This window comes from Maylandia zebra, linkage group LG5 (genome assembly GCF_041146795.1).
Source record: "Maylandia zebra isolate NMK-2024a linkage group LG5, Mzebra_GT3a, whole genome shotgun sequence".
In the NCBI taxonomy this organism is placed as follows: Eukaryota; Metazoa; Chordata; class Actinopteri; order Cichliformes; family Cichlidae; genus Maylandia; species Maylandia zebra.
The window spans coordinates 27018516-27090604 of NC_135171.1; the positions used below are offsets into that span (position 1 = coordinate 27018516).

Here is a 72089-nt window from a genome sequence, read left to right on the forward strand (position 1 = left end):
TCTACAGTCAATTATAGCATTAGGGACTAACTTGTGAAGCAGATAAACGAACTGGAATGCTGAGGTAGTAGCTTCTGGTCTGCTGCTTTATCCCCATATCCCTCTGGAAAATGTATATGCTGAAAATTATGGCTAATTTATAAATGCAAATGTCTTTAAAAGTGAGAGAAAATACTGGTACCTATAAAATTAAACGGGCAGTGCATAAAATGTCGATTCCTTCATTTTTTCTGTCAGTAATGAAAGTATTGTATTGACGTGCAACAACAGTGCAATACTACTGCATTTTGTAACGCTTGTGCTGACCTTCAAAAAACTTGAATTGTGGTGATACTCTGCCGTAACCTCACTCTAATAATTGTCTTAACAAAACATAACTGAAGCCATAATTAAGGATGCAAAGCTTCTAATTCTAAAGTCCTCTACTGAAGACTCTGACTATAGCCCAGCATGTAATGTAGGTTAAGGCTTCAATGCACTAATTAAAAGATTACGTACATCTTATAATATATCTTTTATTCATATACAATTATTGTACATACTTGGACATTTTTTTTTGTTTTAACTATATAACAATGATCTCATCACAATGAGGTTTCTAGGCAACCCGCACTATAGAGACATACTGCACAACAAAGTCTAATATATAACTCTGTAAAACATGAAAATGTCATTTCCTTAACAGTATAATTATTGAGCTTTAGAAGGTTGTTTTTTCTTTATAGTATTGCCTTTGTGCCAAACGTTATTCTACTCAGGGTAACAACATCAACAATATGATGACTTACTCTGAAAAAAAAATCTGCGTATAAAGTTATTTTGTTTTTGTTTTTTTTAGTTTTGTCTAAGTTTAAGTTCAGAATTTTAAAAAAATCACCCAAAGAACATGGAAAAAATCTGTTAGGGACCTGTGTGTCATTGTAATTAACTGTCTTCTCACTGCTATAACAGCTTTAGATCACTTCCCACTCTCCAGTCTTCTTGACTAATTCCAATCCATAAAAACAAAAGTGGATGGCATATAAAGGGCTTTAGTTGTTTGAAAAGATCAAAAATCAAAGAGGAAATACAGTATACATCCATATACTGCAGAAAGTGGACACGCAGAGTACAAAGATACAGAAATATATGTAAATATAGTGGGCATCCAGCATTTATCAACTCGCCCTCCAAGTTGGAAAATGCTGTCGTGCACAGGGGTCTCAAGAGGAAGAAGTATTTGCATCGCTGTACATTTTTCTGTATTCGTTTTACTGTATTTCATGCCTCCCATTAAAATTACACACAATAACACAAACATTTTTGCCACTTTGTATGAAGAAAAATGTTTTTTAGCCTTTCAATGAATGTTGATAATTCCACAACCCTTCAGATGCATCATCCTCAAATTATACTAGTTTCCTCATTACTATTATAGGAGCATTATTAGCACTTTAGTCTCTGACCGTAGTGCAGCTTCTGTTAGAAAAGTTTATTTTGAATACAAGACATTCCTTTGCAAGCATTTCTACTTTTATTGCTAATTTTAAGGTAGATGAAACAGAGTGAATACAGCAGCTGACTGATGATTGGTTAAATTATGAGGTAAATTATATGGTTGCCTGGTTTGTCTGTAGTCAGCCATTAATTAAATTTAGTTTAAACTATAGACTAAGGAAATTTTATTGGTGTGGAAGTTGGAAAGTGTGGACCTGTCATGAGAGACTGGTACAGTTAATGTAACAATTCATGCAATTAAAAGAAAAAAGTTAAGAGCTGTCTGTTTTATTTAGTATGTGCTGCTGTTCTCTGTTCTCTTTACTCTAGTCAGATGTGTGACATTGCAGGACAAATGGAAAACAAAGTATTTTCTGGCGATTTAGTTTCGAAGCTACCTTCATTATTTCCTTCAGTTTCCACCCACGTGTATGAATAAAAAACATTTCCCTGTCACTTAGAGCTTGTTAGAAATGCACTGATCAAACAGAGATGTGGATTTTATCATATGACACTGGTATTTGCACTGCTCTCCCATGGAAGAGAACAGAAAAGTAACATTACTACACATTTTCAGGGGTGTGTGTCTGTTTGTATGTGTGTCCGTGCGTGTGTGTGTATGCGTGTGCGTGTGTTTCCATTTTCAAAGTTTCCTTCTTACATTTAGAGGTGCGTAGAGAAGAATAAAGCTTTACTGTGCCCCAGGGGAAGTTTACTTTGCAGAGAGTGGTCCTACAAAATATATATATTATACAATGTGATGTACAAAAGCAAATGTGCTACACTATCACCATGAACCATGAGGGAAAGGATTCAAAACGTGTTTAAAGAAAGGAACTGGAACTTAATATGTAAAGGATGCTGAAGGTCCAAAATGATTTGAGTCCTTTAAAGGACCATCATGTCATATACTTGCTAAAGCTGATAAAGTGTGGCCCAAGACATCTTAAAGCATACCTTTACAGTTTTAGCCAGTGTGTTCCAGTTTTTTAAGGTTAAGAAAGCCATAGAAGATGAAAGCACTGACTCAATAAGGGAAAGATAAAAGATTTTCTTTAGTGTCCTGATACATTAATAACTTTGCAACATTTACTGCCTTTCTGCACAGTAAAGGTTTTTTTACTTTTATCTCAGATGTTTCCAGGGATGGAAAGTGTAGGAAATATTTAACTAGGTTACAATCTGCTTCATGCTGAAGCACCTTTCAGTTAAAGTTTGCTATATGCATTCGATTGTAAATTTAATATAGCTGTTTTCAGTGTTGTTACCTTGGCATACTCACTGAATAAGAAAATACCTCCACATTGTAAAGTTTTTATTAATTTTATTTTCTTACCAATAAAAAGGGATTCATGATGAAATTAAGATATGATCAGCAAACACTTTATTTTCACTATTTATGTCATATTTAACCAATTACTTACACACAGTCCATATTTTTCTCTTGGTAGCCCACACAACTTCTACCGTAGGAACTACTATAAAAACAATCGACTTCTAACACTCTTGCTTTATATAGTCAATCAGTTATTGTTTTATTTCTTGAAAACAAAGACTTTAAGCAAGATATGTGCACCTTACAAGTCTGGTGCCTTACAGCTGCTTATTGACTTTGGATAGAAATATGTTTTAACTCCAAGTTGGATCGCCATAATGAATGAAGTGTCAGATTAACTTAAGTAAACAGCAACTGAGATTCCTTCTGGGGTCAAAGAAACATTACCTCACGAAAATGGAAGGAAATAATTCTCACTTATCAAAAACTACTCAAAATACCAGTGTTCACAAGTTACATGGATAACTATTTCCAGAAATCATGCTTTCTTTGCACAAAAGACTTACTTTATCTCATTAAGGACAGCAGAGGTGTCATGCAAGGGGTCTCAAGACAGCTTTAAGTGGCTGTGAGGTAATTAGTGGTGTAGTAAGCTGAAAATCTGCTACAGACGACTCCTTATTTTTTTACTTTTGCTTCCAATTGTTCATTATTAAACTCCTGCATAGTTTTAATTGACCATACTTGAAAATCTTAGTAGAATTGAGCAGTCTAATGAAGTGAAATCAAATTTGAAAATAAATCACTTACCTCAGAAATGCACTGTGTAACATTATGCTTCCTTTCCTTGTAAGTGCAAGGAATGAAAGGCTGAGCATCTTTTAGAGAATAATCTTATGCAGGCAGAATATACCTATACAAAACATTACTTAACTGTCATGATTAGGCTGTGTGCAGGCAGGATGAGGACGCAAACGCAAGCTCACGGAGGCAGGAATGAACTCAAAACACAGTTTTATTGCTGACGGAAGTTAAGGCGATACAAAATAATATGAAACTAAACTGGGAAGTCATAAAGGAACTGACTCACAAGGAAACACACAGAGGGGCACACAGTCATGAGGGAGAACGCTAGGGGTGGGGGAAAAAATCGATACTGTGTAGTATCGTGATATTTTGTTTGCTAATAATGTATCGATACAGGGACAGCAGAAGTCGATATTTTGTTACAAAAAAAGGTTTTGTGCTCTGACTTCAGAGCATGTTGATCCTTTTTCTGAGCAAGAATCCTGACATTCCTTCACTGTCCAAATGTGTTTAACTTTTTTTTGGCAGCAATAAACATGACAGTTTACTTATTTTAATTTAAGACATGTTTTATTTTAATTAAGTTTAAAACTTTTTTATTTAATGTAAAATTATATTTTGTTTTAATTTACTTTAAAATTCTTCGGTTGCTGAAGGGGCTGCATAGTTTTCATAAATTGCATAGTTCAGAATAGCTATAATTGTACCAGATGGTTGCATTCAGTTAAGTTGGACTAGACTGTAATACAAACCGTTCAGTTTGTCAACAATAAAACTGACTGAAATGAGAGAAAAACTGAGTGCGAGACTTTGATATTAGATAAAATGAATATTGATAAAGTTTACCTTTATGTACAGAATCTGAATATCGCAAAATATTTAAAAAAAATTGCAATAATATCATATCGTGCGTTAAGTATTGTGATAATATCGTATCGTGGGATGTATGGTGATTCCCACCTCTAGAGAACGCGACACTGAACTGAGGGAGACGCGGCCATAAATACACAGAGGGTTAACGAGGGAAGTGGGACACACGGGGAACACAGCTGACACAGATAATCGTAATGAGACAGGGCAGGATCGAACACAACATGACACATACTGACGAGAGACTGTCAAAGTAAAACAGGAAGTAAACAGAGGTTCAGACAGGAGGAGAGAGAGCACGGGGAGAGCACAGACATAACGGGCTGGGGAAAACATGGAATAAAACACAAGGAGGGGAAACGAGGGCTCACAGATACACAGAGGGGCACACAGGGGGTAATCAAATAAGGAACATCTTAACAGAACAACCTAGGAACCAAGGCATAAATAAAGAACAAAATACAAAACACACGAAAACTAAGAATACTGGGCCAACATGGCAACAAAAGGTTACTGTAACTGAGAGCAAAAACAGAAACGTTTATTTAATATTGAAAATTAAAAACACCTTCGAACTAAAAATGTGTTCTAACATTGGAAATTAAATTTTCATGTTTTAGGCAGAGTATCATCAAGTCTAAATGATCAAAATATGGACTGTAAAATAGCACGTGATGCTCCAATAAACGTACGTCTCCCTTCTTCACTCAAGTTTCATACGTACTGTTACACTTGTAAGTGGGGGACCTGAATACTGTATTGCCAGGAAATACTTTACTGTGTGCTTGGTTCGACTCTGGTGGCCTTGCTAATCATATAACAACATCAATGAAAAGGCCTTTTGAAATAAGAACCCATAGCCGGAAAGCTGGGTGTTAGTCTACAGGTTGTTCATTCGCTCTTGGCAGGCATTCAGGCCTCAGTTAAGGCCACAATCTGATTATATTCCCACTTTTAATCTCAATAAACACACCTAAGTGAATTAAACTTGACACTGAGTGCTGGTTATGGAAGAAGCAAAACAGACTCATCTTGATCAGGATATGGGGGGAAAAGAGAGTTTTTGCTTTTGAAAAGGTGGAAAGCTAGTATGCTTACTTCTTTTTTGTTTTTTCACTTTTTTTTATGGTTTTCATCCCTTTGCATTATTTACAAATTTGTCTCGCAACTCTTTGGATGAAAATAAGTTGTGTGTTTCCCGCAGTGAAGATGACTTCCATGTACTGGGCTGGCCTCTGAGTACACGTGCATATCAATAAAAGGAGACTCTTTGAACCTTTTCAATTCGGCAGAGCATTTCAGTCTCCTTTCAAGGACCCAAGAAGCACAATGTCTCCATCCACAGGACAAATGTGGTCATTGAATGGCTTCTTAAACATTAACCGTGAACCATTACTAATATGTTATAGTTATGAGACATTAATCCAGTGAGAAGATTGTCGCTAGTGCAAAAAGGAACATTCATTATAAAAAATTGAAAAAAAAAACATACTGAGATATCATTGCAGGGATCTGACCATGTGGATCTGACCATCAAATGACTAAAGATAAAATAAAAAGAAAGAAAATACATTTGACACTAATTGACTGTCAGCGCATGTTGCATTATATCTTTCATGTATGTTTGCAGTTTCAAATGTTTTCTTTCAGTGATTATTTAGCCTTTCAGGATGGCACTATAATCCATGCCAGCCAGTAGATGGCCCTGCAACACAACTATAGTTACAGCATTTCCACTGTACATGCATTTAAGTCAAAGTGATTATACATTATGTTGATTTTCATTTCTTACAAAGAAATAAAGTCACTGCATTACTTACATTTTGTGAGGTGCATTTGCAACACAGCTACTGTTCAATATCGATCATCTACATTGTTTTGTTTTTAACTCAAAATCACCACAGAGACATTGAAGACATTTCTGGGAGGTTTCATTGATTTATTGTTTTACCAATTTCTGTGCAAGGGTAAGAATTACAAAAATCTACACACTAGAGATGATAATATATCCTGTTTCTATCATACAATGTTACTTTTACAAGCGTCCTTTAACAATATGTATATATTCATTCCGATGTACCTATTACACATTAAAGATATACTGATCATCCTCATAAGACGGACCACAAATATCACCAACAGTAAACAAGTTTGGCTAAACGTACGCACAGCCTGCAGTGACCATGTGTACTCTAGACGAGGCTTGACAAGCTTCAATGATGATGTGCTATATCATGTTCCTAGTACAAGTTCATCAAAATGAAAACACAAAACTTACAAATGCAGCACAGTTCCCTGTAGTGTTTTTTGTATAAGTGCATTAGTCATTTGAAGTGTACGAGAGTCTGTTGAGGTAACACAGCTAATCCTTTAATATAGAGAGTTGACAATAATATAAGCTCTTTTTTTTATGTTTGTCTTTATTTCATTGTTTTAATTATAGGCACAGCATATCTATAATGGTCACAACAACTTTCGGTATTATTTGTATTACTGTACTTCAGGTTATTTTGCTACTCTCTGGCCCATTCTGACATTAACAGATGAAGAAAAAAGAGAAAGTAGTTTTGGCTAAGGAAATCACTTACTTTTCTTTTGATATATAAGAATTAAGAAGTAACTTTAGAAACAGATTCCCAGTCCTGACACGGAGTGGACACTATCAAATATTAGAATCACAGTGGGTATATAACAGTCCTGGTCCACTGCTGAGGAAATGTAACAAATGGAGGGAGAAGAGGAGCTGCACTGCTGCCGCCTGACACAACTTTGCCTGACACAGGCTATTGGACAATGAGACTACCATCGCAGTGGCCGTAAACTTGCCAGACTGAAGCAGCAGCACAAGCTGGCAAACTGGTGCCAATTAGGCCCATTTGTGCTTTAGTTGCCAATCAGTCTGCTGCCAGGAGTTTCACCAACACTTTTTTCTTAGCTTTACCCAGCTCCTTACATTTCAAGGTAACATTTGGAGGATTTCATTTAAAGCCACCGTGCATAGAGGTTTTGTATAGAATCTTTTAACGGCTTGGGGCCGAAGCCCATGATAACATTACACAGCTGCAATTTCCTTGGAGCCAGCATCTAGTGGTCATTAGAAAAACTGCAGTTTGAGACAGGTCCACTGTGTTTTCCCCATCCAGCCATGTTGTCTGTCTGTCTGCTTATGCTGTGACGCTGTGGGACAGGCTTGCTGAGACAACTTCTTTCAATATAAATGGTATATAAAAGGAATATTATGAACCACCACCACAGACTAGATGTCTACATGATTAGTGGTGAAATATTCCCTTAAGTATTCTCTTTATAATGGAGCAGGAAACCACTCACAAAGAACACGCTCATGGCATCTTTGTAACCTAATAACATTTCATTGAGATACTTCTCTGTTGTGTTTCAGTAAACAGAAGCATTTTCCAGTGCATCCCTTTACCCAGCATGGCTATTCAGCATGACAGCATTACTATAAAATAATTCTCATAGATTTAAATCCTATTTTTGCGTAACATATCACTGCAGTACAGTACATTGACTTGTTCCCAACACACGTGGAAACAGAGTGGATGTTGTGGGCAGAAACAAGCACCTATCCTACACTACACAAGATTAGTGGTAAATATTCATCGGGTGTCAATGTTTTTTTTGCCGTCCAAAAAAAGGGGAAGGGACATGATGATAATCTGAATCACTCTGTATCCACAGCATTCTTCAACCACTTGTCTGACTGGAGCTACATGTTACCTTGTTTGTCCGAGGAAGAAGAGGAGGTGGATGGTGATGGAGACGGTGCTTTGGGGAAGACCCTGTCAGTGGGAGTAATGCTCGGGCTGCCCAAACCAGACGAACTGGAGCTGCTGGAGCGGTGAGGTCCTTGGCCCTGTCCAATCACAGGAGCCGGTCGAACAGGTCTGACAGGCGGGGGCCTTAAAGGAGCACTTGGTCTACGGACTGACAGAGCGGGCTTAAAAGTGGTCATAGTCTCAGATGAGGAGCTACTACTGCTGCGTCGCTGGGCTGCATCTGGATCCCTGATCACCATGGTATGGAGAGGGCTGGCAGACACCTCCTGCACTCCACCAGGGTGCTTAAGCGGCTCCAATGTGTCGAGCACAACGTCAGGCGCGTGCTTGGCTACATTCTGCCTCTCCAACTCACGCAACTCATGCAGGGCTGTATTCATTGTTTTCTCTATATCCTGAGAAGCATAAGTAGAGGAAAAAACAAAAGACACTGATGTCAAGCAACCAAGCAGAGAGTAGCTAAATCTATTTTAAGTTTTATTCCTCAGAGCTCGAGCCTTTTTATGTGATGGTGGAAAAACTAAACCCAAAATTTTATTTGCCAACTGTGTAATGTTTTGGTACCCATCAAAGAGCTAATGATGCACATAATATTTAGGAATGGTAGCGAGAATTGAGATTTTTTTCCTCCTTAATTTTGCCTCGATACAGTTATGATTTTTCAGATGAAGCAATAAAAGGAAGCTCCCTTTTTAGAGAAGCCATACATATAGGATAGTTGTATACGTACATGTTTGTTATACAATAAAATAAGAAAAGTCTATATTAAAAACTGCATGTGCTTTTAAGGATTTTAATCACCTCAGCGAGTGCCTCGGTCTCAAGAGCCTTGTGGTCTCCTAAACTTGCATGCCGGGTGGTGCTTGGTGATGATCTTTGAGAGTGGCTGTCGACAAACGCCTTTCTATCAGGGTGGCTGATGCAGCCAGCACTGCCAAATGTGGTGAGACGGCGTTTCTCGGGACTGTCAGTTAGACCCCTGCTGACAGCTATTTTGTGTGGACTCTGGGGGCGAGGCATAACCCTGGGGGGTAGATCAGCAGCTCTGGTGGGGCTCAGGCTGTCGGCGCCATTCCTATGGCGTGGAGCTGCAGCGCCATCTGATCGCACTCGCACCCTAAAAAGAGGCGATGAAATTGATATTTAATTCGTGAATAGTTTCAGTTTCTTTGCTCTGGATAAATATTCAATGTCCTTCCTCTCTCAAGTCCATCCCAAATATCTAACTGTTACTACCTTCCTAATGCTGGTCCAAAGCGGTTCTCAGGTGTGTGTTCACAAGGAGACTGACGCTCATTCCTTGATGAGGTTCTGTCATCGTGGTGCGGCCCACTGCTGGTCTCACTCTCAGTCCGATGAATGCTCTCTGAGAACGCGTCGTCCCTGATACAGATGCATATCGATGACGCTTTTTTATTCATGTTTAACATAGAAAATAATTGACAGTAGTCTGCTAGATAAACTAAATAAGGAGTTCTGCAGTGTTTGAACTGTTAATTCATTTCTGTGTTCAATTTTTTTAAAGATTTTTTTCTTGATGAATGAATCATTGATAACTACATTCCCATTTCATTTAAAGCAACTGTTCATTGAGTTTTTGTACAAAGTATACAATCTGTTAAAGCCAGAACTGTAAGTGCTTGATTCTGAAGCCAAAGCCGACGTAACAGAGTTGTAATTTCCTTGGAGTCAGTGTCTAGAAGTCAATAGGGAACTGCAGTTTCAGGCAGTTTCACTGTCTTCAACTTCTTTCATTATAGTTGTTGAAAATCAAATGAGAATCCTTAATAATCACATCCCTGCACAAAAACACCACAGCATTGTACCTACCAAGCCCATTCTTTTAAAGGGAAACATTAACCACTAATTACTCTGTCCTTTTGGTCCTTTTCTGCATAAATCACTACTCTTCCTAATTTAGCTTTAATTTTGTTACCTGCCTACTATTTATCAGAAAAGAAGCTATTAAGAAATTAAAGGCCTCCATTCAATACGTGACCTGAGTGAGTGTCCATTCGAAGAAAATCTCTTTTTAGCAAATTGTGGATCAGAGGGTAATTGCTTCGACCACAAAGGTTATGTTTTTGTTACCCTTTGTCTGTTAGCAGAATTACAGAATAACTACCACTTGAATCTGAATCATGAAAAGATGGATTGTAGCCAAATAAAGATCTCAAATAAATCTAACTTACATGTCTTGTACCACAATGTATTGATGTGGGATCAGCCCATCCACACCATTATGTCGCCCTTCCCACCAGTCCTGAGAAGCTCGCAGGTAGAGCAGCAGAGAGGCTCCCTTCTTAAAGGACAGCTCTCTTGGACTTCGGCCCACGTAGTCAAATTTGGCTATGGCTTCGATTTGCTCCAATTCTGCCATATGAAAAAAGATCAGAGGAAATCTCATTATTTTCTCTGTCAGCTTCTCAACATCCAGCTGCTGTCTTCACAATGGATTGATGTGTTTGCTGACTCACCATCATCACTTGTGTTAGGCCCGGTACCATTGTCAATCTCATCCAGAGCTCCTGGTTCACTGTGGGGGCTTTCACTGGAGAGAGGAGATGCAGAAAAGGAAATGAAAAAAATAAGAGCCATTTACGCACTCTTATTCTTCAATCATTACCTTTTATAACAAAGGAATCCTTAATTACCAGACCAATATTATATTTATCATGTGGCAGCAACCTCAATAGACCGAGGCATGCAGACAGTCAAGACAACCTGCTGACATTCAAACCAACCATCGGAACATGAAAGAAAGATGATTTACGTGATTTATCAGCTGGTCTTATCATTTCGGAAACTGCTGATCTACTGGGATTTTCCCACCACAGCTAGGGTTTACAGAGAATGATCCGCAAAAAAGAAAATATTCAGTAAGAGGTGATGGAAAAATGGTCAGACTGCTTCCAGCTGGTAGGAAGGCAACAGCATCCTAAATAAGTACTTGTTACAATCAAGGTATCCAAAAAAATATCAGTGATTGCACACCTAGTGCCATTCCTGTCAGTAAGTCTACAAGTCATGTGGACTTACCAAAGTTGGACAACAAAAGACTGGAAAAATATTTCCTGGTCTTTCTTCCTTTATATTCAGATAGTAGTGTCATAATTTGGCACCAGGAACATGAAAGCATTGGTCCATTGTGCCTTGTATCAACAGGTGGTGTAATAGCATAAGAGATGGGTCTTGTGATACTCTGGGCCTGTCAGTACCAAATCAGCATCTTTTAATCAGCACAGGTTCAATGTTTTTTGTGACATTCAGATGGTAGGGTCAGAATCAGAGCATTGTGTCAGCGGTTAAGGCTGCTGGTGGTGTAATGGTGTAGGGGACATTTTCTTGGGACACTCAGGACTAACTAAGCATTATTTAGATGCCACAGCCTACCTAAGTACTGTTGTTGACCATATTCAGCCTTCACAGCGTACTTCTGATGGTTGCTTTCGGGACAATAACATGCCATGTCACAAAGCTCAAATCATCTCAAACTGTTATGTTGCAAATGACAATGAATTCACTGTAGTCAAACGGCCTCCACGGTCACCTGATCCTAATCTGATAGTCTTTGAGAGCGGAATGGGAGATTCGCATCGTGGATGTGCAACAAACAGATCTGCAGCAACTGCATGATGCTATCATGTCAGCTTGGACCAAAATCTTCCAGGACCTTAATGAAGATATGCCATGAATAATAAAACAGCTCGGAAGGCAAAAGGGACTCCAACCCAGTATTAGCAAACTGTGCCTAATAAAGTGTCAGTTTTTATTGCAAATGTTGTTCATGCAAATGAAAAGCTAAAAAAGATCCTGGCCTTTTTAATTTTTCTATATGCATATTTTTTCATGTATTTTTTGGAAACCTCTAAAACATACACTTTATACACCAAATTAAAGCAAAATCCAAACTACCTACTACATTAAATGTGAGATTCATATTATCCAATTAAATGACTGATCAGGATAAATCCTTTTAACAAGGAACTGAACAGCTACTCTTCATTCTTTAACCCTTGTGTGGTGTTCGTATTTTTGTTACTCAGCCAGTGTTCATGGGTCTGGTGGACCCGCTAGAGTTTTGGCTTTCCAAATTAACACTATCAAACAATTTTATGTTAAATTACTCAACAGATGTTTACTTCATCCCAATTACAAGACATATGAACAGCAAACATGGTTAATTTTTTCCCTTTACCTTTGTTAGATCACATTTATGAATTAATGTGCTTCTCGTTTTTCTTTTATATAAAATGTTATAAATAAATCAGTTATAATCAAGTGGAGTGAGTGGAAAGACACAACACATTTACACGTGAAAAAATAATTAATTGTTTAATTTTTCTTTTGAAAAAAACTGAACACGGGTCTCACAGACCCGAACACCATACAAGGGTTAATTCTAGCAGTTGGATCATTTAAGAAAGGCATTATTGATGTTATTCAATAATCATATTGCTGGTGCATACAGTCTTTAAATAAACAACACTTGCTAGCGTCGCTATAGAAAATAAGTCTTGTGTTTATGAGAAAAAAGCCAATACCCTTTATTAGGTGTCTGTCTAAGAAGATAATTCAGTATTGAGTGTAAAATCTACAGCCTTGTACAAAATGGCTTAGAGCCAGGGTAGGAAGTGGAAAATGTTACATGGTGCTATTTTTCCAAGGCCAAGTTGTTAATGGCTCAGAAAACACAGCACATTTTGGACACCTAGCTTTGAACCTACCAGTATTCGTCCCCTCCAGCCATGCACTTCTCATACACAGGTCCCTCCAGTTCTCGCTGGGTTGGAAAGATGACCTCATGGTGGATGATGATTGTCTTAATGATCTCATTAACATGTGCTTGGCAGGCCACAGGATCTTGGTCATCTGGTATGGGCATCAGTGTGGGGCCAAAGCAAATAGCGAGATTGTAGGGGTCCATCATGTTCTCATCGCTGTACTGGGAAAGACTGTGGAAAACAGAACCAGTAAGTATCATTATTTTAATTTTGCACACCGGAAAATTTGTAGTGACGAGACTTACTGGTTTAGAAATGCAAACAGGTATCTCATGACGATGATCACAGGCCGCGGAAGAGTCACGATTATCTGCTGAAGGTGATGAGCTCTTTCTGCACCAGAGTCAAGCTCTAAAAGTAATAAACAACAACAATCACAGAGTGCTACACTAAATAAAACATATTCCACATGTTTTCCTGGAATGTTACTCACTGGTAGTGGATATGAGGTCGGCGAAACGCTCTTTAGGGAACAGGGGGTTTTCCAACCCCCGGAAGTAAAGCTTAAGAACTCCCGCCACAGAGTTAATATCATGATCTGTCTGATCATCCATCAGTGGATCTTCTCCTGTAGATGTAGCATATTTTCAGTCTACTCAGTATTCATCCATTGCACTCACTTTCATGTAAGATAGCAGTGATTCTTAATATACATTTCAAATTCGGAAGTTAATGTATGCATTAAGAGTGCAGTTATGTTTGCTCATTTAGGATGCTGATCTCATGTATTATGCATTAAATGGTTTACATGTCCATTACAGGGTTACATATGGCACACAGGCTCTTTATTTGCACTTTAGAGTCCTGTGAGAGTAACTGCGGTTTCTGAGGTGGGCAAAACGAAATTTAAAATCAATCAAGAGTAGATGGCTAAGTGACCTGGGACTAACCTCTTTCAAATGCATTTTTAATATCATTGACTTCGACCTGGGATCCTGGAACTCGAAATATACCTTGCTGCTGAAGACCTGTGGACATATAAAGCTGTTAGTCTAAAATGGAAAAAAAGGTATTAATATAAATGGCACACCCCCTTAAAAATAAACCAGATTTATTTCTGTTGAATGTCTCAGTAAAGGAGTTTCTTCTGTTTTTTGTATCTAAGTATAAAAACAAGCTTAAAGATAGGAGACTTCAAACATATTAAAAAAAACAAAGGAAAGGGAAGGGTGTCTGAGGGCGAGCGTCTGGTGGCCGGGCCTTAGTCCATGGAGCCCGGCCGGGCACAGCCTGAAAAAGGGCCATGGGCCCATCTTCCTGCAGGCCCACCACCCGCAGGAGGCACCGTAGGGGTCGGGTGCAATGTGAGTCAGGCGGCGGCCAGGAGCGGAGGCCCTGGCAGACCGATCCCCGGCTAACAAGACTGGCAATTGGGACATGGAATGTCACCTCTCTGGTGGGGAGGGAGCCTGAGCTAGTGCGTGAGGTTGAGAGGTACCGGCTAGATATAGTCGGGCTCACCCCTTCGCCTTTCAGGCCAGGTCCTGACTGTCGTCTGTGCTTATGCGCTGAGCAGCAGTTCAGAGTACCCAGCCTTCTTGGAGTCCCTGAGTGGGGCACTGGCGGGTGCTCCTCCTGGGGACTCTGTTGTCCTACTGGGAGACTTCAATGCTCACATGGGCAATGACAGTGAGACCTGGAAGGGCGTGATTGGGAGGAATGGCCTCCCGGATCTGAACCCGAGCGGTGTTTTGTTATTGGACTTCCGTGCAAACCACAGTTTGGCCATAATGAACACCATGTTCGAACATAAGAGTATCCATAAGTGCACGTGGCACCAGGACACTCTAGGCCATAGGTGTCAAACTCTGGCCCGCGGGCCAAATTTGGCCCGCAGCCTAATTACATTTGGCCCGCAAAGCCATACCAAATTACTATTAGAGCAGGCCTACTGGTATTATACAGCTAATATATATATTGTTTAGTATTAAGCTTTGCTTGTTCCATATTCAGTTTTCCAGCAAAACTTATTTGAGTCCATAAGAAAAGATTCATTCTTATATCTGGAGGAAGATTTTTTTTTTCAATAAATATTCATGTTAGCCCGCGACTTTGTTCCAGTTTTGAATTTTGGCCCACTGCGTATTTGAGTTTGACACCCCTGCTCTAGGCCACAGGTCGATGTGGTATGTAATCGTATCACCAGACCTGAGGCCATATGTTTTGGACACTCGGGTAAAGGGAGGGGCTGAGCTGTCAACTGATCACCACCTGGTGGTGAGTTGGATCAGGTGGCGAAGGAGGACGCTGGACAGACCTGGCGCACCCAAACGTACAGCGAGGGTGTGCTGGGAACGTCTAGCAGAGGCCCCAGTCTGCAAGATCTTCAACGCACACCTCTGGCAGAGCTTCAACAGCATTCCGAGGGAGACTGGGGACATTGAGTCCGAATGGACCATGTTCAGCACCTCCATTGCCAAAGCCACTGCATGGAGCTGCGGCTACAGGGTAGTTGGTGCCTGCCATGGTGGTAACCCCCGAACCAAATGGTGGACACCTGAGGGGAGGGGAGCCACCAAGCTTAAGAAGGAGTCCTACCGGGCTTGGTTAGCTTGTGGGACTCCAGAGGTGCTGTTGACTTCGACAGAGAAAATCATCAGGCGGTGGAAGGAATACTTTGAGGACCTCCTCAATCCCACTGGCACATCTTCCGTGGTGGAAGCAGAGTCCGGGGACGAAGGGGATGACCCGTCAATCTCTGGGGACGAGGTTACTGAGGCAGTTAAACAACTCCTTGGTGGCAGAGCCTCGTCCACCCCAAGTTCCTGAAGGCTCTGGATGTTTTAAGGCTGTCTTGGTTGACACGTCTCTGCAATGTTGCGTGGGGATCGGGGGCAGTACCCCTGGACTGGCAGACCGAGGTGGTGGTCCCCATCTTTAAGAAAGTGGACCAGAGGGTGTGTTCCAACTACAGGGGAATCACACTCCTCAGCCTCCCTGGGAAAGTCTATGCCAGGGTGCTGGAGAGGAGAGTTTGAACCTCGGATACAGGAGGAACAATGCGGTTTTTGTCTTGGCCGTGGAACACTGGACCAGCTCTTTATCCTCTTGAGGATACTCGAGGGAACATGGGAGTTTGCCCTACCAGTCTACATGTGCTTTGTGGACTTGGAGAAGACATTCGACCGTGTCCCTCGGGGGTCCTGTGGGGGATGCTCCGGGAGTATGGGGTGTCTGGACCATTGTTACGGGCCATTCAGTCCTTATATGACCGTTGCAAGAGCTTGGTCCGCATTGCCGGCAATAAGTCGGACTCGTTCCTGGTGGGTGATGGGCTCTGCCAGGGCTACCCTTTGTCACTGATTCTGTTCATAATTTTTATGGACAGAATTTCTAGGCGTGGCCAAGTGGCGGAAGGCTTTCACTTTGGTGGTCTCAGGATCTCATCTCTGCTTTTCACAGATGATATGGTCCTGTTGGCTTCATCAGGTGATGGCCTCCAGCTCGCCTTGGAATGGTTCGCAGCCGAGTGTGAAGCAGTGGGAATGAGAATCAGCACCTCCAAATCTGAGGCCATGGTCCTCAGTTGGAAAAGGATGGAGTGCCCACTCCGGGTTGGGGACACCCTCTGAAGGGTGGCTGGCCTCTCCCTTAGAGATAGAGTCAGAAGTTCGGCCATTCGGGAGGGGCTCAAAGTAGAGCCGCTGCTCCTCCGCATTGAAAGGAGCCAGTTGAGGTGGTTCGGGCATCTGACAAGGATGCCCCCTGTGCGCCTCCTGGGCGAGGTTTTCCGGGCATGTCTCACCAGGAGGATGCCCTGGGACACGCTGGAGAGATTATATCTTCTCTGCTTGGGCTGCTGCCCCTGCGACCCGGCCCCGGATAAGCGGAAGAAAATGGATGGATGAATGTGGCAATTAGACTATAAACACCTTAATTCAAAAATTGAGGGGTGGGGCCAAAGCTTCTGCTTTTTCAGTCATAACTGGTGGAAATCAAAATTACATTGTTTTTCTTATTATAACAATCTTCACAAGACAGACGTTACTATTAGTTAGTAAGAGATTCATTAGCATCTCTTGGACAGTAGAAGTCCTGTTTATCACTTACACCCCATCTTCTTTCTTATATATAAGGATTAATGTAAGCTGAGCATCATGAATATTAGAATGCAACCCATTTTGAGAAATGAATGAATCATAGAAATTAATATTTCACCTCACTCTCTCATCCAGGCTTGTACATATGAAATGCTCCAGTTTAAGATTTTCCAAACGATCCAGTTGGAGCAGTTATATTATCTCACATTGAATGCTATTTCACTGCTAATAACTTCTAAAATACCAAAAATATTTGAATGGCTACTATTAACAATATTAAGGTTGTATATACATATCATTCAGTTTTATTTTATTTATATAGGACCGAATCCCAACAACAGTCACACCAGGGCACTTTATATTAGGTAAAGACCCTACAATAACAGAGAGAAAACCCTAACAATCAGATTGTATAAAATTATATGTTTTGTTGTGTTTTGATTATACAGACTGAAAACTACATGTAAGCAAGAAAATGAAAAGGGAAACTCTGTCTGCTCTGTCTACTTGCTGTAATGAATAACTGTCTGTCTGTTGGTCTGTTAGCACTCTATTGCAGTTTTTAACCCTTTCATGCATGAATTATGACAACCTCAATCAGGATTTTTTACATTTTTATTCATCTTTAGGCATGAAAAAAAGATTTTTGAACTTAATTTTTTTACACATGTATTTTTAAAAGTTTTTTTTTCATGTCCACTTAGGTGGACAACATACGTTTTTGGCTTATGAAGTTGACAAACGAATAAATAATATACACTGTGTGTTGTGATCATGTGCAAGTATACCATCAACCCTGACACACATACAGGAAAACAGCCTTTGAATATCTCTCCACTGTAGTGACCACTATACGTGAAAGGGTTAAGATATAATTTTCAAATTTTGTGTGATGATAGACACCAATAAAAGTTGATTAATTTAGGTGAAAACTTTATATTGAGAGTCTGGAGAGACATAAGCGCTCTTATTGTCGTCGTTTCTATCTAAAATTGCAGGGTCTCTACTTTGCAATATAAGAATCCTTAATGCAGAATCCGATGCATTTTTGTTTTGTTAAATTTGAATTTGTTGAATTTTGTTGTAAATTTGCACTACACAAATAAAACATCAGCCTTTGTGGAAAGATAACTTATGAATAGAACTGGAACATACCATACAGGTTGATGTATCGAATACAGCTCTCAACCACCGCTGGTATAGGCTGGCCTGAATCCTATAGACACAATCAAATTATTACTAGAGAAACCACTAAATCAGAAATTAATAACCATAAGAAACAGTCACACTAGCAAGCCATTATGATGAGAAGGCTGAGATGATATCATTTATCACTTAACGTTAACTTTCTGAGTCACAATATGCAAAACAAAAATAAATTAGTGCACCACGATAACAGTATTTTCACAGGAATCCCAATGGGACAGAGGCACAGAAATGTTGGTTAGCATACTAAATACAGTGTAATGATCCCACCCAGCTATAAGACAGAGTACCTGACTCCTCGCACGGACATTCCGTCTTCCCCTGGGCAGAGAGCAGTAAGGCACGTAGACAGAGGAAGAGAAGCAACAACAACCACAACAGGTTAGTGAGAGAGACAGATCTTACAAAGAGAGACAGACAGACAGACAGACAGAGAGAGAGAGAGAGAGAGAGAGAGAGAGAGAGAGAGAGAGAGAGAGAGAGAGAGAGAGAAGGACGAGGCATGGCCTGAGAAAAGCATCAGTGCCATGTGGCGTGTGAGACATGAGGGCATGGTTTGGGGGGGAGTGGGAGGGAAGGGCCTACTTCAGAGCATGGTGGGTGGGGGGAAGACATATTTTTCCAGCCAAAAACAGCTTCTTGACTTGGAGGGAAATTAGAATCGATTTATCAGTCGATCTGCTAATTACGACATCTCCTCAACTAACTGATTCTTTATTTGTTCTGTGAGAAAAAAGCCCATTGAAGAACTACTAAGATATAAATAATGATAATAAAACATACAACACTATACAAAAAAATCAATAAAGCAAAAAAAAAAATTTTTTTTCCTTTTGTTTTTTTGTCAGTTGATTCATTGGTTAATCGTTTTATCTCTGTACTTTTGTCGATGCATGCCCTGCTTGTCTGCTGAGTTTGATTAGCATTAGAGTGGAAGTGGCCATCTGTTTATTTGCATAGCTGCTGTGTGGCCAACTGACATACAGCCAAATTAATTCAGTATACGGAGGCTGGGGGCTCACAAGAACAAACCTTATACTGGTGCTTTTGAAAATACACCATCTTCACATCAAGCTGCTGGACCAGCTTTCACCTTATCTAGTGTTTTCGTCAAATGTGAAGACAAGCATTGAGCAAGAGGAAAGTCAGTGCATGAATGAGGCAATGTTTGGATAAAAGAGTGGTCACAGGCAAGAGAACCCCCAAGGACTGCTAGCGAGAAAGCTGAGCTCATGAGAGACAGAGGGCACAGATGGGCTTATACCTGAATGAAGGCCTCCATATTGCCGTTAAACAGCCTAGGGTTAAAAATGGAGCGAGGTCTACACTTCCGCATTCTCTGGGGTTTAGGGGGAAGAGTTGGGGGCCTGGGGAGATGGTGGGGTTTGTAGGGTTGGTACAATGCAAACATGAAAAATAATGCAATATGCAACAGTAAAACTGATTTTGCTTAAGATGTTTTTCTTTTCAGATCTTTACCAAAACAATAGGCTGCTCCAAATCATAAAGAATATGGTAGTGATATATTGACCGTTTCTGAGATAGGCTACAGTCATTTGCTTTCTTGCTGAGAGCTAGATGAGACAGCCGATACTCTTTTCATAGCTTCATGATAAATATGAAGAGACAGAGTGCAATTAGTCAAACTCTCGCTCAGACAGGAAGGGAAAATAATTCATGGCTCTCCATTAATTTTGAATAGCATAAAGGTGTATCCGTTACAGTTCTGTCACCTGTCAAAAAACTACAAACCTGATATGACAGAGATAAAGAAGAAAAGATAAAGATGGGCAACTTAACAAAAAAACAAATTAATAGAGAATGTGAAATATGTCAGTTTTAGGCGTTTTGGGTAAATTAAGCGAAAAACCTGCTACATCCATTATTAATACTTTCTATAGACAGTACAAAGTACTGCACTACAAAGTACAGTGGAATATGTTTCATTTAGTGGGCAATCAATAAGTGAGTGTATAATGTATTACGCTGTCTCTATAAAGCCATAATCATATTATCTAGCTTAGCACAATGTTTTAAAACCAAAAATAAATAAATAAGTACCTTGAAATTGCTTAGCTAGTGGCTTTAAATGTATAATATTTTGTGTTGCTTATTATCTAAAATCCGAATTATACAAATGATACATTGTGCTTGCACTAGCTATTTGCTACTAAATGCTAACTTAAATTAGCAAACCCTTTGCTGTAGCCTCAATCTGAGCATACAATCATCTGAGTGGGACCAACACACCATCAGGATGAACAGAATCAGCTTTCTGGCATCAACTTTCTCATTTAACACTTGGCAAGAAAGCAAATTTGTGTATTAACCTAAAAGTAAAAATAATACAAGGATGGAGCTCCTGTGACTTTCTCAAAGTAATAATGACTGAAAGGTAATACATCACAAAATACTCAATACAGATATAATTAAATATAAAATTTAATTGATCAAAATAAAAGTCAAGCATTTGTATTTGTCACACGCCCTTCTTGTCAATATTTTTTAATTTTCTCCTCATTTAATTGTTTTTATTAATCAAATCATTATCCATCTCACTGGCATTTCAGTCCCTAGTCTTAAGATATATCTATAGATAAAAGCATCTCTAATTTGGATCCAAACCATTCAACATGGTGAGGTAACGATATTCCTACACTGTGACTTTATTTGTGCCATATCCAAGGACACAGGAAGGATTTTACACATCATTGCCAACTTTATTCACCCTCTTGTCACTGAAAACCTTACCTCGTTGTTCCATATTCAGCCCTCTCCCCTAAAAGGAATAAGCACACACAGAGAGAGGCTAAATTAGAACACACTAGTTTTACAATCACAGAAGTTAGCAGCACGGTTGAGTGCTGGCTGACTATACATGGCTGGCAGATGGCGAAGGAAAGGGGTGTTATGAGAAAACGGGCATCTATTCAGTCAGGCTGAATGGGGTGAACGCCATGGTTGAATCTGACTCACCGCCAGGCAGTGGTCATTCAACGGTCGCCCTAGAAACAGCACAAGAGCCCCAGAAGGGGACTAGGCTGCAGACTAGCTCTGTGAAAGTGAAAATGTATCCAGAGGCAACAAGAGTGGGAGCTGATTTGTACAGTATTATGATTTCATGATATGTGCACCACATTAGCACACTCACACGCACGTTTCAGTATAGCAAACAAATTAAGGCCTCGCTTTGATCAGTCAGTCAGAAATGTTTGTTCAAGGATCATGTCATGTGTAAAGCAGCTTCCAGCACAATCCTTCTTTATGTCAAACACATAATTCCAACCTTAAAGCATACGCTAGCAAGAGTCTGATGATCACCATGACATCATGACATCAAATATACTTTTCTTCTCTCTTCTGGATGAGTTTAACACATATTTAATATCATGAATATGTAAGGAAAGCATGGGAAGAAATATCCTTTCAATGCTATACTAGTAATCCATGGTTTGAGATGACCTGCTTTTAGATCGTGCAGTTTTCAGGATGCCATGAGAACTACAACTTTACTGCATAATATCATTTATAATAATATAAGTAATATAATAAGTAATATAATTTGGTGTTTTGTTTTGATCAATATTTAATTATCTGATTTCTAAAAGAATCTGTGTACAGCAGACACAACTGTGATATATGGGAGTCTGAAAACTTTTAATATTCCCAACAAAACAAAATTATTTAACACATGTTTGTGATTCCAAAGTAGCAACATTGTGACATTAAAAGACACAGACCCTTACTGACCCTTTGGCTTCATTATTTTAACAGCTCTCGGGTCTTAAATTTGTATAACAGTGCTTGTTATCATGGACTGCAGGGTTTTTGTTCTCTTAATATAGCTCTGAATGATATAATTTTGTATTGTATTTTCTAAAAGCATGGGGTAGGCTACATACAAACTGAAGATATTATGTTTTTTTAAAAATTACTTCCTTTGGCTAAATTGGCTGTATAGTGTTGTTACATATTTGCCTAACAAGTGAAAGAGCTCTGGTTCAATCCCAGAAGGAGACACAAATTCCTTTGGGGTTGCATCAGGATGGGCATCTGGTGTAAAAAATGTGCCAAATCAAACATGCAGAGTTACTGTACCTGCTATGGTGACATCTTGTAAATAAGGGAGCTGCTGAAAGTAGCTCTACTTCCTTTGGATAAAAACAGCTATAATAGATTTTCTATATGTGCTTCTATATATCAAGGTACTAATATACTCTAGAGATACTTGCTTTCTTGGCAGTTACTTTAATATAGAACTTTCTACACCGCTAAACACAGTGCGACAACATTTTAATAAGTCTCACCTTCTCCTAGCGTCTGCTTCAGAAGGTCATGCTTAGCCTGCAGTTTGACAATGAGATTGCTGCCATTCAAGTACTCCTTGTATTTCTATTGATAAGAAAGACAAAAAAACAATTAGTGCTATTTCTAGACATTCTTTGTGTTGTACTGTGCACATTTACACCACGCTGCAATTTCTTTGTTCATTTGTCCGACTACTCACAGTAAAGTAGAAGCCCTCAGTCTCTTGTTGATTGGCTCGTCTTTTGGCGATGTTTGCCTTGCTCATGTAAGAGTCAGATGAGGCTGATTTCACAGACTCTGTGGATTGGCTGTGCTGGAAAGCCTCTGAAACATCAAAGTCCTCCACAGTAAGCATATCATGGAGGGTCTGCAAGGTGGCGTCAAGAGTCTTCCTCACCTGAAATAAATATAGATGTAAACTTTAGTTGTCATTTCAGCATTAATCACAACATGAATATATTTGTTTAAATACAATTATATTAAAAAAAGATAGCAAACTGGTCATTTGTACACATAAAATAATAAAAGAATATTTGTACCACTGGGCATATTTTCATTAGTCTTCTCAGTGTCTCGAACAAACTGTGGTGTAAACACGGCAGCTCAGATTATACTGCTGCAGGCTATTTGCACCGTAGTTAGACTGACAGAGTGAACAATAGAGTAATTAGCTTGCTAGCTTGATGCATCACGACATGAAAGATTAACTATGTGCCTTCCATGTGAGGCAGACAGGAAGGGACCGTGGATTTCCTTATTCATGACAGACAGCCACTGACACATACACACACCCTGGTGACCTTTAAACATGTCTGTGTGAGTCACAGTGGCCTTGGTGACCATGCTGGGGGTGGCCCCCATTGGAAGCAGGAGACTGGATGAGATACGACCCCACATATCAGTGTCAGATTTAATGAATGAATATGAATGCATAGTGACAGCTCTGGAGAGTGGCTGGCTGTTGTTACATGTTTGTAGTGGAGGGTGTTGGTGGCCCGCATTATTAAACACAACACAGTAAATGAAGGTATGAAAGTGCCTCCTGTGCCATGATGATGAGTGATAGACTAATCGGAGGGATGGGTTCTGTTTTTCCTAAAGGAATAGTTTTGTGAAAAATTATTTTGTTTGCTAAAAAAGATGAATGAAAACACAGATATATTACTTTCATGCCTGCTATGCAGATTTTATGGATTGGGCATCATTGACCACTTGCAAAAAACAGTATTGGTATTTCTTTCTCTACAACTTTTAGTTTCACCTTACCCTTCTCTGTCCCAGCACCAACATTTACCAGCTACACTTCTGTAAATGGTTTCTTTTTAATGTGCCTAGAATTCTAAAAGGCTGGGGAAAAAAGCTTTTTCTTACTATTCACTTGGACATGGAATAATTTACAGAAAGATCAGACGAGGTCTCCCTTGGAAAAGAGATTTGATCTAAATGGGGTTTTCCTGGTTGAATAAAGGTAAAAGAAACAATAATAAGAGATCGATTTCAGTGATTTCAGTATTCAGTGGATGATATTGATCAAAGCTAGCTAAACTAAGCTAACTACCTAATGACTGATTAGTAGCTGGTTAGCTTATAGCTTCAGATGTAAGGGAAAGTGTGAGAGTGTTTGCAAAAATTATGAAGTATAAAACTAAATGTAACACATCAATCTAACGGCAATAAAGACTCTTTCTCAAGGACTCTGGTGTCTTAGCGTGTTGTTTTAAAGACTCTTGCATTTAGAGCAGCAGATATGTGTTTTTTTCCCTGTTCTTCTACATTTAGTCGATGGTTTGAATGATAACAACTTCACTTCCTTGCACAGTATTTTGCATTAATACACTGATGGTGCAACCTCTATATTCAAACTCAGCAACTCAGACTACTATGTTAACAGCTTCCCCTATGAGACCCTATACAGGATTCAGGATCTAACTTCACTATCACTGATAATCACTTGCATACATTTCTTATTTGTCTTTATGTACACCTTTGTACATAAAGACTCTTTCTCAAAAGACTCTGGTATCTGTGTAACATTATCTCAATGAAACATCAGGATATACTACAGGAAAATATTGACCTTAGAGAATAGAGAAAAGAATACAGATGCTGCTTCACATATCAAAGGCCAAATATGAACTGAGCGTGAGTATGGATAAGGCCATCTAAAACGTATACCTAAGCACATCAGTGAGCTTGTTTTGCTTTAAAATGAGCTGCTCACCTCTTCATTTTCTATTTTTAGTGTGGCCAGACGTGATTGCAGCTGGTGGTAGCGCATCAAGAGTTCTGTCTGGACAGGCTGCTGTGCACTCACTTGACACACCTGGGATTAAGAAATAAAGGGATATTTCCAAAAGTGACTTAACACAGTGCAAAATAAACATAGCAAGAATAAAGACCTTCAAAGAAAGCCTTTTTAAATCATTACCCTCCCTGTTGACTCACCTCATCTCCCATGTGTGGCTGATAGTCAAAGCATGCAGGAGGACAGAAGATCTGGCAATGTGTGTCCATAAACTTCAGCTTGTCTCCTCTGGTGTCCATGGCATCCACTGCTCCCTCCAATAAGTCCAACCCTTCGTGCCGAGAAGTTTCTAGACTATATTCTGCAGAAAGGTAGGTTCTCAAGGTGCGTGCTAAGCTTGCATGGTACCCTAAGTCGCAACACTGGGGACAAAAAAACAAACCATAGTAATTACAGATCCAAAAACAAACTTAACCTGAATAAAAATGCACTCTGACAAAAAGAGAGTATTTCCATTTCCATCCATATTTCCATTCTTGGCTCTGACTTACATCTATCATGTCTGAGACATCGTGGATGTAGTATTTGGCCACCAGGGCATTAGTAGCTGCCAGATTGAGAAGATAGTCATTCCGGGCCTTTGTGCATTTCATCTTGTTTTCAGAGTACTTGGCTTGTCTCTGGGGGTGTAAAAGGAAGAGCGAGAGTCCCATCAAGGGAGGAAGCAAAATGGTTTCCTAATGTACTCTAAGAATGCATTATACATTAAACAGTTGTATCTTCTCTATAATCTGTCAGTGTGCATGTATAAAATAGTTGGATTTACTTGGACACTTCAATTACAAATGCATTTACAGCTTGTTTGCAGTCAAATAGATAGAGTGCATTGGGAGTAATGTACATGACATAAATCCTCATCATACATGGGCTAAAAACAGACCTTCTCCTTCAGTTTCTCCATCTTCTTTACAGAACTTCGACGCTGTGGACGATCATCGTAGCCATAACGCAGGCCAATGTCATTAGCCTTGCCAATGTGCTTCTCCTCCTGCTTTTCTGCCTCCTTCAGTTTGCTCTCAGCACTGAGACTCTCAGTGTGGTACATGTGGTATGTCTTCATCACCTGCAAGAATACACAGCAAGTATAAAGGACATCACAGTTAAACGAGCAAGGAAGCTGATAAGTATGATGAAGAAAAGCAATATCCTCAAATTTTGGTACAGGATCCTTGTTGATCATCAGATTATTTTACTTTGTAACCTAAAGATTCTGCAACCTTACAGAAAAAAACTCAAAGATCCGACAGTACGTAGAAAAAACTTCAGTCTGAACCAGGCTAAGTTAAGGAGAAAGAAATAAGAGAAAGAAAAACCGTAGGGAGACACCCTGTGGTTTGTTCTTTAGGACAAAGAATCAACTACAGGACTGAAAACACACTAAGTGGCCAGCAAAAACGGGCCAAAACACCACGTAATCTGAATTTTAAAATCCAATGAGAATGACAAATGTGACTTTGAACTTGACCTTCAACACAAATTTGATGGAGACCTGTGAGATGATCACTGTGTGCAGGCTCCACTAAAATATGACCAATATTCTGTAGTTAGGAGGAAGAAAGATTCTTGTGAATTATTAACGGGCAGACAGAAGAGAGACGCCTCGCCACGGCATGAGGTCATTAGATTTTGGCTAAATAAACTAAGAATTGTCAGTATTCTCTTTTTTATGAACCTTTCTTATTAATTTTATAACCAGATCATCATGACTTAATAAACACAGCAGCTGCTTAGAAAGATACCAATAAGACGCCGGAGTACTTTTGTTCATCACACAAGTAAACATTAGTGAGTGTAGCATACTCATCATTCTCATGGGACTGTCATATTTTCATTGACATTTTCTAACTCAGCTGGAGTGTCCAGTACGTTTGTCTGATGTCTCCACACTGTCTGAATAGCCTAACCACAGAATAGCAAGACAAATTAAATATCCCAGCAAAGTAAAGTAAGACAGTCGTGGTACTTTTACAAAAACAATCTCTGTTTTCGGATAAATGTTTCATGGTTTTATCAAAAAAGCCACATGTAAATGTTTAACTAGTAAACCTGAATCAACAGCACAGTCGCACAACATCTGCTTCACCATCACTGATTCTCAAGTTCTGGTTTCCTAGCAACCCCGTCTGCAACGGACGTGCAAAGGACAGTGAGATCGATCAGCAGGGGAGGAAGGAGGTTACAAAGTGACAGTGAGCAACCTCCTCTGCTACAGATGAAACGAAAAACTCCTCAATTTTTGCAAAAACTCAGCAGCTGACCAAAACCAGGGACCTGCTGCCTGACAACATTTGCTTATTTAAAATGCAAATGATAAAATAACCACACAATGATTATATTTTCTCTTAAACTCTACACTTTTCTCAATTATAAAGTTGAGCAGACTCCTGCTATTCCTTATGCTGTGTGTGGGAGCTGCAGACAGGCATTTAATAATGCATGAATCAGAGGGAGGAAAAATCAATATCAGTATAGCAGTAATATAACATGCACGGTACAATGTTACATGTGAGAACTATTCTCATGTGGTTTATACGATTTCAGTAATCCAGATTCAAATCCATTTGTGATGTGCTGCATACACATCATTTTGCAATGTGCACATGTGCTTAGCTTTCTTACTAGGTCATTTTTTTTCCTTTTGCCACCAACTCTTTTTTTTAATTTAGTAATTTTGTAAATTACTAACAATTTGCGAAACTAACTGTAAAAAAAAAATAATCCACAATTGACCTACTTTCTGCTCATCTTCGCTTTTTGCTCCTTTATCATAAATGAATCAAATCACAGGGTTGTCAAACTTTGCTGCAATTATGTTTAGCCAGTTTTACAGGACCACGATAAAGGATTAATCACCTGCACAATTAAGCTGACAACAACTAGGATGTCAAGAGAAAGGATTGAACGTGCAAGCAGCCAAGAGTGGAGTTTTATACATCCTGCAAAAGAAATGACGCTCGGTCATGAAATAAATCAAATTTACAGTGAAAAGTAGTGCAAATCTATAAGAGCATGTTGTTGTTTCTCATCTTATTTGCAATGGAATGTTTTAAGACCTTTAAAACACAATTTGGTGACTGCTCTGTTTAATCACTGAAATGAAAAACAATGAATTGTGGATGTGACGAGGGAAAAAATAATCCACGAGGGTATTCTGTTTCACAGCATGCTATTGTCCTGCTTGCCAAAATACACTTTCATCGTAGTCTTAATTACATCTAGTCTGTTTATGCTTGTAAATTGTTTTTTCGTTTATGCTATGAATCATATTAGCCATTGAGCAGTAAGTAAAGATAAGGATATCACCGAGCAATTAGAGCCAGAAGAATGCATTCTGGCGAGTCTGCTGTACTGTCCCACATGCAGCCAGTGATACGCCTCAGTTCCTTTTCTTTTGCCAAATGAAGATGCAGTGCAGATAAACGCAGATGTTTTGTGTCTGCACCACTGCACAAACCTTTGCTGTGTGTTTACTAGTATGCATATGCACACATTTCTATATGCAGTATGTGGTTATAACAGTCCAACGAGAGTGACAACTGTTAACATATGAGGCAAGCAGAGGTGTCAGATTACATGTAACATTAGCTGAAAACATTACAGAAGCTCATTTTGCTGTAAGCACAGTGCACCTCTGTAGCACAGACTGCTGAGTCTGCTTGAAGCACAGCTAGGAGCACGAACACTGTCTCCTTCAACTCATGTAGCAATTCACAGCAGGAGGAAGAATGCAAATTTTATCCTTTCATGACCTCAGGAGAGGGAAGAGATGACCTGTTACAGGCTGCTCTGCTGAAAAGGCACATCTGCTCTGTGTGGTGTCAAACCCACAGGTTGCAGGTTTAGGTATTTAAAAAAAGCCTGGCTTTAAGATTGACATCCCATAGGCTTTCAACACAAGCAACAGCAACTCACCGTGTACAGTTCATTGGTGACTTTCACTAACTCTTCATGCATCTGTACGCCGATGTCTTTACTCTGTAAAAAAAGAAAAACAGGAGACAGCTTTGTAGAGGAAAATAATACCACATTTAAAGGACAAATGAAGACAAGTATTCAAACATCTAAGAACAAGAACTGGGTTAGTTAACAGAACTGCTTTCCCACATGTGAGACACTTGAAAGCTGTGTGCCAGTTTTATTTTGTATGTGATGGATGTCATCAGTATTGAAATGCTATCATTACGCTGCACCAGAAAAGATACAATGCCCAAAGTGCAAATGCAGACTAAAATAGAACAGCGCAGTAACTGCAGAGCATTTCCCATTGAGCGGAGTCGCAGTTTCCGTTTGGTTTTAAAGGATGAGAGCCTATGATGAATTGGACATGTCCCACAAAAGGGTTATAACCTAAGACGGGGAATGATGCCAGTGGAGAGTGAGCCTAGAAATCCGTTTGAGGTAATACGGAGTAATGCTCAGCTCAACCAATCCTGTTTTTGTTTTGTTTTTTGTCACCTCTCAGGGACTACTTTGTCAAAACAGCAACCTTGCAATTTCACATGTGACAGGCATTAGACTTTAGCACATTCAGTACATTTAGTCTTTGTTTAAAAAGATGCCAGAGTTGATTCATTTCCCTCCCCCCATGTGTCATTTATTAACATCAAGACTGCAGCTGAACCAGGATACTGGAGTATAACAGGATTATTGTTCAGAACTTTACCAGAATTTGAGCTAACATTTTGAAAAAGAAAAAAAAAAGATTTTCTGCAGGCAGTTAGTGTTTTTCCTAGCATGGGTTACAGGCCATCCCATTCTCATCAGGGCTCCCATCAAGATACTGCAGAGCCCCCTAGAAGGCATAAATTACTCTAAACTCCTGCTGCTGTCAAATGATATGATACTGATATAAAATCCCTAAGGTGGTTGGGGGTGCTTTTCCACATGTACTCTGCTACTCTCATGCAAAGCATATGTTATGTATACTCTTATATGTAACAGTATAAAGCATATATAGTATACTAAAGCATATATATAGTATATATAGTTTCAGACATATGTTTGAAAGACAAAATTTTGGATAAATGAAAGAAAGTTACAGTTGTGGTCAGAAGTTTACATAAAGTTAATATAGCATGAGTGTCAAGCTAAGTTTTGGCTTTAATGATTTCTTTGAACTGTTGTTTTTTCCAGGGTGGAATGATTGAACAGCATAAATCTTTACTGACTTTGGGTGGATGAGATTGAAATTATTTTTGAATATTCTCTAATCCTCCCAGGATTCATACACCCCCACTAATATTTGGTTAAATGTTCCTTATCAACTTGCACCTCAACCAGACACTTTTGCTAGCCATCCAGAAGCTTCTGGCACAATTTCGGCTGAATGTTTGATCGCTCTTCTTGGCAGAAGGTGGTAGAGTCCATTCAAATTAGTTGGTTTCCTGGCACCAACCCACAAATCATTTCACAAATTCTCAACGGGGTTGAGGTTGGGGCTTTGGGAAGACCATTCCAGAAGGTTAATGTTAGCCTCCTCTATCCTTTCTAAAAACCTGTCCTGATGTGTTCGGGATCATTGTCCTGATGGAACAACTGTGCCCAAGTTTCAACCATCTGATAGCTGTTGATTTTAGGTGAAGGTGAAGAATTTGTAGAGCTAGTCCTCCATTATTCTAAACATCGTGAGCAATGCACTAGTATCACTGTAGTACACTAAAGTACATTTACTTGGTTACACTAAAAGTAAGAGAAGACAAAGGAAATTTTTTTTGTTTGTTCCTTTGTTTTTTTTATGGGCTATAATGCAGTGGTTTTACTGATCAAACCATTCGAGATCAAAATGGGAAATACCTGACCCGTACACTAAAATGAGTTTGACATCCCTAACTGATATTTTCATGCCCTTCCCCTAATTAGATTTTTTTATATATTTTTTATATATTAATTATATTTTTACATATTACCTGTCATGACATTTGAGCAGATGAAATGTGTGTGTTAGTTACTGTCAGGGGAGCATGACCTCATTCATTTAATTCTGATTCTGACCTTTTTGAAAAGTCTGATGACATCTTCACCCACGTGCGCCAAACGGACAATGACGTTGTTGTTGTAGATGTCGCTGAGTGTGGCGTGGTCTTTGCTCTCGCGTCGGGTTTGATCCAAGACCAAATACCAGCAGTTCACAGTGGAGAGGAGATTTTGATCTTTCCTGAAACAGCGAGAGAAATACTTTGTTAATGAATGAAAGGCCTTCAGGAAATGTAAACCAAATGGGATAAAGGCTAACAAGAAAACTAAAGAGGACACCTAAGAGAACGTGTATGTATGGTCACGACTTTCTTACACCACCCAACATTCATTTTAATCCTAGCTTATTTACTATTTGGTGCCGCCTGTGGGCTTCACATATCAGAGATCAAGTGGTCACAGCTCATGTGGGGGGAATCAGCAAGTAAAGGCAGCATACGCACTTGTTGACACACAAACTCAGAAGGCATGCTGGCTGCCTCCTTGCTTAAGAGGACATGTGAGTTTAATTATCATCACACCAAAGATTTAATGGAGGTATTTTTCTTCTCATTTTGTCTTTAGAGAACACTTTAGCATGACAGCATATACAAATGCTCTGTGACACTGCTGGATGCACACAGTAAAAATAAAACATTTTTTGCTATCAGCCAATAGCTGACCTGTGCTGCGAATCAGACAAAATTGAATTGTGAAAGGAGAACAGTGAATTTGGGATGAATTAATTTCACAGTTTGCATTTCTTTGGGGATGTGAAAAAGACAATCAGACCACAGAATTCTTTTTGCCACACAACCTGAGCAAAAGGAAGAGTTTGGACATTTGGGCTAAGATCACCATTTTCATAACTTCTAAAAAACACATTATCAACTAAGATGGAAAGCATTAGAAAACTCCCAGTAAATTTAATGTGAAAAGTTCATCTTAATTTAATGGGGAACCTAATGCGTCATGATTATACCAGCATGCCGCAAAGTGTGTCATTAGTAGAAACCAGCACTAAAACCCCAGGTAGCAAAATAAGTGCTTTAAACAACCATGTCTAATAAGATGATGACCTCAGTTTGTATCAGCAATATGCTGCACTAAAATCTACCCTTTGTAGAGTTATAAAGTCATGCTAGTTACAAGTTTTTATACCCCAAGTCAAGTTTTTTAAATAAGAAACCACTGACACGTCGCCCAAGACTGAGCACTGATAAGTTTACACAGTCATTTTAATTTATTCAAATGGGTTCCTGCCCAGTACTATTATTTATCAGTCAAACAGCAAGTTAAAAACCATCTCTCTTAAGACTCTAGCTTTTAAGTAGACTGCACAGAAACCACTCATGCTGAATAAGAGTCACAAATAGTGACTCAAAAAGTGCTAAACATACACATGTGAAAATGTACAGTCATATCGGATGTGTCACATATTCTCTTCGATCTCTTAGTGTTGCATTCTAGATCATTGCTCATTGCTTACTGCGATCACCAAGTAAAGTTAGAAGCCTTACATATCCTTCCATGGCTGAAATCCCATGGCAGTAACATATGCTCTTAATACTGTTTAGCTTCAAAAATATGACTTTTCTTAAAACACAATGTCTGGTTCAGTTGTCTGTGCAATTAGTTCCAGTAAATAACCTCAAATTACAGATGCTTTTCTTGTGGTGAACCCGCTGCACTTTTTCTGATCCACAACAGCTTCTTCGTTTTCAGTGTGAATCAAAAATACGGAAGTTATTTTTGACTCTAATATTGGTTTTGAAGATCACACTGAAAGAGTCGTCCTGACTTGTTTTCTCTCAACTGCTGCAAAACTTTGATCAGTTTCATCCGTGGAGAATTGTATTTATGCTTTCATTTTCTTTTTGAAGTGAATTATAGCTGTTTTTCTGCCTTGGCGAAGCTCACTCTAATCTTCAGCTAGCGCTCATTTCTGCACTATAACAAAGGAGAAGAAAGGCACTATAGGCCCTCTCCAGCTCCCTCAGTGCATCCAAAACAATGCTGAAATGTAATCTAAGACTGTTCAAAACCTTTTTTGTTGTGCTATTTTTTAAACTCCTAAGTTGTTTCAGTGGGAAAAAATTAACTCTGTCATGCACACGAACTGAACATGAACATGTTTCCATTGTCATTGTCTTTTTTTGTCCAAGGCATAAACACTGCATTGTTTCAGTCCCATTCATAATCAGTATTATACACTGACCGGCCATTTTATAAGGTACACCTTGCTAGTACTGTGTTGAATGTGTCTTTGTGTCTTCGTAACTTCCTCGATTCTTCAAGGCACAGATTCAACGTAGTGCTGGAAAAATTCCTCTGAAATCTTTGGTCCATATTGACATGATATGGAAGAGCGTGATGTCCTGGTGGAAGCAGCCATCAAAAAATGGTAAATGGACTGGTTGTTACATAGCGCTCTTCTACTCTGAACACTCAAGATGCTTTCCCCACCTGCCTCATTCACCCATTCACACAAGCACTTTTTTCTATGCAAGTTCTTCCTATGCACTGAAAAGCAACTTGGGGTTGGTATCTTGCCCAAGGATATTTGGCATGTAGACTGGAGCAGCCAGGGACCGATTAGTAGATGACCCGCACTTCCTCCTGAGCGACAGCATAAAGGGTGCTAAAGGGATATGCCAAAAACCTGACCCTACTATCCCAGTGCCAAAGCCACAATCAAGACTCACTGGTTCATTAGACCAGGCAAGGTTTCTGATCTTACAGTGCTGTGCCAATCTGCATTTATAGATATGCAGATATCTATAAATGCATTTACTGCATTGGCAGTGTTTTTGAGATCATTTTCATCCTGAAAAATGAAGGTGTTGGCACTTTCCAAAATCCGACTGTACATTTCTGCATTAATAATTCCATCAATATTAACAAGCTGAAATGCATGACAGAGTCCACCATGCTTTACTTGTGTTTTTGATGAATGTAGTCACTCACTGTTTACCTCTCCGCTGATCTCTTCTGTGCATACTTACTATGATTTGAACTACTATTCCATATGATCTGTTGCTACTGATTTTCAGTCCAGTACTTATGTAATTAGGCATATATCAGCTGCTCCTACCTGTTTCCCTTTCTTAAGAATGGCATCTTGACAGCCACAAATCCACTGAGAATATTTCTGATGAGGATTCAGTGAACACTAGATGTGTGGTTCTAAAGGTAATTTTGAGTACTGGTCATCAGCTTTTTCTTTTTGCTTTTCTTTTCATCCTGTAACTCTTTGAAAAGAACATGAACAAGCTATCCTTTCCCTATAGGCACTCCTTTCAAGCAGAGCAGTTGTTTGATCCAGGACATGGGATGGTGCTGACCTGACTGCCAATGTTTTGCGGTTGGCTGCTCGTCAAGTTTTTAGGACAGTTTATGTGCCATTGTTGTACAACTATAACAAGTACAACAACACTTGTTTCAAGAAACCTTTAGGAGAATGCCACCCTCATATGAATTACAATTTAGTGACAGTGAAACACACAGCGCACCTACTAACTGCTACAAACGACACCAAAAACAGCGTTTTGAAACATAGAGCGATTTGAATTTTCTCACAGGTAGCACTTTGGTATAGGAGGTTTTGAAAATGTTCCCAGATGTTCTCCTGATAGCCCTTTTAGTAGCTGCAAATTAAAATATGAAAGGACGACTGATAAGAAAAAAGTGGGCAATAAGTTTTCGCTGTTTGAAATAAACTATCAAAGTGAGAGTGCAGAGCTTGTTCTAACACTCCAACAGAGAGGACCGCACAGTATTAATAATGACTGAGACTTCATCCAGTCATTTCAATGGAGTCTTCAAGTAAGGAATCCAGCTTTTGACAGACGGATATAGTGATAACAATATATTATGGCAGGGGGAAATCTGGGACAGTGGGATGAGAGAAGCCATGAGAGGGTTTTTCCTAATAGGGGTCTCCCTTTGAGGGTATGCTCCATTTATCAATGTGTCAGTGGTGGAGCTCTCCACCATGATTACGCTTCCTGTCCAATTGGCTGGAGAGGCTGAAAGAGAGCTGGAAAGACCTCTCCTGAATAAACCAACGAGTTAGTTATGCCTGACTTACACAGCTAGGTCACATGAATGGATGCCTATGCTGTAATTTTCTATATTGCTAATCATTGCTATGACATTTGTCAAAATAAGTAAAGGCACATTTTTCTGTATTTTTAACTGTTATTCTTAAAATCTAATTTGATTGTTTATTTTTGTTTTTAATTAATTGCTGAATTGCTAAACAAACAAATAATTATAACTGTGATTTTCAGAAAACATAAGTATTCTTTTTTTGGCTTGGACTTCTATAGGAATAAATGGCAATGGGCAGCATACACAACAGAACTACAGATCTTGATCTGAAAGTCAAGAGTCTGTTGCAGGCTGGTTTTAACAGAGAGGAAGTGGCTTCTCAGCATACTGCAGGGTGTGCTTGTTTCATCACCAGTAATCTCCCACATACAAACAGCTTAAGCCAGTTAAGTAAACCCAAGTAAAATAACCCCTATTGTCTGGTTCTTTAGATTTCTAAATGAAGCTGTGATTTATTTCCTGCATCCATTGAGAAAATATGAGTATCTGAGTAGCACCCTGGCATGAAGAAGCTGTTTGAGAATGGAAATAAAATGACAGCCACAGAGAAAAGAAAGGGGGGTGGTGGTAAAGAGTCTGACCTAGTTGGAAAAAACGCAGCAGCCTGAGGCCACAAGCTTCCTTGGCCCTGGCTTCATTTCAGGTCATTTCTTCTGCTTTCATCCCCCCTCTGTTTCTTTTTTAAATTTTTCTGTTTATCCCTTCTCTCTTTTTCCTTTGTCTCTGTTTTAACTGTCTGTGTAGCAATCAGCATCAAATATATGGGGGTTGTTTACCAGTCAGACACATGGGATACAAATGTTCCACTGTGCAAAAGTCTTTGGCTGGACTCACTTGAAGTGCTGGTGCTCTCTGGAGGAGCGGATCTTGGAGGAGTAGCGCTCAGCCAGTTTGTCCAGGCCTCTGGAGTACTCAAGCTGGAGCTCGGCCTTTCTGCGGAAGAACTCCTGCAGGTCCTGCAGCAGCTGCAGCCGGGACTCGGACTGCTGCTCCAGACAGCGGAACTGCTCCACCAGCTGGTTACGGATCTCTGCATATCAAAAAGGGAGACTATGTTCAGAATAAATACCGACTCTCTGGTGGATCAGGCTTGCATGCTGGGCCTTACTTCTGTCTGCCAAACAGGGCTGCAGGTCAAAATTAAACCCACAATCTTTCCACAGTGGATTGAGCAAAGCATGTAAACACAAATATGTAAGGATACAATCAAGCTAGCGCAGGCACTAATAAAAGAGCAAAGTCGTCACAATTGGATAAAACCGGACGTCAAACTGTATTTGTCTGCTGTCTGAGTTTGTGCGTGTGGTGAATGAGGTGGTGGTGTGCATGTGGGGTGGGGGGGGGGACCAAATGCTGGGGTAGCACACGTGTATATGAGATGCAAGTCTGATGATTACAGCAGACAGCAGAGAAAATATAAAATAGGTCAGCTTCTCAAAATGCATTGTGCTGAGTGAGCCTTAAGAGAAGTTTGACTTGAGAAAACAAATCATAGGCATTCTTACAATTATAAGATTACTGTGGTTTCTTTTCATGACATCTGGAAAGTCTGATTCTGTTCATTGAAAATGAGAATTAGGGATAAATGTATTTCAGTCCTTTTTTATAAATACAGCTGGGACAATATTGGATGTTTGATAGAGAAGCAATATTAGTACAAGCTTTAGATTTTTATATTGAGTATGTCGGTCAATTTTCAGGAGGTATTCAGACATGTTTTTCTACTCTAAAGCTAATATAATTATTTACCTTCCTGAACTTCTTCTCTGTGGCCATATTTTAATGACTTACCCCCACCACGACCAGACAGTCCCTACTGGTATTCCAACTGGTTATTCCTGAATACCTCTGGGATTTCAGGTAATAAAAACATCAAATAAAACAGTAAAATCCCCTTTACAGTCTTACATTAACACTAAAAAGGAAAACAAATCACATTCAATGTCTTCCACGTACAGTTTATGGCAAGGCTGTCATAAATCCGAAGGTTAAGAGGCTGCTGGCTGTGAACCATATATCATGTCAGGACTGAGGGCTGTGTTTAAATACCCTGCTACTGCCAATGCGCATACAAAAAAGCAGCAAGCATCCATAGGAGTTGGCTAGAACGGATGCTGAAAACAGTAAACAGCTCTTATGTAGCACTTTTATGTTTCGTTAAATCTTAATCATAGCCTCCTTGTAACTATCCCTCTGTATTGCAGAATTTTGCTGAGGAAATTTTTAGTGCTGCGTAATTTTGCTGAAAGCAGATAAACAACCATGTTAACTTCCTGCCCAGACTTCTCCTGCATTATCACAGATCTCAGAGAGAGCAGTAGTTATTTTACCATACACCACGCTGAACTGAATCACTGGTAAATTTACATCTCTGGATTAATCAGTCATAGAACTACAAAGGGGGCGGGGTAAACAACGCTTCTCTTTGTACAAGACAACAAGATACAGCTGAGATGGCTGAAGATTCCACTATGACATTCTGTTACAACCATGCATAAGATCCTGAGGACTGAAAGACACTTTGTATAAATGTATCAATGGAAAAGATTGCTCAGCAGAAGAAAAGGCCATTTGTTAGCATCTAAATGGTGCTCCTGTATCTAGAATAAAAGGTTTTTCTTTTTCTTTTTAATCCTCCCCCAAACGACTGTGTGCGAAAAATGTGAATGAGTGAGAGAGAGTGAGAAAATCTGTGTAAATATGTAGTCCCTTGCTATCTGGAGATGTACCCCTCATGGTCCCCACAGTTGCCCAGTTGCCTGGTTACATGCCTCTGGAGGCATTTCAATGAGAGCAGGCCAGTTCCCTGTTCTGACAGTCGCAGCAGTCAGTCTGTTTAGCATAATGGCCAAGGACAAGGGCAACTTACTCTGCTTCGAAATACTCAACAAACAGCCTGTGATGATGAATGAGACAGCAATCGGGTTCAGAACAGAAGGAATGGTTATGTGCTAAAATAGACCACTGAACAGCACAATTTGTGGGCCTCTGTGACTGAAATAATTTTAATCGTATGGGGAGAGTTTAAAAGAGCGAGCAAACAATATAATGAGTTGATGTAAATTGATTTCACTGCACAAATTTATAAAGGAAACATCAAACAGACTTGTGATATTTGCACTTGCTCTCCTGTGAGCATGTTATTTTTAGAACTTAAACTGTTACTAGGGACTGTGCAATACTGCAGTACTTTCGATGAATCATTCAAGCCTTTGCAGTGTAATGCATAATTACACAGAGCTAGCAAGGAGTTCAAGTGAATTATATACATTGAAAAAGCGTCAAAAGCTCTCTAAATCTGACACTTTTCTATCTTTTCACTGGTGACACAAGAGCCATAAAATACTGAGCCAGACATGCTTCCTCTGCATGAGAACAGTGTGCAGCCAAAGTGAATAAAATGTTCCACACCTAAAGGCTTGTGGAAATTCACTAATAGGACATTTGTAGCTATTCCCCTTCTAAACCATATGGTTAACATCCAGAGACGCAGTGGTAACTTTACCAAGCATGTTCAGCAAAAAATAATTGCTTACAGAGACTTAGATGGTAACCCTGCAGCTTAATTAAATAAAGAGAACTTGTATAATTGCTTGCATCATAGAGGAAGTACAAAGTACGCAGACAGCAAACCCAACCTGAATTTGGGGGCATCTTTGCTTGTTGCCTTGTAGCTCTACAAATTATTTCTAATTTATGGTATCAAAATGGTGTCTATTTGTGTATGCATTTGCTTTCTGAGATGGTGTTTTTAACCAATGCAGACTTGCTCCCCAGCAGTCCTCCAAATCCCAACTGCACAGTGCTTAATGTGCATGATACTGTGCATCAGTTGAATGGAGAAATTATGGGTTAGTGGTGGTAGGTAGTGGTGGTGGTGGCAGCTTCAGACACCCTGTCTACCTGGCTGTGTTAAAAATATGTAACCTAATCAGTCTGTGGGCTCTTGCTTGAGCTGCTGAGGGCTGAATTGAAACTGAGAGTTACAAACAATTAAAGCTGTCCACTGCAACTGCAGTCTATATTTTTCATACTGTATTTTTTGCACAACTGGTGCAACCGAAGCACAATTGTGGTGTGGTGTGGTAAGAGACAATGTACATAACCGTAATAGCATAAGTACAGCAGAATGCTTTTTGGCTAACACGTGAGCCAGAACAAGGACCAACGTTTGGGGGCAACATCATTCACCATGAATGGATGAAGAGAGAAAAAAAAAGAAAAAATATAGTATGGAAATTATAGATGGTGCCTACAGTGGACACTTTGTTTCTAACACTTGTTTTCACTTTGGCTCTTTGTATGTTAAAACTCTGACCTTCTCTGTTGCTGACCAACAACAGCACGTGCAGGAGTAGCTCACAGACTGGTTGTAACACATTTTTTGTCACTGCCCCCATCTGACAACAAACACTCTGTGCAGGTAGGTGCGCATTCTGCAGCTGTGGTTGTGCATTTCGTGCCAATGCACAACCACAGCTGAACCATAATTTCCCCCTATTTGAGCTCCTGCATCACTGCAGGATAAAGGAACAAATATCACATATCACTGGCACCCACATATCCCATTCAAGCTAGCTTAGTAGTTACTGCGATGGCCAGCAGCAATCTCTGGGGTTAGTTAGCCATGCATGGCTAGTCATACAAAGTCTAACCCAGAGTGACACGTTGACATAATTTGGTACAAATCAAGGTTGTGTTCTGTGGACACGTGTCTTCCTAATGTAATAATAGCTATGGCATGACTCTATAATCTATTTGCTTGAGATTTCATTACTTCTCACAGTTTGTGCAGCCAAAGGCCAAAAAACATCAGAATTCCAGGCAATTTTCACTTTAAACTGGGTAAGAAACTCAACTGTCAGCACAGCATTTAATACATGATACCAAAAAACAGGCAACAAAGATGTCGTTTCGCTGTCATTTTGAGACAGCATCATTCTGTGCATTATTTCAAGCTGATGAATACCCAGAAGGGGGTATGTCTGGATGTATATCTGCAGTGAATATGGGGTCAGAAAGAGAGCTTATTCTAACACCTGTGTTGTTACAAATGCATTGTCAGTAAACACAAATGTCACAAGCGTTTCCACTTCATACTACTCTACTCTGCTTTTCATTCTGTAGTAGCATAGCAACAGCACATCTTGCAAAGGTTTTGTGTTATGGACTATTACAGCGATTAGTGCATACGACTCCAAACTGATCCAATTGCATTAAAGATAATGGGTTTTAAAACTAGAAGTCCAGAATGACACATGACAGGGGCATCCCCTCATTTAATTGTGCTTTAGTGTCAGATTAGACAGAAGCCTAGAGACACTTCGGGGTGCTCAGCTACACACTCTAGAACAACAATATTCAGCTGAATAAGGAAATACTATAAACAGTATAAAGAAAGATTTAATAATAATTAGAATTTTATAACACATTTTATGTGATTTGAAAACATAAACTCCCACGTAAATTGTAACTGAGACCTGACTCTCTGCTGAAATGTGGCATGTTGAAAAATGCCACAAAGTGCATTAGGCTTGTGTGTTGAACTGCTGTGCAATCAGCAATTCAGCATTATTGGAGGCCAGTGTCAGTGTCAGAATAAAGCTCCCACAGCTCCGAACCGATCCAAGCTCAGTTTGCAAATGAGCTTAAGATGTCAGCTTAAAAGCTTTTCCTGAAATCGAGATGATGGCGCTCTAACAACTGCAGAGCTGATGTGTAGACCGGAGGAAGAGCGTCTGAATACGAGTGCACGAGACAAACAAACAAACAGAGATAGTGACAAGGAGAAACTCCACCACACCTCTGACTGAAAATGCTTATCATACTCTTCATTCCAGACACATGCTAATAAGCTCTTGACATTTCCTTGTAGAACAGCAATGAGGTCTAATGTGTGTATATAACAAGAAGCATTCTGGGTCAAATTTTGGGCTGATGCCAACGTTTAAGATAAGCTCTTAACTGATAACCAGTGCAGATGATTGTGTTTGTTCATTTTGTTTTCCAAAAGGTTAATAAACATCCAATAAGTCAGCTGATGTCATAAAGCTGATATATTAGCATATTCCTAGTATATGATGATAATGTCATGAAAATTAATGAGTTTAATGTCTGCTGGGGTCCAGTGTGAAATTAAAACATTCATTTAGTCTCATATCATGATATAAAAAATTTTAATTGCCTATAACAATCATAGTTTAACCTTTCAAACAAAGATGAAATGATGAAAAAAAATCAATGCCGGACTTAGTTTAGGTTTAATTCTGGCAAAAAAGGGAGACTGGAGTTTAGGTATAGAAGAAAGTGGTTTTGTGAATATGTGTGACTGGGTAAATGGGGTTAGTATAAGCTTAGCCATTTGCTCCTTTAAGCAAGCCATCCGCTATCGCTAACTTACTGTACAGATTTCAAAGAAGTGCTGATTGTCTAATCTAAATCTCATCAAAGTAAGTGTAGAGAGGCCTATATGTACAATATCTGTCCATGCAACCATTTTTTTCAACTTATCTAATTCTGGGTTGTGGGTGTTGGGCCTATCCAACCTTCATGCGGTGAGAGGCAGGCTACAAGCTGGACAGGTCGTGAGTCAATCTGTCGCACGACTAACACAGAGAAACAGACATCCATTCATGCTCACATTCACACCTATGGTCAATTTAGTATCACAAATTAACCTAACCGCATGCCTGACTTTGGACTGTGGGAGGAAGCCAGAGAATCTGAAGAGAACCCACACAGACACAGGAGAACCTCCACACGCCAAGGCCCCACGCTGGATTTAAATCCAGGACCTTCTTGCTGTGAGGCAAAAGTGCTTAGCTCCGCACTGCCTTGTCGCATAACCAAAATAGTCAAGCTTATTTTGGTGCTGCAGTGACAGAAAAATGCCTGCTACTAGACAATGTATGTGCAATATGACAAGTTAATTAGCTAAAGTATAGCCTATAGTTAATATTTGTGAAACCAAACCCAAACTGGAATGTCTTACTAGGTTTGCACATATTTATCTGCCAAGCATTAGTATCTCAGTTCATTTTTGTATTTTTATTTTTTTTCTCATTGGACTGATGAACTAGTTGAATGACCTTTCCAGTTCTACCTAGTTTGAAAAATATCAACCTATGGTATAAGGAAGCTGCCCTGTCTTTGCGGTAGCCTTACATAAAACTACTTCCCTGATAGCTGATGCACCAAGCGTTGAGACCTAGTACCGTCTAAAGTTATCTCTAAATGGCTGGGAGGATATCCCACCCATTTACAACCTGCACTGTCTGCTCCAATCCAGCATCAGTGTTCCCGCCTCTCCTCTCTCTCTTTCTCTCTCTGGGTGGTTTAGCCAGTCACATATTTAGTGGCAGACAGTGAAATCCTTTCATGGTTCATAATTCATACAGACAGCATACATTATTTATGGACTTTCTGAACTGTTGGCTGTGTGACCTTCTTGAGCAATCACTCCTTATCCTTACAGTGTGACGGGAAAACTCATAAATATACTCCCTTTAAAGACTAAAACCGTATCATTTAATTTTGGCTTTTTACTAGATATATTTACATGTTTAACTAAATACATATGGGGGGAAATCTCAGGTTACCTGATTGGTAGAACTATAAAAAAGAAAAAGAAAAAAAAAACTAAAACAAAAAAACAAAACAAATAAAACAGCTTCACTTTTAAACAAATTATGACGGTCTAATAGCTGGCACATATGTATACAGACTAGGCATGCCACAACCCTGACACTCATCTCAACACAACGCAACACAGATACCAGTTAACCCAAGGTAATTTCAAGTAATAACCTCACCCCAGATGGACAACTGGAGTTAACGCTTGAATGCATGAACTAAAAGACGTTTTTTTCTGGTGAAAACAAATGACTCGCACACAACTATAAAATCTGTCCCAGCCCACAAGACTGCATACTGAAGCCAAATAAAGCTTGTGGTAAAGTTACGCAATTGTGCCTACACACAGACAATAACAATACGTTCGGGCCTGCGCGTTACCAACCTTTCACTTGGGTCTCATATTCGGCAATAATCTCTTTGTCCTTCTTGACTTTCGCCTGAGATGACATTTTTGGGGAGAACAGATTGTGCAATCCTCAGGCAGGAATCTCAGTAGCCACGATGCAGCGTTAGCCCTTGTGCAGTCCTCTCCATATAGTACAGCAACAATCAGACGTGAATCATCGCCCGCTTGACACACACAACTTCGGAGATTAAACGCACTTGAGGTTCTGCGATGTTGCTGCGCTGCGTTCAGGGCGACGTCGATCTAAAAGTGCATAATTATTCTCTTGGTCCCCAGCCCCTCCTCTTCAGCAACACTCCTCAGTGAATCGCAAAGCGGTCCCCTTTTTTATTTACATTTCATAAAGCCTCGGCTAGGAAACCTACTAGTCCCAGTGATAATAGCACAGAGCGCCTTCTGCACGTCCAGACTGCCCTTTTTCACCCTTTCTCGCTCTCTCTGCAAGTTCAATGCTGCAGCAAAAAAGGCTGAATGGATGTGAAAGTCAACGCGAGGCTCCTCCTCCTCCAGCTCCCTCCCTTCTTCCCTCACCACTTTTCTTTTCATGGATGATTTAAGATTCCCCCTGTGTGTGAACCGAAAAGCCTTTGCCAATAACAGAGAAGATGTCTGGAGCTGAGGGGAATTTTGTTTGTGGATGATCGGGATTTAGCTGATCTGTTTCGAGAACATCAGCGGCGTAAACCTGGCAGAGCACAGGAACAGAGGGAGTAGCGTGGATTAATCAGATGCGATTATATTTAAACCAATTTACTTATAGCTCCGGTGATGAACAAAGATTTGTCATTGCAAATATTCTTAGTCTAAACATTAAGGAAAATACACGTTATATACACAATGTATGCAGAGGACCAGTAGGATTGTAACCGAGTACATTTACTCGACCGGTTTACTTAAGTACAGGTTTAAAGTACTTTTGTTTTATTGAAGTATTTCTTATACTACTTCTTGCTTGTAATTCCCTATATTTTAGAAGCGCTTATTGCATTATTATTAGCATCTATTTTAACCCTTTCGCGTCTTATTATTTAGCAGATTAATGACATTGTTGCACTTCACACACAGGCTGCAGACTGAAACATGTCTTTTTGATAAAGTTTAAGGTTAGAGCTGGAATCAGGTGACCCTGAATCCTTCCTTCATTGTGCTGCAATAGCCTTAGGCTGCTGGGATGCTTCCCATGATGCACTGTGCATTTCTTCTCTACCCAACTCTCATGTTTATATACCACTATTACAAATGTTTAAAACAGTTTTCGTATTTATTAAGCTCTGTTTTCTCTTCCATAGTGTCCCTTTGGTCCTGTCCTCCTCTGCACTCTTTTTTTTCCCCTTCACACCTAACCGGTCACAGGAGATGGCTCCCAGAGCCATGGGGGTTCTGGGAGGTTTCTTCCTGTGGGAGAGGAGTTTTTCCTTCCCACTTTCCCCATGTTTTTTGTTTATAGGGAGTTGCCCGATAGTTTGAGTTTTCTTTCATATTTTGTAAGGTCTTTACCCTACAGTGTAAGATGCCTTGTGAATTGACACTATTTAAATATAAATTGAACTGAAGTGAAAAATTTAATTAGTATACATTAGGCTACCCATTTACATATAAGCAATTAAAATAATCAACAACTAAAAAAAAAAAACTAAAGACAATATAATATAATACAATGCACTTGATTCTGAAAGGTGGTATTCTATAAGGTATCTTTACTTTTGGCAATTCAGAGATATTGTGATTATACAACTTGTGCACTACTTAAGCTGCTCGTGTCACGATCTGGTACAGGGATTCAAGCGCAGAGCGGTAAGGTATCTCCAAGGTGTGGTTTATTTACAGTGCAGTGCAATATATGTACAGTGAAGGGATCCAAAACTCCGGGGGGGAAATCACAGGGTAACTCGCTCACGTCTTCTTCTCTCACACTCTTTCCCGCAGCAGGGAGGTCGCAGGTCCGGGGGGGGAATCTGAAGCAGACGAGAAGGCAGGTCACCAACTAATCACAAGTCACGGATAGGAAGCACAAGAGCTGTGAGAAAACTAACGTTAGGGGTACAATCATCCAGCGACGAGAGGATCTGTGTTCCAGCCTCAAATAGTGCTCCCGGTGATGATGGGTGAGTGTTGTCAGGTGTGTGTGTGGGCCAAGGGCGGGAGCCCACAGTGAGCTCCGCCCAGGCAGAGAGGGAGAAAACAGCAACAGCAATTGTAGCCTTGTGGGGCCGACCGGGCAGGCACGGAGACCATGACAGCTCGAGTACAATTATACATTTTAGCTAAGTAAAAGTATTTATTCTACTTTGCAAAACAATTATCCAACACAAAATTATATTTAGTCTTGTGCACCACTTTTATAACTGATGTAATAGAACATGTTGTGCAGCCTGAAAATCACACCCAGTGTTTGCTACATGTGTGAAAATGTTCTTATGAAATATTCCGACTTCCTGCAACCACAGCCTTTAAAAAAAACCAGGTTCATAGCACTATAATCTCTGAATCTCAGTAAAAAGAAAAACGAAAGAAAGAAAAAAAAGAAAAGAAAAGCCCTGCGTCATTTTGGAGCAGCTGCAATAAACGTGTCTTTGTTATGAGAAAAACTATATAGAAACAACTATGATAGGATTTCATCAGTTTGAGGGAACTTGGAAATGACAGAGTTAAAAATGTAATGTTGCAAAAGTTCCAACATTTTGCCAAAATACTGACTTTCTACTCGTGCAGCACAACAATATTCTTCTGTTTGGACACATCTCAGTATTAGGAATACTGTTCACTCAGCTCACTGGTTTCTGTTGTGTGGGAGCCACAGTGAGCTCATTGCAATATTTTTGTCATTAGTGTGCACCCATGACATCCATTCGTAGTTATGTAGATACACGTGTGGGTGTTTTTGACATAAAATATTTGGAGGAGCAAATTTTTGATCTTCTTTCAAACAGTGCCTACAGACTCTGTCACTCAAAATGAAAAAAAATGTCAACAGATTTTCCGTTTTTATTTAATTCTATCATTTGAGCCAATAAAAACACAACTGCCATGTGAAAAAGTATATTCATACCTCAATATTTTATCACACCTTTAAATCCATAGAATTAGAACCGTGGATCCTTCATTTGGTGCCAGTGACTACAGGCTTCTTAAAGATTGACAGGTGAAACAAGTCTCATAAAATCTTTGACATATAAGGGTTGGTGTTCGTTTTGAAACTGAAGTGTGTAGAATCACCGTGGCACTATCTAAAGAGCTTCAGAGAAAAAATTGGTAACATATAGTTCTGACAAAGTAATAAAAAAAAAGTCCAAATGATTTTAAATAAACTGTGCTCTACAATTAAAATAAAACATCTACAAGTAGTGTTCACAGTGGTGTTTCCACCCCAGCAAATTCAACCACAAGAGTGGAGTGTTTGATGCAGAAACCAATTTACAATAACAAGAAAATTCATCACAGGATCAGCAGGTGACTCTTGCAACTGTTGGTGTCAAAGTGATTTTGGCTACAATCAGAAAGCGACTGCAGAAATGTGACCTGCATGGGAGGTGTGCTTGGAAAAATCCTTTGCTGGCTAAAAATATCATCAGAGACCAGCTACAGTTTGCCAATAAACATATCTGTAAAGACCAGGTCTGTTGGAATAATATGCTCGGGACAGACACATCAAAGATAGTGTTGTTTGGCTACAGTAACAGCAAACATGTTTGGGCAACAACCAAAGGCAGATTTTTAGGAGAAGAAGCTCAGTTCACTTGTGAAGCATGGCAGTGACTATGTAACAGTCTGGGTTTGTTCCCCTGCCTCAAAGATTGAGGAGTTGCGGCGCTTGATTCGTATGTCTGAATCACAGCAAAGAGTGCTTAAAGATAATGTGAGGCCATCTGTCCAAAAGATGACGTGGAGCCTTCAATGAGACACTAGTGAATCCACCAAAGAATTGCTCAAAAAGAAGAAGAAATGCTGGATTATGTGGCGAGACTAGTGGCCTAGTCAAAGCCCACATTTGACTCCAGCTGAGATGTTGTGGGAGGAATTGGAAATAAGCTTTAAATGCAAGTAAACCCCCAAACATTTTGCATGTGACAGAATTTAGCATAGAAGAGCTTTCAAAAATTTTAGAACTGATGTCAGAGTATGTGAAATTATGCATACCAGTACAAGCAGTTGTTGTTGCCCAAGGAAATAATACTGTAGTTTCTGAGACCAAGCAGATCTCGTGTTTTCCACTTGAATTCTACACCTATTGTTCCTTATGGTTGTGTTCAAGTGCAACATCTCTATCAGACTCAGAATTTTTATTTATCTGAGTTTAATCAACTCCATCATCTCCATGTGTTGAGCTTTTTTCTTTCTTTCTTTCTTTCTTTCTTTCTTTCTTTCTTTCTTTCTTTCTTTCTTTCTTTCTTTCTTTCTTTCTTTCTTTCTTTCTTTCTTTTTGCATTATCAGTCTTGAAGTGTCAACAAAACAAGCTGATTCTTACTTTGTTTGTAATTGGTGAAAGTTGGGCTATAAGAAAAGCCTTCTGGTGTAACTAAACATGGTGTGCACTGCTGCGTTAACAGTGATAAAACACTTCCCCAGAGAAAGTGTGTTGCTCTGCTCTGCATTTCCCCTATGAGAAGTGCATTTCACACAATTTGCTGACACCTTCTGTCAAATGACTTCCTGTATGATCTCAAGTGCAAATGTGTGCAACGTCTTTCATCTTTAGTTCTCCCAAAATGTGTTTTTGTCTCAGAGCAATGTAAAGTGGTGTGTAGGACAGGGATAATCGAGCCTGTGAAAAAATTGCATTTTGGTATGTGACAAGAGATCCCCATCTTCCTTTGCCCTAAATTTTGGGGGAAATCTCTCAGCGAGCTCTTGGTGGAAAGCCCCTGAGAAATCTGCAGTCCCTATCATGCAATCTTAACAATCGCAATTTCTAATTTTTTCTGTGGAAAAGTTACTCACCAACTAACTGTGTACCTGTTAAAAGTTGGGTGGGTTTGAAAATAATGTGGAAAAACTTGTGTGTAACTTTGCTAAGGAAACTTTAATGACATCCAGGTCTTTATGGGCAAAATAATCATCCAGGTCTCCACCAAGGAAAGATTAGGGTCCTTCAGGAAGCTAATAAAGATGCCTAACTTAAATCATTATATGATTAATGCTTAATTAATGCTAAAGTTTCCCCAATCATCCCCCAAAGCAGTTCATAGTATTGGTCATTACAGCTCTGGTACTTTGGTATTACCAAAATCATGTTTTATGTTTCTATAATAGCTAATCCACCAGTATGTGGAAGCTCTTTAACTAAAATGACTATTTTAACGCTCAGCTATAATGTTTGTTTTTATAAATGAATTTCCACATTATTTTTTTTATTAGATTGTCAAACTACACTTGTTTACCTGCACTCCTGAACAGAAAAAAATATTTTTAGTGGCTAAACAATACATGAGATTTGCTCAAATTTGGGGAAAAACAAAAAGTTGAATTCAATTCAGTGAATTCACTATTTTTGTTTTTGTTTGTTTTAAATGTGGTTTTGACAGATTTGTAAAATATTAGTGTTTTCTTGTTATCACTTTAGTTATTACATTGCATCACAGCATTAAGAATCCAATGGCAAGTGTATGCCCACTGTGGGTTTTAATCAAGTTGTAATAGTTAGACCTTTTTACATGGACAAGAGTATTTTGTTGTTTGTTTTTTTGTTTTGTTTTTTTTGTTTCCCTTAATACATTTTGTTGAACATAACTTTATTTTGGTGTATGATAAGGTATTCTGCTGAGGTCATTATGGAAACCTTGATACATTTCGTTCATACATGTTTCTGAAAGGCAAGCAACACGAATGCATATTTGTTTTCATAGCTTAATTCACAGTGATTCAGATCTGCTCATTCGTGGACATTATACTTAAATGTTTGCCAACAGGAACTGAAGCTTTGTGTTGATTCTCCTCCCCTGTATGAGAAGGACGCGCACAATGCTACTGAGGAACGGTAAAGCTATGACTCCCTCTGCTGGTAAACAGTTTAATAAGCAAGCAACAAATTACCAGCTACCAGTGCCATAATTTCTTCATAATTAATTAGGTTCACCAGTTCAAAAATGTCGTGTTTCTTGCTGATTTTATTTTTATTTAATTTGTCATTTAGTAGTAAAATGATAATAACATGATGTCACCGAGAAAAGAAAAAAGAAGAAAAAACATACCTGAGCCATCTAACTCCAAAACAGGTCATCAATAATTAGTTTCGGTACACAAACACGTCATCAACAAAAACCACATGTTTCTATGACTCTTCATAAGTCATCTAAAGGACGCTAAAAATAAACGTTTCTCAATACCAAAGGGAAACTGAACTATGTCGTTGCTGACCTTAACTTTATGACATCCTCTTTAAAGTATGCTTCCTTTGAACCACGACCTGCTTTTTCTCGGTGATGCCACGGCTTCGAAATGTACGGACAAGCTGCTTTTCTTTGAAAGCGACACTGTCACGCTGCAGTCTCTGCGAGGTGTAACTACATTTGAGCCGAGGTGCTCAGAGTAAACATGGTTAATTGTCAGGCTAAATCATTTCTGTCTGTGTGGAGTCGGTGATGTGTGGTTTTTGCAGTGTCTGACACCGCTTATTGTGAGGTAGGCCATTGCGCAAAACTGTTTGTCACCGGCCACACCTTTTCCACACTGGTGTCAAGCCAGCCTCCAATTCGAGACTTGCAGTCAAGCCAGCCTCCAGTTTGTTTTACGTTCCCTGTGTATTCAAAGTATTACGGGAATGGATGTGGAAACCGGATTTCAAAATAAAAGCCAACTTCGAGTGAATTAACAGATATGTTAAGAACATAATAACATATAATTTAGGCTTTTTTTTTTTTTTTTACAAACTCTAATGTTAGATCTATATGACACAGCCTTGTACCCTAATTGTGCCCTGTCACTATCAAGGCCATCTTATTTTGGATTTCAAAGTAAAAGCCCTGTGAATCTTCATTTTTGAACTACTCTTTCAATGACTTAATAATGCTCTTAAAAGCAAAAGTCGTATTTCCAAATACTATTTGAACTTTATATCAACACTTTCCAACCACAGTCTTTTTACAGTGATACCATATCAATATCAAGTCAGTCTGATTTTGCCTTTCATAGTAATGGCCCTTTGAAATTGTCCATAATTGACTTAATCTTCTAACGATTCAAAATGCTCTAAAATGAAAAATTCTTGTTTCCACAGGGTAATTCCACCTTAGATCAACAGTATACAGCCCCACAGTGATACCATATCAATATCAAGTCATTCTGATTATGCCTTCCAAAATAAAAGCCTTTTTAAATTGTCCATAATTGACCTAACTTTCAGTGATTTCAAAATGTTTTAAAATGGAAATTTCCTGTTTCCACAGGGTAATTCCACTCCAGATCAACAGTATACAACCTCACGATGTTACCATATCAATATCAAAACATTCTGATATTGCTTTAAAAAATAAAAGCATTTTCAAACTGCCCATATCTGAGTTGCTCCTGGAACAATTTCAAAATGCTCTAAAATGGCACATTCCTGTTTCCACAGGGTAATTCCACTTTAGATCAACAGTATACAGCCCCACAGTGATACCATATCAATATCAAGTCATTCTGATTTTGCTCTCAAAAATAAAAGCCTTTTCAAATTGTCCATAATTGACCTAACTTTCAGTGATTTCAAAATGCTCTAAAAAGGAAAATTCCTGTTTCCACAGGGTAATTCCACCTTAGATCAACAGTATACAGCCCCACAGTGATACCATATCAATATCAAGTCATTCTGATTATGCCTTCCAAAATAAAAGCCTTTTTAAATTGTCCATAATTGACCTAACTTTCAGTGATTTCAAAATGCTCTAAGATGGAAAATTGCTGTTTCCACAGCATAATTCCACTTTAGATCAATAGTATCCAACCCCACAGTGATACCATATCAATATCAAATCAGTCTGATGTTGCCTTCCAAAATAAAAGACTTTTCAAATTGCCGATATACGACCTACTCTTTTAAAGAATTCAGAACGCTCTAAAAATGAAACTTGCTCTTTCCACAGGATGAATCCATGTTAGATCAAAAGTGTACATCCACACCATGGTACTACTTCAATTTCAAGTCATTCTGATTTTGCCTTCCAAAATAATGGCCTGTTGAAAATGTCAATAACTTACCTAACTTTCAGTGATTTCGGAATGCTCTAAAAAGGAAATTTTCTGTTTCCACAGAATAATTTCACTTTAAATCAACAGTATACAACCCCACAGAGATACGATGTTAAGATCAAGTCACTCTGATTTTGCCTTCCAAAATAACAGTATTTTCAAATTGCCCGTAGACGACCTACTCGTTTAACGATTTCAAAATGCTCTTAAATTGAAAGATGATGTTTCCACAGGATAATTCCACTTTAGATCAACAGTATCCAACCCGACAGTAAAACCATGTAAATTTCATGTTGGTCTGATTTCGCCTTTCAAATTAATGGCCCGTCGAATTTGTCCATATGTGATATACTCTTTCAATTATTTCAGAATGTTTTAAAAATGAAAATTGCTGTTTCAACACATATTGGGTTTTCATTTTGAAAAGCAAAATCAGACTCAATTGATTATGACAGAATTGAATCATAAAGATGATGTAAAAGGAAGCTGAAATTGCCACTAGGTTGTAATTGATAGTACGTTTATATTTTAAGTCTGTGGAAAGATGTCATTCTAAATAAAGAAATTACAAAACAGCTTGCAAACCAACCATGACATCTTTCCACAGACTTTTTAAAACATTCTGAAATAATTGAAAGAGTATATCACATATGGACAAATTCGACGGGCCATTAATTTGAAAGGCGAAATCAGACCAACATGAAATTTACATGGTTTTACTGTCGGGTTGGATACTGTTGATCTAAAGTGGAATTATCCTGTGGAAACAGCATCTTTCAATTTAAGAGCATTTTGAAATCGTTAAACGAGTAGGTCGTCTACGGGCAATTTGAAAATACTTTTATTTTGGAAGGCAAAATCAGAGTGACTTGATCTTAACATCGTATCTCTGTGGGGTTGTATACTGTTGATTTAAAGTGAAATTATTCTGTGGAAACAGAAAATTTCCATTTTAGAGCATTTTGAAATCACTGAAAGTTAGGTCAATTATGGACAATTTAAAAAGGCTTTTATTTTGGAAGGCATAATCAGAATGACTTGATATTGATATGGTATCACTGTGGGGCTGTATACTGTTGATCTAAGGTGGAATTACCCTGTGGAAACAGGAATTTTCCTTTTTAGAGCATTTTGAAATCACTGAAAGTTAGGTCAATTATGGACAATTTGAAAAGGCTTTTATTTTTGAGAGCAAAATCAGAATGACTTGATATTGATATGGTATCACTGTGGGGCTGTATACTGTTGATCTAAAGTGGAATTACCCTGTGGAAACAGGAATGTGCCATTTTAGAGCATTTTGAAATTGTTCCAGGAGCAACTCAGATATGGGCAGTTTGAAAATGCTTTTATTTTTTAAAGCAATATCAGAATGTTTTGATATTGATATGGTAACATCGTGAGGTTGTATACTGTTGATCTGGAGTGGAATTACCCTGTGGAAACAGGAAATTTCCATTTTAAAACATTTTGAAATCACTGAAAGTTAGGTCAATTATGGACAATTTAAAAAGGCTTTTATTTTGGAAGGCATAATCAGAATGACTTGATATTGATATGGTATCACTGTGGGGCTGTATACTGTTGATCTAAGGTGGAATTACCCTGTGGAAACAAGAATTTTTCATTTTAGAGCATTTTGAATCGTTAGAAGATTAAGTCAATTATGGACAATTTCAAAGGGCCATTACTATGAAAGGCAAAATCAGACTGACTTGATATTGATATGGTATCACTGTAAAAAGACTGTGGTTGGAAAGTGTTGATATAAAGTTCAAATAGTATTTGGAAATACGACTTTTGCTTTTAAGAGCATTATTAAGTCATTGAAAGAGTAGTTCAAAAATGAAGATTCACAGGGCTTTTACTTTGAAATCCAAAATAAGATGGCCTTGATAGTGACAGGGCACAATTAGGGTACAAGGCTGTGTCATATAGATCTAACATTAGAGTTTGTAAAAAAAAAAAGCCTAAATTATATGTTATTATGTTCTTAACATATCTGTTAATTCACTCGAAGTTGGCTTTTATTTTGAAATCCGGTTTCCACATCCATTCCCGTAATACTTTGAATACACAGGGAACGTAAAACAAACTGGAGGCTGGCTTGACTGCAAGTCTCGAATTGGAGGCTGGCTTGACACAAGTTTTTCCACGCCTTCCTAAAAAGTGGTAATTACAGTTAAGCCGAGCTTAAACATATAAGCGAGACGCCAGGGGCTATGGACTGCATTGTTCACGGAGCAGCTCGAGTGCCAGACTTTACAGAACCATGTGGTGGACACTATTGTCAGTCATTGCTGGAGTGCTTATACTAGTTCTCCGTTTCTCCACTCGCAGAAGGTAAGATAAGTGTTACAGCATGTTGATTTTGCAGATAATAAATTAGTACTAAGGCTTGTTTACTGTGTAAATGCATATTTTGCAAATGTTATAGCTTTACCGATTACTTATTTATTTTGTTTGGCGCATTTAATCCTAATCAAAATTCATTAAAATAAAGGAAAAGTAGTTGATATTAGATCACTACTTTAACGCTGTATCACTAATTGAATATTTAGCAGTTGGGGTTGCTTTTAACGGCAAAATATAGTGTGATTTATACTGAAGACGACTTGCCAATTGCCTTTTTAACTAAAGAAATCCTCCTTTTGGCATTGCTTAATGCGAATGCAAACCTGTTGTGTCAGATTCATGTAAAGTGAAAGGAAGCAAACGCTAATGCTTTTGCGATATGAATTTCCGTGTATGACAGGCGGAGAAATGAGCCTCCTCTGGACGAAGGTTGGATTCCATGGCTGGGACATGCCATTGAGTTTGGGAAAGATGCCGCAAAGTTTTTGGCCCGGATGAAAGAAAAACATGGAGATATATTCACAGTAAGTTCTGATTAATTAATTTAATACTTACTCTTTGAACCCAAAAGCTTGAATGCAGTTTATTTTTTAATCGTAAAAAATATTATACTGAACATTTCGGGGATAGGTGAGGTGAGCAAACTAACAATCTGTCCTCACAGGTGCGTGTTGCCGGTCTCCGTGTGACAGTGCTGTTGGACCCACACTCATTTGATAGTGTGCTGAATGACAGAGATTCCTTTGACTTTACCCGGATCAGAAGCCAGGTCATACAAAAAGTGTTCAGTCTGCAGCCGACAAACATCGAGCCTACCTTGGAGAGGAAATGGATGGAACAGTAATAAATATGTCTTTATCGATTTTATAAGCAACAAAATTATATGACTGAAATCAGTGTTGCAAATCTTAATGCTATCTTTAATTTGCATTTCTTAGGCATTTTCAAGGTTGCAGCCTTCCCAAGCTCAGCAGCTCCATGAACACTCACCTTCAGACCCTGCTCCTGCATTGCCACAATGGGTCCGCCCCTTCAGAGTGGAAACAAGAAGGACTTTTTGACCTCTGCTATAGTCTTCTTTTTAGGTAAGGCATAATATTTTAACCTAGCAAAAAATACCCTAACATTTTAAAAAAGAACATGATAAACATGGTGGTATTCTTATGCTTTTACCTGTGACAAGCAAAAAGAGAGTTTTTACCGTTTTTGTTGTTGTTATCAGGGCTGGATATCTTACATTCTTTGAGAGGACAGACAACGCGGCTGTTGCTTACCAAGAGTTCCGCAAATTTGACAATCTTCTCACCAAACTGGCTCGTGGCTCACTCAGGCGCGGTAAGTTGCACTGCAGCTTAACAAAAATAAAACAGATGTTCGATGGACATATAAACTAAACTTGCATCTGCGCAGCACCATAATGCAAATGTCTGATGGTTTCATTACAGAAGAACGCAGAACAGTCAGCCACTCACAGGAGCGACTGTGGGAACTGCTTTCCCCGTGCGGGCTGAGGGGAGGGTCAGAGTCAAGCACCTGGCAACAAAGTTACTGTGACTTCCTACAACAGGAGGGGATAAATGCAGATATGCAGAAAAAAGCACTGCTGTTACAGTTGTGGACCACACAGGTAAGAACGGTTTAATTGTCTGTATTGTTTCCCGTTCACACACAAACCATAAACATCCACAAATTCCTTACAGTGGCATCAATGCATAAAAACTCCTCCGCACCCATCGCTTGAATACCATTTCACACAACAGTGTTCAGCTTGCCAACATGAAATCATAGATGCTAGATTCCCCGTGGCTAAGTCACTCAGAGCTACCTGCTTCAACATGTAACTTGAACTGGAGTTCCCATGAATCAGTTTTCCACGTCACTCTGTATTCCTTGAGTGTGAAGAATTACACATGCAAACACTGAGAATGAGAACAGTGTTAGTCAGTTGAAGTTGCTTCCTCTTTTTCTGACAGTTTCAGGCATCATACCAGGCAGTTGTGCTGTCAGTCTTTTGTTTTTGTTTTTTTCTTTTGTTTTTATGGCTAGAGTCCAATTCCTCTGATAATGTTGTTTAACCGGTGTGCATGGATGAAAATCATTTTAAAAAGACTCACATTGATACTCCCATGGATACTTCCTCTAGTGCAGAACTCTCTTTTACACTATCCAGTAACACCAGTATCTTCCATGAAACCTTGCTGAAATATTATTAATTTTGTTTTATTGGGCTTTAATATAAAGTGTTTCCATTGTTAGCAATATTTACACAGGTGTGACTGTGGGATTTAAGGTTTTTCACTAGTTCAGACAGGTCTCAGTGGTGGAGCAATGAGGTCACTACTCATGCTGCCAGGTGGGGGGGATAGTGAGCTGTATTTGGTCTTTGTTTCTGCTGTTGCTCTATGCTACATTTTAGCTCTAATAGTTTTACATCATCGTTAACCTGTTATTCTCCCTGGAGAAAGCTTTGTTCACCCTTAAACACAGATGTATGTAATTCTAACAATGATGAACCTATCCACACTGCAGGCTCTCACACCTGCTGTGCATGTTTGGGAAAGCCCGCCAGTCCCCACGTATATTTCTGCATTATCATGTCTGCTGGGATATTGGAGCACACAGTCTCTGTCTTGAATGGAAACTGGAGCACCACTGCAGTGAATAGAAGGATTAAATGTGAGACTGGCGAGAGGTGCCAGAGTGAAGCTTATACATGTGTTACAGGCAGATTGATGGGTTTTTGTTTTTTTTTTCAGTGTAAAGTGTAAATGCTAGGATTTCACTGAAGTCGCCTACATCGTCATGAGTCTTGCACAAGCTGGAGGTTGCTGTTCTTTTTCCATTTGCAAGGAATCAATATTATTGACTGAAACATACACCGATCAGCCGCAACATTAAGACCATTGACAAGCGAAGGGAATAACGTCCAGCTTCTCATCACATCGAAATGTTCTGCTGGGAAACCTTGGATCATGTCTTTATCACATACAGTGCACACAAACACTGATGCTGAACAAGCACACCCTATCAACACTCCCAGTCAGTCACTACCTTCTTCTGCCAGGACATTGAATGCAGCAGTAGTGAAAAATTGGGCATGAATAGGTGACGGAACTGTTAGGCGTGGCTGTGTGCAGGCAGGAATAGGACCCAAGGTGCAGACTCCGGAGACAGACGTGAACTCAAAAAAGGCTTTAATTCTGAACGCAACATGACATAACTTGAAAAACTCAAAATAAACTTACACCGGTGGACAGACAAAACACACAGCAAAATAAACGGTAGATCGCAACACGGACACAGAGAAACACAGGGCTTAAATACACAGAGGGAGCAATCAGGGAATGAGTAACAGGAGGGAAACACAGCTGGGACAAATCAGAACTGACGAGACCAAAGAAGCGTCAACTGAACACACTGAGAAAAGACACAGACCTTCAAAGTAAAACAGGAAACACATAACACAGACTGAACAAAGACACAGCCTCACATGTAGGCACTACAGAGGGAACAGAGACGTGGGACCAGGGCAGACACAAACACTGAGTGGACACGGGGATATAGGAACTAAGGATACACATAGACGCGAACTAGACAAGGGGATGCAGGTGATAGGGGAGACAGAGCAACTAAAGAAGACAGAGACATAAACCATGAGACAGAACTCAAAGAAACCAAAAAACTAGAAAATATGAATAATATCATACACTCAAAAACCCTGGGTCAACGACCCAGGCATCCTAACAGGAACATGACAAAGAACCCAAGAAGCTGAATGAAATTTGCCAGATCCTAACGTGATCACGCATTTATGGGCTGCAGTGAACAAACCTGATCGGTCGCAGCAGATGGCCCCGCCCCTCCCTGAGCCTGGTTCTGCCGGAGGTTTCTTCCTGTTAAAAGGGAGTTTTTCCTTCCCACTGTCGCCAAAGTGCTTGCTCATAGGGAGTCATATGATTGTTGGGTTTTTCTCTGTATCTATGAAGCGCCTTGAGGCGACTTTTGTTGTGATTTGGCGCTATATAAATAAAATTGAATTGAATTGAATTGAATCAATGGCAACCTCACCTCCCCACCAACATCCGTAAAACATACCTCAAGGTCCAGTGTTTATAACCTGGCATGGGTCAGACCTATTTTTGCTGCACAAGTTGGGCCTAAACATTATAGCAACTGTGGTTTTAATGCTGCAGGTTATTCAACACCGCTTTCACATTTAGTCATATAGTCAAAGCCAATAGCTGGCCAGCAAAGCATTTTGGACCGTGAATAGTTGGGAAATGAGTGGTATGGGGGTCGTGCTGGTGAGCACTATTACCTCACAGTTAGAAGGCTCCTAGTTGGAATTTCCTGGGTTGTTGGGCCTTCCTGTGTGAAGTTTGTCTCCAGTAGTTTTCTCTGGATTTCAGTTTCTTCCTATAGTCCAAATCATGTTGATTTTGTATATTCGTTTTCTGCCTTTTCCACTATGTTAGCTGGGGTCTGCTTGAATTCCCTTGCAACCCTATAAGTGGGATAAGTGGTTGAAAAGATTGATGGATAGATTAATGGGAATAGCTATATAACTAAAATGACCTTCTATAACCTTTAATGCAAATTTCCATTTAAAAACTGCACTGTTATACCTGCTTTGTGTGCAAATGGAAATGTTTTTTTTCTTCTCTCTCTTCAGTTATAATTCCCAAAATGACAGGTATTTTTCCTCTAAGAATCTGCAGCTGTTGGGATAGACTCATATTACAACCTGAGGCATTATATAAGGTGATCTGAAGATCTAAGAGGGCAGAAAGACAGTGTGATGTACTTCTAGTCACTTTTGCTCATTTGCCCTGCCTGTCAATGGAAAGTTGACCTGAGATGAGCAGCAGTAAGAACAGCTCCCCTAACCCACAGCAATTACTGTCTGACAGGCTCAGGTGTCTCCCACAGTGGTTGACAGAGGTGCCTACAAAGCATGGGGTGACTTATTGGCTTCTCCTCACATCAGTCATATTCACACAGCAGCAGTACAGAGAAATTAGAGGAAAGCGAATAATAGCCATCATCAGAAGTATCTCTATTTTAGGTATATATTAGCTTTATACGTACAAAATGAATTCTGTTGTTTTTTTTCATCTGAAACTCGTGTAAAGGTTTGTGTGCGTGCAATGTTTGTTTCAGTGTAATGCTGGACCTGCTGCCTTTTGGCTCCTTGGCTTCCTGCTCACTCACCCAGAGGCCATGGAGGCTGTTAAGTCAGAGATCAGAGGCCTTTCCACTCGGCGGGATACTTCCTTTCAGCAGCCCCAGAACAACCCGCTGGAAGCGCACAGCACACCTGTATTTGGTACGTAACAGCTGCTAGCAGCCTTTTCTGTTATTCACTTGAGCCCTTCTACCTTGGGGTTTAATTGCTCCAGTGGGATGGAAACAAAAGCTCATTTTGAGCTGTTAGAAATAACTGCAGTGTATTGAAACAGTGACAGCAGCCATGGCAGTTTGAACTTTGAACCAATTAAATGTTGATTGCCTTTTTCATATAATCGTATCTGTGCAATGTTTGTTCGTCGCCAAATTACGCCTGAGGGCACCGCTGACTTAACTCACACTGACACCCCTCTGACATCATCCACTCTGCTGTCCTTTCAATTCTACAGATAGCATTTTGAGTGAGACCCTACGGCTCACTGCTGCAGTAATGATCAGAAGAGAGGTGGTGCAGGATAAGATCCTGGACATGGCCAATGGAAAGAGGTACCACCTCAGACGAGGGGACAGAGTGTGTCTGTTCCCTTTCCTCAGCCCTCAAATGGACCCACAGATACACCAAGAGCCACAGGTATTTAGTGTGTACATATGAAGTGCATTAATCTAGAATAGGATATATGCATTAACAGCACCAACATGGGCCCCTCTATACTAATTATATTATGGCAAATAAGCTGGCCTCGAGGTGGCATGATTAAACACTGTGATTTAAAACACAGGCATAATACTTCCCCTGGCATAAGCTGGTAAATGCCTACAAATTCTTTGTCAAGGACTAGGGCTTGGTTATTTATTAATGTTCATTCTTATTATTTGTCTTAATTCATTAGAGGTGAGATGTTATTTTATAGCCAAAAAGTCAAGCTTGTTTTCATGATATCATAACACACACAGCTAACGAAGCCCACATGTTTTGCTCTTGACAGACTTTCAAGTACGACCGCTTCCTAAATGATGATATGACAGTGAAGGATGAATTCTACAAGGATGGAAAAAAGCTGAAGTATTGCAGCATGCCTTGGGGTGCAGGGAAAAACAGCTGCGTTGGGAAAGAGTTTGCTATTTCAACTATTAAACAGTGAGTGTTAAAATCATTTGTAACATATTTCCATTATTTATCTGAAGTTGAAAAATAAATAATACTTTCATCATCAAAGAGTTCCATGCAATTTCAACCTGATTACTCGTTCTGGCCATCTTCACATAATATCCCCCCTTTTTATCATTTCAGTCCTGCTTTTATGTTCTCAATCATAAAGTAAGAAGCTGTTATACAGCCATTGCTTATTCTCTGTACGGACCTGTATGACAGAGGTGAAGGATATTAGAGAACAGTCACTCGTAACAGCCAATGTCAGACGTCCTGTACAAATGTTAAAACAGCCTCAGGTGCACTAATATGTGTGAAAAGATGTAAACAGTTTTTACCTCTTTTTTCTTTAGATTTGTCTTTTTGGCCTTGACCCATCTTGATCTGGAGCCGTGTGACCCTGAGGCTAAACTGCCTCCTGTTAATCCCAGTCGTTATGGGTTTGGGATGCTCCAGCCAGACGGAGACCTGCAGGTCCGATACAGACTGAAGAGAACATAGCACCTTACTGTACAAACTACTTACTGACATACTGTAATATTATTTATTGTATCTTATATTTGATCAGTCCACCTTAAATCCTATTTAACTTTTTGAATTTTGTATGTTAATAAAAAACTAAAGGAAACACTAACCAGCTGATTTTGTCTCATTTTTAATGACTCCGATTTCTTATCTGTGTTCAGAAGTTATTTTCTAAAGGAAATGCAAATACAGAAGATGCAACATTAAAGATCAGTGCAACAGCTCGATTATATTGATTTTGTAATGGGTCAGGATTGATATCAGCTTTGAAATTATTTAAATGCTTGCACTGTAGTGCCGTGTAATATAAAATATTTCACCACACTCTTCATTGGAGGCCTGACCCCCGCCCGCTCCCCACAGGTTATGGTGGACTGCAAAGCAGACTAGTGAAACTGATCAATCTAGAAGTGATCACATCAGTCACACACCATACAACGATGCATCACTAGTGCCTAATAACGTAATAAATAGAGCTACAGTGTGTCTCTCCAGTCAGGTGGGAGCTGCGGGTGTGTTTTCAGATGCTAGGCTTTTGTGCACATGCACATTTACGCGTCTTTTTCTGGAGACATCATAGTCTGACGTACACGTAGCTGTGTGTTTTTGATGATAGATTTGCAGGAGGCGGTGGTGAAAGAGTTAAACAGTTGTGAAAGAGAGCGCCGAGCTGCCATGGATCCACCTTCACAGAGATGCGGCGCCTCCTCACACAGCTGACTGGGAACACAGGTAGTCTGTCCGAACGAGCTTGTCGGCGTACTTGTTGATCTTCAGGGTGAATCAGGGAAGCAAGATGCGGAGCAGGAAACCGGCGGGTAGACAGTAGATCGTGCAGAAGATATCTCTGCCATGTCGGAGGCAGAGGAGGGGGAAATGGATTGGTTTAGACCCTGGCAATAGTAAACCAATAACGGCGCCTCAATTTTTTTTATTTTTTTTAAATGCTACTGCTTCCTTTTTGTTTGTGGCAGCGGATTGATTGTTCACAAGGCGGTACGTGCTGGTTTGATTCAGTGTAGGATGACAACTCACGAAGGTATTTTTGAGCTAATTTTCCATTTCTGGACTTTGTGTAATGTGCAACCTATCAATTGTAATAGCTTTCCAGTTGCATGGGGGGGGGAACACTGTGCGTTTAAGCTTGCACCATTATGGAGCAGGGAGCCTTTGAAAAACACGGGAAAAGATGGAAGATTTGCATTCACTACATTGCACTTTTAGATGGCTAGTACCATTCCCAATGTAGCTACGCAGATTGCCAGTGTGTACAAAGGTGGGGCTGATGTTTGTTTTGTGGTTTGTTTAATCTGTTTTGTCGAAGCTTTGACTTGGATAAAGCAGGAGGAGGGTGGAGGCGGCTTCAAATGAATATTTATTATTATTATTATTGTTATTGTTTTATTTATTCCAGCAATATCCACAACACAGATATAACAATATCTACATTTTGAATTCAGCAGTAGACTTTTGTGTTCAGTTTTTTCATTCTTTCTTTTTTTCAAAATTTTTTTGCATGCGCATTTTGAAACTAGTCCTCAGGCCTATTCGTGCTTGTGAAAGATTACAAACTTTGTGAGACAGTGATCACATCTGCAGGCCCGATGTGTTGTGGACTTTTCCGTGCCCTCATCACACAACACACAAGCTCAATATATACGTTTCAATGTGAAGCTTGTGCCACGTGTACTGTCATAAATGGTCCATAAAAATATTGGCCTCTTCGTCACAAGAGGATGTAACGTAGGCTATATTTTCTTGTCAGATAGCCTGCCCTCCCAAGGGAGCTCGCCGTGATTCAGGGAGTGAACATTTGCTTCCTGGTGTTTCAGCACCATTGGACTGGACAGCGCTCACTTTGTACGACATTCATCACTGCGTGGTGTTCTGCGTCTCACCCACCCACAGCACTGCATGGGCGTCATACGGGCACAGATCGACCTCTGTGGAGGCAAAATAATAATAATAATATTAATAGTAAGAAAAAATGGGCACGATGACCTCTTTTGCCACCTTGTGCAGCCATCTAAGCCATCACAGCAGAAATAGTTGTTGTCATAAAGATAAATATTTCATCTGTTACCACAGAGGAGAGCTCTCTTCAGAATTGGTCAGCACAAATAGGTTGTGTAAAGTTTTGGGAACTTGTTATCATCAGCATTTTTCCCCCACACTGGCTTAAATTGATGATAGAACAGCATGGATGCATTTTGGTAAAGTTTCCCAAAATATCTTTTAACCCCCCAAAAGAAATGCATGACAGTGTGTGCTGGCTTTAGCCTTTTATCTTTCTGAGCATTTTTTTTTCTACTATTGGATGAGGAAACAATTTTAAAAAAGAAGATTGGACTGTTTTATTCATTTAAGTCACAACAGCTTTTTAGGTAGATAAGGATGATTTCATTTCTTTATTCTAAATGTATCTGATCTATAGCATCTGAGGCAGTTTTTCTTCTGTTCCTGTTGTTAGAAGTGTCAAAAGTGTTTTGTAAGATTTTAGAACATGAGGCTTTTTGCAGTATCAGTTTTAGATGATTGCAGCACAATAATAAGCTGGGATTCTGTTTTTTTTTTTTTTTTTTGCCTTGTTTATATGTGAATGAGTCATCTTAATAACCCCCATCTGTTCACCAAGAGATTCTTGTGGTTTTAGGAAGAAATTAAAAAAAAAATAGAATAATGCTGAAGACAACAAGAACAGCAGTAACTGATTGGGAAATATCATTAGAAATAACTTAATTTTATTGATTTCCAGTATTTTTGCATGAGCAGTTCAACCAGTGAACAGTTAAGAAAGCATTTTATGATTGTTGAACGACATTTTCAGAAGAAATATGGAAGAATTAATGTGAGTGAAATAATTTTGTTTTACTTTTATCATCATTTTAACAATAGTCAGGTTTGCCTTTCTGGGGTAATGTATCCCAGAGCCAGAGCAGCAAGGTGTTACGACTGTTACAACAGAAATCAATGGGCCTCTGACATTTGTATTAAGCTCTGTAACACTAATGGTTTGTTTTTATTTTGTGATTCCTTCAGATACGATAATGAATGAAGAGACAATCAAGTGTAGTCCATAGCCTCAGCGGTCCTCATGCTCTCTTTACCTAAAGTTATCATGGAGAAATCCTTGGCCGAGTTAAATAAAGCCGGCTCTCGGTCAACATCATCGCTGCCACCTGAACCAGTGGACATCGTTCGCAGCAAGTCATGTTTCCGCAGAGTCAGGCTAAACGTTGGAGGGCTCCCGCATGAGGTCTTGTGGCGAACGTTAGACAGGCTACCACGAACGCGTTTGGGAAAGTTAAGAGATTGCAACTCGCACGAATCACTGATGGAAGTGTGCGATGATTACAGTCTGGAGGAGAATGAGTACTTTTTCGACCGGCATCCAGGGGCGTTTACATCTATTCTGAACTTTTACCGCACGGGTAAGCTGCACATGATGGAGGAAATGTGCGCCCTTTCATTTAGTCAAGAACTAGACTACTGGGGCATCGATGAGATCTACCTGGAGTCGTGTTGCCAAGCAAGATATCACCAGAAAAAGGAGCAAATGAATGAAGAACTCAAAAGGGAGGCAGACAACTTAAAAGACAGAGAGGGAGAAGAATTTGACAACACCTGCTGTGCCGAAAAAAGAAAGAAACTTTGGGACCTCCTGGAGAAGCCCAGCTCATCTGTTGCAGCAAAGGTAATGCCACGGGATTTTGGGTGTGAGTTGATCATGGTTATGTTCACTTTGACCCCTGTCGCAGAAATACCTGCGGTGTTGTGCTTGAAATTTCAGTTTATTCAAGAAAAATCAAATAATAGGAAGTGCTCCTGTACCAAATATCAGCACAGCCAGGTGACCTTAGATTACTGCCATTGCACGGAGAGGAAACAGCTTATGATTACACAAAATGTATCAGTCATTACATTTTGATTGTTCAAAAGTTGGAACATGGAGTAAATGCTGGAAATCATAGAAAAAGCCTGTCAATGCCATTTGTTCACATGGGATTTGTGTGCTGTTGTCTGCAGTTATTGTGATTTGAAACCTGGGAACAAAACAGGAAGACGAATTTGGTAACAACATAAATGGCTGCCTTTATTTATCGCTATAAAACATCTTTAAAACGTGACATTGGGCTCATTAGCCTTGTGTCCTGTAATGCTGCAGTTACAAAGGACCGTTGCTGTATTATTGCCATCATCATTATCATCAAAACCAAAAACAGACCTTCAAACAAACAGACCAGTGGACCAAATGGACCAGTTGGTAATAACTTGTTATTTCCACAATATTGAATATTGAATTTTAGCTCTGTGCACATGAACAAGAAGCTGGAAATGACATGGAATTCTTTCAACCATAACCCTAACCCGCACCGTTAGTCAATGCATGTTATGCCATCAGCAGGTCTTTCACAGAGCCACACCTGCAACTGCAACCTGGGAGACCACAGCAGTGTTAAACATGAGCAACCTTTGATCACACTCTTCTCAGTTGGATTGGAAGGATCAAAGAGGGGGGCTGTTTCTTTCCAGCTCAGTTTTAAGGGGAGCAGCGTGCCTTGTTTGTCTTGCAGCTATTATTGCATGGGAAATGGAAATGAAACTATTAGCAATTTGTGCCGGCTGATGCTTTGCAGCGAGGATTTGTTAGAACTGTCAGCTCTAATCCACAAACAGAGTGAGATGAGTGCTGTGAGTCTGTCAGTGAAATGTCTTCTTCACAAGAATCAAAGAGATGTAAAATCGATGCTTATTGGGTTAGCGCTAAGAAAGTGCTGTAGCCTACAAAAAGGAGATGACCACTCGGAGTCGACCATAAGTTCTTGTCTCCGTTATCACGCCCCGATACCTGCAATTTATCAAAATATCAGCGACAAACTGTTGTGAAGTGCTCGACGAAGATGGGTACAGCGATTCACTTTGAATAATAACACAGAAAATTGCTTATGCAAAGTGGTTTCGGCGAATCTCTAGCTCTCAATGTCTATATATATCTATTATTCATGTTAAAAGAATTTAACTGAGCTGCTAATTCACATCACCTCCTGGCTTGGCATCATTATATCTTGATAGTGGAGGGTAGGGATAGACAGAAAAAGGAGCAAACTTGACATAGCAAGCAGCAGAGTTTATTAATTCCTAATTAGTTAAAAAAGGACCACATTAAACCACAGACCAAGCTACCAAAACCATTCAAGGGGTTCATGTATTGTCTTAGTTCTTTTATTTATTTATTTAACTGTGGGCTTGTTGAGCAATCCAACTTGAACCACAGACTGATCAGCTGTGCTCTCCTATCCTGGACCAAAAATGTGCAGCAGCCCATAAAAAGATGGTGAATGGTAGCGATTAGCACAAAACAAATGGTTACCAGGCAACAAAAGTACGATTTTATCATCGCCGAAGGAGTGGGTATTGAACAGGAGTGGGCCTGTTTGTGTTTCTGTGTAATTGCACTTCTGTTTAGTTCCTGTTTTAATGTTTGTACAAAACAAAACAAGAAGCTACAATTTTTAGATGTTCAGGGGAAAAATGTTTAAAAACAAAATCTCAGTGTTGCTGCCTGTGTTTTCTCTGCCCTGCCATCCTTCCTGGCTTTCTTTTCTCTGCATTGGCTCATATCTCTCCTCCCTTCCTTCCTTCTTGAGGCTCCTCTGGTATATACTTCTGACTAAATGTCAGGGAAATGTCACATTAATTATTCTCCAGGAGACTCTAGGCCCAATTTGAAGCTTCCCTCTCTCTGTTTACATTCTTTGTCAATGGAAAGTTGACAAAGCATTGTCTGTCTCGCACTCAGATCCCAGATCAGATTCCAGTCACCATAAAATGAGATTGTGTCTGACCGCTGGCAAAGCAGTGCCTAACACCAAGAAAAGCCTTTTTCACCTGCAGTAGCATTTATGTAACATCATGTTAGATCCTGCTGGTTTCTGCTATTCATAATATCACAAATATCTGTTTACAGATTAGGACTTTGACAATATTCTTAAAAATCACAATACTTATATAAATGTTTCAAGTTATAGTTTGAATCCCATAGTATATAAGTTTATATTCAGAGTAAAATTTGTAAGCATTTTCTTTTGTTCATTGCTCAAAACCAATTGTGTCCCACTTCCTCTGAAACCATTACTAAATAATAAAATCTTAAATAGATTTTATTTTGAAGGTTTTATTTAAAATCTGCTATTAATATGGGCTCGCCTTCAGACAATTTACAGAAGAAACCAAAGCCAAACGTGAGTATTGCTGTCATCTTTGTCCTCCATGCATTAATAAATGTGGAATTACCAGTTCCTGCTCCGTCAGTGGGTATTGTGCATCAGATGGCAGGCAACAAATTCCAATAATGCTACTCTCATGTCACAGTTAACATGACAAATAAATGTGGCTTGGCGATATTCCTACTCATAAATCAGTCTGCAGCAGAATCCAATACAAGCACCCAGACTAGAATCGGTCACTGTTTCTGACATCTGGACAGTCACAGCTGGTTAGATGATGTATAAGAAGCCATAAAAAAACAAGACTAGAATTCCTGTCATCAATCATGGGCTGGATCATCCAGAGCCTGCACTAAATATTTCATAGAAGACCAACGAAGGCTGTACAATATCTGTACTTGCCTATGATTGTATACATATGTAGAAATCTCACAAATTTGGAGCATTGTCCATCCTTCTCTATTTCTAGCTGTCGACTGGACAGACAGGGATATCTGAAGAGGGTGAACAAGTTTAGACTGGCCTTTTTGTCCATTTTAAGATGTAGCTTTCGAGTTTTTAACAGTTATTAGATGAGATTCATGAGCTTCCTATGTGACTATAACAGTCCAGGCCAAGATTGCCAATGTCCTTTTGACATCTGGGACTGAATCAACCTTTAAGATTTAATCCTGCTTTTGACAGGATTGATCAGTGTGAATGCTCATGTCATCTAGAAACTTGCGTAAATATAGAGTAGATGTTTTAAACCTGTGAAGTGTTTTTTGTGGTTTCCACTATATGTCCATTGTGAGTATGCTGTTGTTTTCAGTTTATATAATGTTCCCCAGTCAGCAGACAATTTTCCTTATATAATTTTCCTTACTCATTAGATAACAACTATATCCTCATCCTCTAGCTAATGAAATGACTCATGGTTATATGTTCCAGCATGCCTACTAATATAAATTATTCTACTTGCCTCTAATAAAACTCTGTCTATCCCTAAACCTTTTAAAACTTGATGAAGTTAAATTATTTAAACTGAAAGCTGGGCTCTCTGTCTATTCATTTTACATTTGGCAAGATGAAGCAATGCAAGTTTATTTGTAATAATTATGTCATAGATAACTCGTATCAAATAAGTATTTTGATACAAGGCAACCTAAGTTGTGAAAATAATGCATTAAATGAACAGAAGAAAAGCTGAAATATAAAAAAGGGTAAACTAAAATGACTAAAGACAGTTTTAAATCAGAATGTATTGAATAAGTATGAGTGTCAGGATCTTCTTTTCAGTTTCCTGACAGTCTGCTTATTAATCTCCAGTGAGTTTGCGTAGAAATTTGACTGTAGTTGCTCACACAGTATATTTATTGAATCAACTGCTAATGCAATGTTAATGTTACACATATAAATGGACATTTTGATTAAAGGCACTTGAGTAAAGGAGGTATAAATGTTGGGTCTGTGTTTCCACAAGCCCTGCTAGTTTAGAGACTTATTCATCATGAAGAAAACAAGACATAACAGAAGATCTTCAACCCGCTAGCGAGGGAAGTCTTTGGTCAAGAACCAGCTCTTGAAGCTCACGCTCCTAACCTGTCTCCAGCCCAAAGTCCTTCAAAGAGCAGCTCGCTGGCAGCTATTTATTGACAACTGTTACAATACACAATACAACACAAGCACCTCCCCAGCACAAAGTGGCTGGAGAGGTGGTCAGAGACAAAGGAATGTCTTGATCCTATAGATGGAAGAGTTTACAAATTTAAGAAGCACAATGACAACATTCAACAATTAGACTTAACAGTACCTTTGTGAATATTTCCTTCTATGATGTTCATTAATATCTTAGAAAGATCGCCATCTCAACAGCAATTATATGTTTATCCTTTAAACTGTGTCGTTACTTTGCAAAAGACAAAGACAAAAACAAAACACATTCATACACAGACTGTGAGGCATTTTCCTATTCTCTAAATGCCTCATAACAGTTGCACAGGGCACTGATGAATATTTTAAAGCCCTTTGTCAAATTTGTTTTTATCCAACTTTGAGGAGAGAGTGCTTTGGTGTCTACTTTGAAGTTGCTGCTAGCGGATTGTTAACATCAGAGCACGCGTGGTACAGTCCTAGTGAGAAGTAATGGGCGAGTACCTCCAAACCTTTGATTGGCACTGTATGTGTTGATGAAGCAGCTGTAGAAAGAGAGAAGTAAATGAGAATCACACGCTTCACTGACAGAAAGCTGTTGAGTAACCATGCAGCACTAAAGTTACTAACTGTACTTGAGGAGTAACATCCTTTTCTTGGGTTATTTGTCCATCTTATCTTGGTCTGTTCGGTGCAGAGATTTAGGCTGGGATCATGTGTGCTAGGAGCTTGAGCGCCCCAGAGATTGCTTTCACGGCAGTCGCTCTCTGCCTGTCACACTGTCTCCTCGTCAACATCTTCTGAGTGTCCCTTCTAACTTGCCCTCAAGTCAAAGTCAAAGGCAGCCATTCAAAGTCTACTGCAGCCTCTAAAGGTTAAAGTTGAAATAAACTGAAAACCTCAACCACAGTGCTTAAAATATGGACTTACTAACTACAGGAATTGATTAACCACGCTCACCTATCATCGATTTTGTCATCACTATTTCCTACACAAGCAAATACACACTCATGCTCACATATGACTGTATTTGCATGGTTTCATGTTTAGAATGCAGTAAAACCGTATCTCCAGTGTTCATTATGAATTTTAGAATAAATTTATTTAAATGTAAGAAAACTGACATTTTACTTCCTTTTACTCAAGCTCCACCCTCCCCCATTTTTACACACCTACACACACATCACACACTCACACATATATATATATATTTATATTGAGACAGACAGAAAGCTTCAGGAGGTTAATGCTGACATTTAGAGAAAAATGTTCCTTAGACTATTATAATTAATGGTGTTGCTCTATTTCATTATTGAATGTGTCAGATATGTAGAATGGAAGAACAGAGACAGTAAAAATAACTAACAGATCATGTAAAGGTACACCGAAAGGCCTGAAGGGCAGGAATTGAAGCAACCAATTAAATCATAAGTGAATTGTTTTGACAAAATTCACAAAAACATATTTTTGGCGTTGTTTTTGTTTTGGGCTTTTTTTTTCATCCAGTAAATGGATGATCTTTAATGATTACAGCTGTCAACAGACCATCATGCCATAACTAAGTAATCACAGCTCCATGTGGAAGAAACTGCAGTACAAGATTATATGAATTATATGAACCAGTTTATATGAATCCTGGTATAATTTTATTGGTTTTAAGGAAACTTACACTCATTTGCTACTTTTTTTTAGCTATACCTGTTTAGCTGCTTATTAATGCAAACATGGTGAAGACAGCATGCTGAATTCAAACCAAGCATCAGAATGGGGAAGAAGATTGTTCATTTCAGATGTCAGAGGACAATGGCAAAGCTGTTTTGAACTGATAGGAAGGCAACAGTAACTCAAGTACCCACCTATAGATCCACAGTATGCAGAAGAACATCTTTGAATGTGCAGTATGTTGAACCTTGGCGTAGATGGGTTATAGCAGCTGAAGGCCAAACCTGGTCCCACTTAAGTAAACTAAGAACAGAACACTGATGTTACAAAATACAAGATTGGAAAAACATTGCCTGGTCTGAGAAGCCTCAATGTCTGCTGCAGGGTTAGAATAGGGGTTTCAAACATTTGGCCTGCAGGCCACATCCGGCCGCGATACAATTATATCCGGCCCACGAGATAATTTCATATGTCAATCAATAATGACCCGTCGATATGTCGGAGCCCAGTCTTCAGCCTTTTTGCTGAGAATCCATGCAGGCAGGTGTGGGACTTTAGCGAAAACGTAAAACGAGGAGCATCTGGCTGCACTTCAGTGATATTGGAGACTGAAACGCTGAATGCAGAATTTATACAATTAGGAGCTGGATATTTTCAGCCATTTTCCATTATGGAGGACAAAAGGTTTCTAACTTGTTCAGGCCCTAAACCTCATGTGTGTTCTTCCTAGTAGTAGCTAATGCATAAAAATACGGCTTTTATGAAAACACTGAATAAAAATTGTTTTATTGAAAAAGGCTAGATTTACAGTTCAGTGTTGAATATTATGTAAACTATATGCAAAGTGTCTTTGAATGGTAGAGGTGCAGAAACGTCTGCATGTACCACAGAGCCATGGCTCAGTGCCTGAGTGTCTAAATGAGTCTCACAGGCCTGAGTTTGCGCTTGAAGCCATTTATAATTCTTAACTTGTTTGATCTGCTCACCACAAACAAGCACAAGCATACATTTTGGACTTTTAACTGTATTTTCATAAGTTTTACAGCTTTTCCTACTCATAAAAACCTCCCTTATGAACATTCATACTACACAAAGTAATTTAGCAATAAACAATTAACCTCTTGAACCCCAATGCCCGCGGTACCGGACGCAAGAGAGGGAGAACATCTGGTTTAACAGGATGTACTCCCAGATCTTTTATTTAAATGTAGACATGCATCATACCCACAGACACGCCAGAATCTCAGCGAAGTGTTCACAAAACCCTTTCAACAGTCACCAAACAGCTAGAGCAGGTAAACAGATTCCACAAAATGATGTAAACACAACACACAACAACAAAAAAGTGGACAGCCTGGCCAATGAGCTACCAGAAGAGTTTCTGTAATTTTACACATAATTGGTTTACGTCCAAAGAGTTTTGTTGCCACATTTCTTTCTTTGTCACAGCAGCTTTTTCTTTGTCAGGTACAAAAACAGTTGAATACGTCACTTCTTTACACAGACAGTTTCACCGGTCCGGGGCTGTATTCGACCCGCGATGTAAAATGAGTTTGACACCCCTGGGTAGAATTTGGTTAAAACAAAAAAAAAGCAGGGACCAAAGCTGCCGTGTATCAGTGGTTCAGGCTGCTGATGGTGTAATGTAGTATGGGATGTTTTCTTGGCACACCTTAGTACCGATTAAGCATTATTTAAATGCCCCAGCCTACTTGAATATTGTTAATGATCATGAATGTGGCAGTCGGTTCATGATTCTCAAATGTCCCCCACAATCACCAGATCTCAATCCAGTAGTGGGCCTGTGGGAGATTGTGCAAACTGACACCATTGATGTGCGGCGATCTGCAGCAACTGTGCGATGCTATCATGTCAACATAGTCCGAAATATCTGAGAAATGTTTTCAGCATCTCATTGAATCTGTGCCACGAAGAATGAAGACTGTTCTGAAGGCAAAAAGAATTCCAGCTCTGAAATAGCTACACGTAGAAGTGTCCTGTGGGCGTATATATATATATATATATATATATATATATATACATCTTATTTGGGCTGATGAAAAGAATAGAAGGAAAGGTCAGTCCTGTTTGGAGACTGAATGTTCTTTGCAAATTTCCTTACATAGTCAGTGGTAAGTGCAGTAGAAATCATTATATAATTATCATGGCATTGGTTGTTTTAATTTTGTGCATTACGGATACATTA

The 72089-nt window shown here is 39.4% G+C and overlaps 3 protein-coding genes across 5 annotated transcripts in view; 2 read left to right on the forward strand and 1 right to left on the reverse strand.

The window, feature by feature from the left end:
• Positions 1–6343: 6343 nt before the first annotated feature.
• LOC101475929 (SLIT-ROBO Rho GTPase-activating protein 3) lies at positions 6344–43455 on the reverse strand. Of its 2 annotated transcripts, none has more exons than XM_076884143.1 (22): positions 42955–43455; positions 35772–35967; positions 30864–31026; positions 28785–28847; positions 25753–25935; positions 25364–25492; positions 25013–25234; positions 24789–24890; positions 22767–22964; positions 22567–22651; positions 21011–21038; positions 18550–18580; positions 18209–18269; positions 13904–13981; positions 13447–13581; positions 13259–13364; positions 12957–13184; positions 10707–10780; positions 10422–10602; positions 9466–9612; positions 9031–9346; positions 6344–8624 (listed from the first exon to the last, which is right to left on the reverse strand). In XM_076884143.1, the coding sequence occupies exons 1-22, from the start codon at positions 43019–43021 to the stop codon at positions 8160–8162; spliced, it is 3258 nt and encodes a 1085-aa protein (XP_076740258.1). In that variant the 5' UTR covers positions 43022–43455; the 3' UTR covers positions 6344–8159. The 2 variants fall into 2 exon arrangements, with proteins under 2 accessions (XP_076740258.1, XP_076740257.1); XM_076884142.1 differs by lacking the exon at positions 18550–18580 and adding an exon at positions 19524–19626.
• Positions 43456–53120: 9665 nt separating this feature from the next.
• ptgis (prostaglandin I2 (prostacyclin) synthase) lies at positions 53121–60436 on the forward strand. The gene is made up of 10 exons (XM_004548724.3): positions 53121–53488; positions 53901–54024; positions 54165–54340; positions 54439–54585; positions 54723–54835; positions 54946–55127; positions 58661–58826; positions 59137–59318; positions 59674–59825; positions 60191–60436. Exons 1-10 carry the CDS (start codon positions 53418–53420, stop codon positions 60336–60338), a joined length of 1461 nt encoding a protein of 486 aa, XP_004548781.3. The 5' UTR covers positions 53121–53417; the 3' UTR covers positions 60339–60436.
• Positions 60437–60861: 425 nt separating this feature from the next.
• The window catches only part of kcnb1 (potassium voltage-gated channel, Shab-related subfamily, member 1), a 37701-nt gene continuing 26473 nt past the window's right edge, over positions 60862–72089 (forward strand). The window contains exons 1-2 of one of the 2 annotated variants that reach the window (XM_004548726.5): positions 60862–61094; positions 63402–64056. In XM_004548726.5, the coding sequence (XP_004548783.3) occupies positions 63457–64056 (600 nt within the window). In that variant the 5' untranslated portion in view covers positions 60862–61094; positions 63402–63456. The other variant, XM_004548725.5, reaches the window with a different exon arrangement.

Excerpts from the sequence above, each read along its gene's own strand:
- LOC101475929 (XM_076884142.1), bottom strand. The coding sequence starts at position 43,021 with ATGTCATCTCAGGCGAAAGTCAAGAAGGACAAAGAGATTATTGCCGAA. Across the intron at positions 18,270-19,523 it reads ATATGGAGGCCTTCATTCAG|GATTCAGGCCAGCCTATACC; the intron begins GTATAAGCCCAT and ends TTGTGTCTATAG. Across the intron at positions 9,347-9,465 it reads TTTGGACCAGCATTAGGAAG|GGTGCGAGTGCGATCAGATG; the intron begins GTAGTAACAGTT and ends GCCTCTTTTTAG.
- ptgis (XM_004548724.3), top strand. The coding sequence starts at position 53,418 with ATGTGGTGGACACTATTGTCAGTCATTGCTGGAGTGCTTATACTAGTT. Across the intron at positions 54,341-54,438 it reads GAGAGGAAATGGATGGAACA|GCATTTTCAAGGTTGCAGCC; the intron begins GTAATAAATATG and ends TGCATTTCTTAG. Across the intron at positions 55,128-58,660 it reads TACAGTTGTGGACCACACAG|TGTAATGCTGGACCTGCTGC; the intron begins GTAAGAACGGTT and ends TGTTTGTTTCAG.